The sequence below is a fragment of the Akebia trifoliata genome, chromosome 1 (assembly GCF_017979445.1).
Source record: "Akebia trifoliata isolate Shusen 1 chromosome 1, ASM1797944v1, whole genome shotgun sequence".
NCBI classification, from domain to species: Eukaryota; Viridiplantae; Streptophyta; class Magnoliopsida; order Ranunculales; family Lardizabalaceae; genus Akebia; species Akebia trifoliata.
This window is the reverse complement of record NC_141375.1, coordinates 20,602,931-20,675,019: the sequence shown is the minus strand read 5'-3', so window position 1 is coordinate 20,675,019 and position 72,089 is coordinate 20,602,931. Positions and strand designations below refer to the sequence as shown.

Sequence of the window (72,089 nt, the reverse complement as noted above, 5' to 3'; positions counted from 1 at the left end):
TTTTTTTGGGTTTCTACCAAATCTAAAGTCGTGATCTTTAACTTCCTAAAAAATCTGTCATGTTCTTGAGTTTTGAAGGTTTATAAAGATAAATATTAAAATCTTTCCCGAGTTTAATATGATGTTTTTTTTTTTTTTGTGTGTGTGGGTAGAAATCGTTTTTTTTGTACAACCGTATGTTACCTGGTTCGGGTTCCGAATGGTTCAAATTTGGGTTTGGGGTATGGGGTTTGTCACTCTAGAATGAACTTAGTTTGTAGGGTTAGGTAGAGATAGGGCTATCAACGGATAGCTATCCGATCGGACAGTGTTATATTCGAATTCAAAAAAAAAATAATACCATCCGAATTCGAAGTCGAAAAATATATCAGATATCCGATAATATCCAATCCGATAAAAAATCCTATAAATCGCACGGTCGGAGTTCGTACAGTCGAAACCCACAGATTTCTTTCGACTGATTCAGATCGAAGAGAGAGAGAGAGAGAGAGAGAGAGAGAGAGAGAGAATATGTACCTGGATGTTCATTGGTCAGAGAAGACGTATTGGAATTAGCACAGTCGAAATTCGAAACCCACATATTTCCTTTGAAAAATCACTTTGATTGGTTCGAAGAGCGAGAGAGAGAGAGAGAGAGAGTGTGTGTGTACTTGACGCTTGTCGACCGGAGAAGATGGTGGTTACGGAGTTCAATCAAAACCCACCGTCGATTGGTTCTTCACGTTTTAACCATTAAAGTGATTGACAGCAGATAAAATTTAATAAATAAAATTATGTTGTATAACACGAATACACAATAACATATATAGAAGTTTTATTGTAAAACATAAATACATACTACATATATTATATCGGAGCAGATATTATCGAATTGGATATCGCAATATTCGAATTCGTATCAGAAATTCATTCGAATTTTAAAATGACATCCGAATCCGATATCTGAAAATTTTGGATGATATTCAATTTTTCGAATTCGAATTCGAATTCGGATTTCGGCTATCCATTGACACCCCTAGGTAGAGATAATTTGTATTTTGGTTCGCTTTGATTTCTTAGATCGGTTTGTTAGCTTGGTTTGCTTGTGCATTTATATGATTCAAGCGAACAATTATAATGTTAAAAAATTCCAAGTTAAATAAAAATTATTAAGTCAAATTTTAAATATGAATAATGAAAAAAATATAAAAAATTATTTGGTTTGCCGAATCAAAGTGTTGGGTTCACTAAACTTAATGCCTTGTTTCCTCAACACCCAACCAAAGGTAGGTGGGTTCGTTCTTCGCTTGATTTTACAAAACCAGTATGAACTGTATTGCAAATTTGCATCGGTTGGTGGTGGTGGTGGTTCAGAATAGTAGCAACGAATTGGGTAACATATTTACAACCATCTTTATATAATATTTTGACTGGAGATTACATTCTCTCCTGACACAGTCGTTTTTTATTTGGGTCCGAATCCATGTACTCATAAGGAAACACAAAGTCCCAGCCATTCAATTTTGAAATCCAGCTACTGAGATTTTTCTTAGGGATAAATAAAAGAAACTTCTAAATTTTTTTACTGCCTGCGTTGGACACTGTCCAATTTATGAGAAAGGTGGAGTAGAAATCTTCTACACCAAAAATTTGAGTCGTTATAAATGTCCTCACAGTTATATTTAAATTTAATATAATCACGGTCATTTTGATAAAATTCAATAAAATTATTATCTAATAATCATATGAAATTGATCTTCTCACTCACAAAATTAATTATAAATGCTTTCATTTTCAGTTTGTTGCAAAAAGCCCTTGATTTCCCCCTCCCTAACCCCCCAAATCTATTAGTAGAGACTAGAGAACCCTTGGATAGGGGTAGAAAGAATCTTAGGTTTGAAGATGAAGGCAAAAAATATTTAAAAATGCCTGATTTTGGGAAGAAAATTAGATATTTTATTTTCTAATTACAGATGGAAGATGGGAGTATTTAAGTCATTTTAAATCTATTAGAAGGTTGAAAGTAGGCCATTGGTACCGAGTATTTAAGTCATTTTAAATTTATTAGAAAGTTGAAAGTAAGCCCATTGATGCCATATGCTCTTTTCCCATGAAGTTTTTAGGGTATTTTAGACCCAATTCCACCTTTTGGTTAAGGTGAATTATCGCGTTTTTCTAAGTGTTGCCTCCTTTGACCTAAGTCTTCTAAGAGAGACCAACATAAATTACTTAAATGCTGTTCTCTTCAAACTTTCCTAGATTTTGCCAATCTTAGCAAAAAATCTGATCTTATTTGCTGTTATTTTACGCGGGATCGGTTTAGCAAAGGGGATTTCATCGACAGATCTCACAAAATTCATTATTTCTCTTAGAATTCCAGATTTTAACAGGGATTGATTATGTGTCTAGAAATTATTCTCTTATATCAAGATTTGATGCGTCTTAATGTATTTTATTTTAATTGTTTTAGAGTTTTAATTAGTTAAGGAGTCTTAGGTAATGGGTATGTAACGTGTAAGGTTAGTTATGAAATGTGTAGGAGTTATGGTTATGGGATAGTTCCTTAAATGAATAGGATAGTGGATAGTTAAGATAGTGTTTCTCTATATTTAAATTTATTGAGAGATTAATGAAAATGACAAAAAAAAGATATTTAGTCCTTAATTGGAATAAAGATTTACCATCTCGAATTGGTGGCTTAGGAGGTCCGATCTTCATCGAACGAGATCAATCTCATTATTATTATTTTTGTGATCCGATCTAAGTACGAATGCAACATTGGTATCAGAGTGGTAGATTCTGGAATGGCGGAGGGAACACGAAATGCCAAACTCGATGAGATGATGGGTGAAGGAAACTACAAAGATCCATGGGAAGATGCTTAATGAGCTAATGATGACGGTTTCGAGTATGAACAACAAATTTGAGCACTTCTCTAAAGAACTAGACAAGGAGATAGGGGAGAGTTCTAGCAGAATCGTTAATCGACCAAGTGAACCTCATCAATTTGATGTTGACAAGGGAATTCAGACTGGGACTGTACGCTTGGAATTTTCAAAGTTTACTGGGGTGGATCTAGATGGTTGGCTTTATAGGGCAGAGCAATTCTTCTTACACCAGCAGACACCCTCCACGCAAGGGTTGCTTATAGCCTCCTTTCACATAGAAGGGAAGGCACTCCAATGGTTTCGTTGGATGGAACAGTTGGAAGCGATTTCATATTGGGAGTCCTTTACTTCTGCTTTGCAAGTTAGATTCAGCCCTTCACTATATGAGGATCCAATGGCTATGCTGTCTAAACTGTGACAAACGTCTTCGATTGAGCAATATCAAACTCAGTTTGAAGAGTTAGCGAATAGAACTGAAGGTCTTAATGAGTCCTTCATGGTGAGTTGTTTTGTGGGAGGACTGAAAGAAGAAATTCGTTTGAGTGTTCAGATGTTGAAACCAACAACACTCACTGATGCGATTGGGCTCGCTTGCATGCAAGAAGAAAAAAAATATTGGCTTGAAGGCGGTTGAACAATCTTACAAACGACACCAACACAATTGTTCATTCAAGAAAATCATTATCAGTTTCTCTCAAATGACTCTCACCTATAGAGATGAAAGAGCGTAGAGACAATGGGTTATGTTATAATTGTGATGAGAAATTCTTCCAAGGCCATAAATTTAAAGTTTAGAAACTTTTCTTTTTAGAGGGGATTGGCCAGAGGAAATGGGTGAAATCGATAATGGAGATGAAATTGAAGATGAAGGGGGAGAGAATACTTTCGAGATTGAAACTTTGAGGACAAGGTTTTTTACAAGGGGTAGAAAATGTTATGTGTCTAGAAATTATTCTCTTGTATTAAGATTTGATGCATCTTGATGTTTTTTATTTTAATTATTTTAGAGTTTCAATTAGTTAAGGAGTCTTAGGTAATGGGTATGTAACGTGTAAGGGTAATTACGAATTGTGTAAGAGTTATGGTTATGGGATAGTTCCTTGAATGAATAAGAGAGTGGGCAGTTTGGATAAGTGGGTAGTTAAGGTAGTGTTTCTCTATATTTAAATTCATTGTGATTAATGAAAATGACAGAGAAAAAATATTTAGTCCTTAATTGGATAGGAGATTCACTATCTCGAATTGATGGCTTATGAGGTCCAATCTCTCAATCTTTTTCTTATTTTTTTATCATTTTTGTGATCCGATCTAAGTAGGCACACAACATATTTGATGCTCCATTAAAGTCTTGAATTGAGTTGATGTCTTCAATTACATGGATTACATCCGAGAGATTGCATTCGGTTCTTTTGTTGGTATTCGCGTTTAAAAAGGTGGATCTTGCTAGGGTTTGGAGGTATTTAGTTGCCATATTGGTTAGGGCTTTGAGAGCCTATGAAGCCAATCAATTGGAAAATCTGAGCGATTGCGATCTTTGCAATGGATGGATGGAAGAATTGAGATTGATCTTTTTTGGCTTCTAGTTCTTCTGTTTTGTTGAAATTCATTGCGATTATCTATAATAGAGAGAAGTTGGAGATATTTCATGGAGGGAAAGTATAAATCTCCGAACTCCGAAGATAAACCCTAGACCCCATGATTTTCAAACTCGGTATTTCGTTTTGTCTAAGAGACAGAGTTGATTCGTTCGAAACATCTCGTTTTGGACAAGTCAAATATTTTAGGAAAAATTACTAAAAGATTGTAAAATATTTCAATATTTAAAATAAAAAACCTTTTTTTTTTTTAAATTACCAAAATCGAATCAAGTAGTTTAAATGGAGACTAAATTGCTGGGGTGTTAAAGCAAGTTATTAAAAAGCTCTACATTCGAAGGGCATTTTTAGTAAAATAATTTATTTTAACACATTAAAACGTTGGATAGTTCAGCGAGTTAGTAAAACGCTGGACTATCCGAGTTATTTTGTTTTTGATAATTTTTGAAAAAATAGATTTTTTTTTTCTAAATATTAAAATATTAATTCTTTTAAATAATTTTTTCAACATTTTATAAGTTGTTTAAATATATATTTAATATAAATATAAATACTTTTAGTAAAATAATTTATTTTAACACATTAAAATGTTGGATAGTTCAGTGAGTTACTAAAATGTTGGACTATCTGACTTATTTTGTTTTTGGTAATTTTTGAAGAAATAGATTTTCTTTTTGTAAATATTAAAATATTTAATTTTTTAATAATTTTTTCAACATTTTATAAGCTCTTTAAATATATTTTTAATATAAATATAAATTTTTTTATATTTGAATACTTATTTTTTCTTCTTCTAATTATTTGGCAGATTACTAGATGTTCAGTCACAAAATCTTTATTTAGATTACAAATATTTTAATTATTTAATTTATCCCAAAATTTTAGGTGAATAATCTTGGATCTTAGACGAGTCGCAGTGATGGATGATTCAGAGTGACTTTCTCACTAGTTTGCCTCTAGTTAAGCTGACTTGGGTGAGTTGTCTCGGCCTCGATCAAGTTTTAAAACCATGCTGGGAGTGCAATCCACATAGTTTTGAAATTTGGCCAAGTCCAAATGGAATGAAGAAAGTGAGAATTGAATCAGAAGAGTATACAAATTTAGGACTATGAAATGAGATGTGATAGTAGATATGAACTAATTTTCAATAATAAGACTTGGCCTTGGACAAAGTAAAATGATGGAATATGATTCAATTAGCTAATTTCAAATTTTTTTGGGACATGGTTTTAAAACTCATTTTGACGTCTTGTTTCTTCCGTGAACGAGACTGAATCATCTCAAATGAGTTTTCCGATACATTTGAGTTGTCTCGTTCAATAATGAGACAAATGAATCATAGTTTTAAATCTTGTCCAATAGGTTTAATTTGTCTATCAGTCTTGTTGGTGGATGATAGTGAGACGTCTTAGATGACTTGTCTCGGTCTTGGACAAGATTTAAAATCATGTTCGGGGATTGGCAAGAGGGTTAGGGTTTAGTAAGTAGTGGATAAAGGCGGTTTTTGAGCTCGTTGTAGTATCAACATTCACAAACCTTACCAATTTAACAAATTTGTACCTTCAAAATTTTTTTGTGTTGCCACTAAGTAATCTTATTTTTTTTATGAGATCATTAACTCAGTGAGGGTGGTTTTTGACTCTAGGTAGATGATATCAACACCTACATATCTTTAGCAACTAAACTAGTTGAAACCTTGTTATTGATGTAGACCTATGTAGCTTGGCCAAATTCTATTCAAATTGGTTGATTTTTGAAAACTTGAGTAAGTCGATGTGTTTGAATTAGTATTGTAATTTTTTTCTTCTCATCTTTTACTATTATAATGAGAGAAGGTGGAGTACAAGTGGCTTGACACCAACATTTGAGTGGTCATGGGTGCCGTTGCTTTTATATTTATATTTAATATGATCAAGGTCATTTTAATATATTAAAAAAAATTAAAAAGTTGCAATGACAACCTAGAATTATGTTACTTAGTTTTCAAAATTACAAAAATATCTTATATATTATTTATTTACAAAATCCTTTTAATAATCTTTTAAATTACAAATAAACCCTTTTGATGCATGTGCCTTTGCACATGCCACCTTCTTATATATATATAAAAGATTTATCATATAGATTCTTGTCTGCTTTCTAGAATTTCAGATATCATGAATTTAGCACATTTTGATCTAAGCTATAAAAGAAATAGTAGATTAGTTTTTGAATTATAAATACCACTACAATCCCCGTGAGATGTACAAGTAAAAATTGAGAATGAGAACCCGAGGCATTGGGCCAATGGCTATTTCGAACTGATAAGCAGTGAAAGTTCATAGGTTGTGAGTTCGATATCCAATATGAGCATTTATTCCTCAGGCCAGCCGCGGGCACACCCTCACTTACCTGGTGCGTGTGATGGGTGGGAGTTGCACATGCCCGGGGGAAGGGACCCACACGCCTTGGCCCAACCTCTGGCTCTTGCTTTGACTCTTTTGATCCCATTAGTCGAATATAAGTTCGGATACCCCCATCATAAAAAGAAAATGGGAATGTGCATGTACCACGCCTTAGATATCAAAATATAGGATGCATTGGTCAAGTGCAAGTAAAATACAAATTGATTAATCTAGTTTTCATACAAATATTAAAAGAAAAGATCTATAAAAACATATGACAGTCAAAAAAATGGATTGAAATGTATACATATGAAAAGACAAAAATTTAACAAAGTTAAAAGTTTTATGAAGTGTTGATGTTCCTATTAGTTATTCTCTTTAGTTAATGGGAGGACTTGTAAGAGGGAGAGAAGATATCAAGTCTTTCAATAAGGAGATCGAACTTCGGTGCCTTATAATACACAAAATATTAAAACTAGACCCCCAAATAAGATTAAAGAGACTCCTAAATTATCATCTAGAAGTTCCTAGAAAATTTTTAGAGGAAAACTCCTAAAGATAGAAACGGAGGAAATAAGAGAACATGAGAGGAAGTGAGAAAATATGAGAGAGGAAGAATAAATTTGATTTTCAAAACCAATAAGACACCTGGGATTCTAAAGTTATAGATTTCAAAAAATTATCCTGTTAAAAAAAGGCCTTATAATCCAAGATTTCCAACCTCTCTCTCCCTCTCTCTACAAAAGCATTTGGAGAAGAAGGATTTCTAGGAGAAAATAAAAAGAGAAGTGTCATAGTTAAATTTTTTTTATCTGCATAGGGTAAATCATCCAATTTGAAAAAAGTTGGTGTGTTATAATTAAAACTTTGTTTGTCAATAGAAGTTCTCTTAAAATGTCCTATAAAAAAATAAAATAAAAATTGACGTCTTTTAAAAATCTCGAGATGTAAAGGATATTTTAATTTATAAATAGTTGTGGTAAGATTAAACAAATTGATGTCCGGTACAATGACATTCCTAATAAGGTGCCAACTTAACTAAGTTTGTAAAAGCTTGAGTGTTGATCACACGACCTAGGTTTAAATATGTTGAACCCACTTTTATCTTGTAGCTTGTAACCCATAACCCCTTGTTTGCCTAGCTAAAATACAATGATGTTTCTAATTTATTTTATTTTATTTAAAATTTAATGTGGATTTTGATAAATGATACCCACCCTCTCTCTCTCTCTAATAATGAGGGTGTCTGGATCGTAGGCTTGACTAGAAGGAGGGTATGGCTACTAGCATCTTAGAGAATAATATCTCACCCAAATTGCTCGGGTATGCGCAATACCCCACAAACTACACCCCCTATCTTTATTCATTTATTATTGCACTTTTAAGGTCCTTTAATTAGGACTAATTAGTTTTACTCATCCAGGACCAACTTATCTTAGTCAATTTTTTCATATTTAATAATACATTTAATGCTCTCTCTTTTTAAAAAAAAAATTTCTTGCATCTTTCTCTCTTAACAACATTGGCTTAAGATCAATGGATGAAACATGTTTTAGGGTAAATACTTGTATATCAGAATATTGAACATTTGGTTATTCACTTTCAAAGAATCCTATAGTGACACTATATTTCATAAATACATACAACCTTATAAGAGTAATATAACACTTTCGTACAATAATGTAGAAACTTTCTTATAAAGAGACGACAACATTTCTTAAATGTAATTAGTGTGATCATTAGATTAATACAATCTAGTTGGATTTATATTTTTTGCTTTGATTAGAACGTGAAAATCATTAGATTTAAACTCTCTGTGAAGATAAGAAAATCGATGGATAAATAATTAAATTTCTTTGATATCTAACAAAGCTAACAAAAAAAAAAAAAAATTAAAATACTATTACAACATTTTGATACTATAATAGTTTTAAACAATAATTAAAATACTATCACAACCCTTACCGACTAAACAAGTTAGCACCTTTAAAAATATTTGTATTCCCACACGATGAATCTTTTTTTAATGAGATCAATATCTCAGTGAGGAGGGAGGGGGTGTTTTACCCAATCCTATAGTATCAACACCTACATACTGTACCAACTAACATAGTTGCCACCTTATTGTAATTGAACTTTTTTGACTTAGTCAAAATTAGATCAAATTGGTCATTTTTTAAAAACCTTGATCGAGGTGATGATTTGATTCAATTTTGGTATTATTTTTTCCTCATATACATAAAAGTTTATTTAGATGTTTGTGGTTGTTGCAAAATGGAATATCATGATTTTAACCCCTTCTAATCTAGTTCATAGTAGAAAATGACAACTAATTTTGAATTGTAAACACTAGTAGAATGAATGTAAAATCCCGAATTTTTGATTCGTATCTCGAAGAAAAATAAATAGTGAAACTTTGAGAAAATCTTAAAAGTGAGACTTAGGGTAAAACTATAAGATTTTTTTTTGGTCATTTTAAATGAAATCTAACCTCACCATTGGATTCAAAATGGTTGAAAAACAGACTTTAGCCTATAAACACGCTCAAATGCGAGTCCGAACAGAAAAGTTACAAAATCTTCGATTTTCGAGTTGGATCAAGTTAAAATAATAAATTTTTTTTCTAGAACAAGAATTTTTAAAATTCGATCATACTATTGGATTCGTAACGAAAAATTATAGAACATGGACTATTTACTTGTCATTTTTGGAGTTCAAAAAGTCAAATTATCCTAAAAAATGAAAACGACATCAATTTTAGGGTCTCATTGGGCAAAAAAAGTAAATTTTTGTTAGAAACATAATTTATAGAATTTGACCATACTATTAGATTCGGAACAAAAAATTAGACAAAATGAAGTTATTCATTCGTCACTTTTAGAGTTCGAATGGTCAAGTTATCGTCAAACGAAACAATAAGTAAAATACCAATTTTGTCCCAAAAATTTATGTAAATAATTTTAAATAAATTTACTATTCATCATCATTTAAATGCATCAAAAATCAGGTGAGACTTGTTTTAAAAAAAATTTTGATTTTATTTCGGATTTTCAATTGTAGATTCGTTGTGAACGAGTTGCCGTTAACTTCTGAAGCAGAAGGGAAAAACGTCCGCAACCTCATCCTCTACAAAACCCACCCAGTTTCCTTTTATTTACTCTTCTCTTTTGTCACGTTTCATCGAAAATCAATCGTATGTGATACGGGGGTTTCGACTTTTAAAGCTCGGATTTCATTAGTTTCGAGGTCAAATCATCTTCCATTGCAGAAGGAAGAAATGACGACAACATCGAGATCTTCGAAATCACCAGGCCCGATTTAAAAATCAACCTTCTCGAAGTTTGATCTATCTTGATTTCACATCGATCATCTCGATTTCCGCACATGCGCTTCGATCCTATTGTACAGATAATTGTAAGGACTCTCAATTTTTATTGATAACCGTAGATTGTAAAAATTATATATAAGGTTTTAACGAAAATTTGTTATATGTTTCAAAAATATAGAATTTCTTTCATTATTTTAAATTCATGTCATAACTTGCATATTTGATATGTTTAATTATATTTTATAATAAATTATACGTGGGTAGGATATTTCACCGGGTTATTTCTGCCAGTTGAGTTCTGTGCACTGCTTGGACCCTGTTTTGATATAAATTTTGTATAGTTTCAATTTAAATGATTAAAATGAATTTCAAAGTGTGAAAAAAGATTTGATATCGAAAATTGAATATTTGAGTGAATAAATCTGAAAATTGAATGATGTGTTTGAAAACGTAAAAAATGCAAGAATTGAAAAAAAATGAGAAAAATAAGATGAAACGGTAAATGTAAGAGTCACACCCGAGGGGTGATGTATGCATTTTATATTATAATGTTGTGTGTAGGTTGGTGAATGGATATCCAGAGATAATGATATTTGTTGTATGTTTATTTACTTTTTATAGCGCGCGAGGCGCAAGTTATGTTTTGTTCTATATTTATTTTAAGCCGCGTGGCCACAGTTGCATGGTAGGAAACTGGATATCCATTCTCAACTCTGTAATGTTAATTTCTCATTTGTTTGGAAATAAAATTTCTTATTTATTTTCAAAAAAAGAAAATGACATATATATATAGCTATTTTGTGAACTGTTAAAGAGCTGTAATACCTATATATATATATATATATGTAACTATTTTGTGAACTGTTAAAGAGCTTGTAAATACCTATATATATATAGCTATTTTATGAACTGTTAAAGAGCTTGTAAATACCCGAAGGGATAGTTTGTCATATCATCCGGAGTGATATACTATTCTAGGATGTACGGTAGGGACAACCAAACCATACGTGGTATGGGACGCGTATGAGAGTGGAGTCATAACTGAAATCCGGGTTTATTTCTTTATATTTTTACTAGTGAACTTGTAATGTAAATGTGGTTGTATACGAATAGGGTTGTATATTTGGGAATCACATGCACGCTTGATAGGCATAGACGAAGATGATTATTCAGTGATCACTAACAATCTATAGTAATCGAACGTTCTGACGCATTGAAAAGATATCCATTGTTTACGGTCACGTCAAACGGCCAACCTGAGCCTAATAAATGGTCCTGTAAATATGATAAATAACGACTAACCACAAAATCAGGAACTAATACTTTATTATGAAATATCATTTCCCGACTATGAGCGATTCAGTCGTGAATCCCAATTCTCTAATTCCACTACTCCGCCATAGTCTATTATGTAGATGTTGCCTTAGTTTGATATATAAAATGAAATGCATGTTTAATGTTTCTATTTAGCTAATTAGATTTGTATAAAAAGAAAATGTTATAGTGAGTACTGCTGATGATGTAATGTGAGTTTTAAAATGTTTAGTTGCTCATCCCTAGCTATATGTACCAGTTAATCGTAATTTCTTCTTTAAAACTTTGTATGTGTTAAAATGATTCAGTATGTTTATTCGTTTATGCTAGGAGATATTATTATTGGTAGAAATTGTTTGCTTTCCTACTGGGTAACCATTGTTACTTACCTTTTACTTTTCCATTTTTTTTAGTTTCAGATTCGGAGCTTGACGAGACAGGTGTAGAGCACGAGTAAGGATTATCTGGTAGGTCAAATAGACGATCAGAGTCCTCTTCATGGTAAGCACTGGACTATACCTAATGGCGTCAGGTTGTCTAGGTAGTAATATAGATTTTGGTTTTAAGCGATAGGAATTTTGTTAGAGTGGGGAATGTTTGTATAATCCTGTGTATAAATTTTTTCTTCCGCACTCTGGTCTATCATACGTTATTAGATGTATATAGACTTCCGTTATTATTTTATTTTGTATGTATATATGCAGGATATAGTGTATGTCATTTATCAAGTGCATGTTTTTAACGCTCTGGAATACTAACATAAACAGAGGAGACCATGCCGAAATTTTAAGGTGCCACCTAGTACTTCGAGATCTAACATGAGATTTTGTGTCAGTGTTTGGCAGAACGTCACAATGATGCACTAAATGAAAAATAAAAACGTAAATCATATTAGAATAAACTAATTTTTAAATATATATTAAAAAAATAAAATTTTCTCATACACATTCTAGTATCTATAAAATGTATGACCTCAATACAATCCATTTCAAACACAAACGTACAAAAATGCCAAAATCTACATAAGCCCAAAGTTTTTGAAGTGTTGTTCCTACTAGTTTGTACTTCTCAAAAGTTTTTAGTTGATGACGAGAGTCCATGTGTGAGTGTAGACACCCTATTTTTGTAGTCGCCTGATTAATCAACTTGTCAACTTGATTGCGACGGCTTTCAATGATGGATGATAATCCAATGTTTTATTTGGTTACTAGATATGTTTCAGAAATTCGGATGAGGTATCTCAAACTAACAAAACTATAGAAATCGCGTTACGCTAGGAAAATATAACTCAAAAAATATATAAATCATCATTTTTCATATAAAAAGAAGTTTTACGATAAAAATCACTAAAAAATGACCAAATTACCAAAATACTCCTAACCTCAAAACAACCCTAAAGCCTACGTTACGCTTAGGAAAATCCTTTCAAACTCATAAAACAACAAATCAAAACCAAATAAACCATTTCGCGAATTTTCACAAAATTTGACAAAATTATGAAAATGCCTTTCATAAAGTTCACTACCATTTCGCACAACTTTTTTCATAAATGACACAAACCAATATTTTCATTAAATTTCTTATGAAAAATCGATTCCAAAACAACTCAAAACATCGAAAAACGACTTGAAACGCAAAAGTTCTCTCCGAGGGCAAAACGATAATTTTACAATTTTAATAATTAAAAATTATGAAATTAATAATTAAAACAGTAATTATTATAAACTGAAACCCTAACTAAAATTAAAGTCAATCAAGTAAGACTTAAGACAAAATCTTAAAGTCAAGTCAATCAAGTGAGACTTAAGTCAAAACCTTAATCAATCAAGTGAGATTAAAAGTCAAAACCCTAAAAAAATTCTAATTAAACTCTAAAATTATCTAAAGTAATTCTAATTAAACACTAACTCTATTTAAAAGAATTCTAATTAAACTATAAAACTATCTAATGTAATTCTAATTAAACACTAACTCTAATGTAATTCTAATTAAAAACTAACTCTATCTAAAAAACACATAAACAAATCTATAATAAGGGTCTTTACAACCTATTTTCGTATGAAAAAATAAACCCTAAGAAAAGTAGGTCAAAAAACTTTCCTATCCTCCCATAAACCCTAATTTTGAAGTCCCAACTCCTTACCTAACATCCACACCCCAACTTTAGCTAAAAAATACCTAGAAATCCTTCAAAAATACCTAGAAATCCATAAAAAATCAGAAGTATTTAGATCTAAGAAGGAGGTACTTCGTTTTGGAGGTCTGAAACGAATCCGGTGATAGAACGAAGTGAGTAGTATTATACGATGAGCTGTTCTATTAGATCTGAGGGAACAAAATCGTTACGTTGCAAAGGTAAATATATTTTTTTTTTTTTTACTATTATTATTTAGGTCTTTTTATCAATGTAATCGTTTTTGAGAATTAGTAGAGACCGGCGTTTGTCGGGCTGGGTTGGTGCCTAACACCTTCCAACCCCGTAATGTGATCCCCGGACTTAGTATTTTTTAGTAGATTAGTTGTTTGTTTATCCATTTTAAGTCAATGTTCGGATCCTAGATCGTAATAACTAGTTGGCGACTCCTAAACCTCAAAGGTCAAAAGCTGATCCGCGCACCCCTGCGGATCGAGGGCGCTTTCAGTGAGAAATTGAGGAAAGATTAAGATCTTTTAAAATACCTAGATATAATAAGATACTACATATGAGAGAGAGTGAGAGAAAATGTTGAAAGTGAAAAAATCATTTTATTTAAAATGTATAAAATTAGACTAGGATGTATAAAGGTAAAATACAATGACATTTTCATAATTTAAAAGAAATATTTAATGGAGATTTTAGTAAATAATACCCATTCTCAAAGTTATGATCTCAACCTATGTGTTTTAATCTTTAGACGACAGAATTGAGGCATGTGCGCGAAAATTGATACGATCGATACGAAAATCAAGGTGGATGATTTTTTAATTTTATTCAGTGGTTTCGAAGATCTCGAAGCCTATAATATCCCCAATTTTCAACTCATATCTTGAAGAAAATCAAATGGTGATATTTTGAGAAAAATTCTGAAAGAGGGACTTAGAATAAAATGCTCGGATATTTTTGTTCATTTTCAAGAAAAATTGACTTCGCTATTACATTAAAAAAGGTCGATATATACGATTTAGCCTGTAAGCAAGTTCGAATTCGAGTTCTGATGAAAAAGTTATAAAATCCTCGAATTTCACGTTAAGTGGGATCCAAAATAGTAAAATTTTATTGCAGCGAGAATCAGAAAAATTTGATAACACCGTTAGGTCCGCAACGAAAAATTATTCGAAATGGAATACTCGTTCGTCATTTTTCGAGTCCGAATGGTTGAGTTATCGTCAAAACTAGGAACAATGAAAAGAGAATTACAAGTTTACCCTCAAGCCTTTTATTTAAAAGAAAATTGGTTTCTTTTTCTCATTTCTCTTCTTTTCTAAAGAACCAAACGATAGCCACTTTTCAACCCAAGGATTTCGACCCATTCCCATCAATTTCTAGCACGAACGAGGCCGAGTTGAACCTCGACGAAGAAGGCAAAGTTGTTGGTCACGACGAGAGTTACAACTTCACCATCTTTGGTTGTCCATTCTCATTTGTTTTCCCTACCCTCCATCAATAACCAACCGTGTAGTTCGAGAGAAACTTTACACCTCCCATCAAAAGGCTACATCGAGTAGGAGTTAAAGCTACCCTCCATTGTAGAAGCGAAGGAGAACGCCGTCGTTAAATGCTTTGCAAACCCTTGCTCATTTTATATCCAAGTCAGCCCAAACTCGACTCTCGTGCCATTCAACCTTGATTTGTAGGGCTAGCTCATCACCATTGGCGTCCACAACTGTAAGGGACTCTCAATTCTTAGTAGAAATGTTAGATTTCGAAATGTGCATTTAGGTTTTTTAAGAAAAATTGTTGTTCATGTTTATAAATCATAGAAATCTTGTATTTGATTTCAAATTCATGTTAGAATTAAAGATTTGATGTGTTTTCACCAAGTTTTAACAATAAATTCGTGGGTGGGTCAAAGGGTTTAAAGAACGGAAGAAATATCTGAAATACGATCGAAAAACTCAAAATTCGCAAGAGTGTTCAGTGCTATTGACAAGAGTTGTTGGTCCCATCGACACTTACCGAAGGCCATTCTGTCGGTCCCACCGACAGAACTGTCTTCAAAACAACTTCTAACTCTTGGGCTATGTTCCCTATGACTTGTACATGATTTTCACCCTTTATTTCATTAAAAACATTTAAGTAAATGCATTTACTTTAAGTTCTTTAATGAAATTAAAATTTTACCCCCCATTTCAGAACAATGGAAATTGTTTCAAGATCCAAATCTCAAAGAATCAAAATCCAAATTTTAGTTTCAAGAACAAAACGTAAATTTTGATGTTTTCGATAAGTTTTCAAAAGTTAATACTTTTCGCATTACTTCGAATTAGATTACAAAAACTATATGGTGTTGAATCTTGTAATCCTGATTTTCATTTTCAAAAATCCATTTTCAATTTCGAGAACTTTAAAAAATTGAGTTTCCGACACTTAGCCAAATTTTCACCAGCTTTTCCAATTTTGACAGATTGTCTTCGCGTACCCATTGAGACTCCGTTTTAACAAAAATTTAATGATTTTGTCAATTGAATGATCAAAGTGACTTTGGAAACTTGAGAAAAGATTGTGTGATTTGAAAAGTCGAGAAGTTAAAACATTAAAAGAATGGGAAATGGGATAATTGTAAAATGTTAGAATCATACCCGAGAGATGATGTCTGCATTTTACATTGTATGTTGTGTTTAGGTTGGTGAAAGGATAGTAGGAACTGGATATCCATTCTCAACCTTGTTTTGTTAATTTCTTTTTGGATTTTGAAGAAAAATAATATATATATATATATATGTAACTATTTTGTGAGCTATTACAGAGTCCGTTATATATATGTAACTATTTTATGAGCTGTTAAAAAGTCCGTGATTGTCTGAAAGGATAGTGTGTCATATCATCCGGAGTGGTGTACTATTTTAGGATGTACGGTAGGGACCACCAAGCTTCTACGCGGTATAAAACACATATGAGAGTGGAGTTACAACTAGAATCCGGGTCCATTCCTTTCTATTTTTACCAGTGAACATGTATTGTAAATGTGGTCGTATATGGATGGAGTGTTTATTTTGGGAATCAGATACACGCCTGATAGGCATAGACGAAGATGATCAGTCAGTGATCACTAACAATCTAATAGTAGTCGAACATTCTGACACATCGAAAAGAGACCCATTGCTTATGGTCACGTCAAACGGCCAGCCTAAGTTGAATAAATAGTCCCGCAAGTGTGGTAAACAACGACAAGCCACAAAATCAGGAACTACAACATTATTGAGGAATACCCTGTCCTGATTGTGAGCGATCCAATCGTGATCCTAACTCTCTAATTCTACTGCTCCACTATTATGTATTATGTACTTGTTACTTTATTTTAAGATATAAACTGAAAAGCATGTCTACTGTTCCAATGTTGTTATTTAGATTTGTATAAAATCGAAAATGTATAATGAGTATTGATGGTTGAGGTGATGTGAACTTTTAAACTGTTTAGCTGCTCATCCCTGACTATATGTATCAGTTAATCGTATTTTCTCTTGTAAAGATTTGTATGTATTAAAATGTTCAGTATGCTTACTCGATCATGTTTAAGGGAGGTTATTAGTAGGAATTGGTTGTACACTTACTGGGTAACCATCGTTACTCACCCTTTTCTTCATATTTTTTTAGTTTCAGAACTTGCAGTTGTCGAGACAGGCCCGGAGTCTGCAAGTAAGGATTACCTGGTCGGTTAGATCGACGATCAGAGTTTGTTGCGTGATGAACACTAGGGCTATGCCCTTTAGTGTAGTTAGTTTCGTCCAGGTGTATAGAGATTTTGAGGTTGAGCGTTAGGTCCATGTTAGAGTGAGAATATTTTTGTAATCCAGTTTATAGTTAAACTTCCGCACTCTGATCTACTTATAGGTTAAATATTTTTAGTCTTCCGCTGCTCTCTCGTGTTTGCATCTTTTTATATACAGGATTAGTTATATTTTGGATTATCAGGTTTTCGAGTCTGTGGAATACTAACATAAACAAGGGGAGCCCTGCCCAAATTTCGAGGTGCTACCTAGTACCTTGGGATTTGGCTTTGGGATTTGTGTTAGTGTTCGGCGGGACGCCACAGATGGTATCAGAGCATAGCATTAGATTCGTATGGGATAATGATCTGTTATGTTTTGGAGAATAGGCTGATACCACAGATATTAGAGACAATCAAAGAGTGTTACTAAGAATCCGATATCCGATCTCATCAGTAGTTCTGTATTGGGATTGTGAGCTCTTCCGTGTCTAGAAGTTCGTAGGACCTAGTAAGTCTAAGATGAGATTCTAGGTTCATCCTATAGTAATGAATATGGTGTTCATTACTAGATTCCTTATTATAATAATGATTAATGCTTCCGTAAGAATGATGTTGACATGAATCTAAGGAGTGCCTTGCTCTTGATAAATAGTAGATTACTGAACTCGCAGGTTAGGAAAAATGCAAAGAAACAAAATTACAACTGGACCCATGATGTGGCGCCCCGCCGAACACTAACACAAATCCCCATGTCAGATCTCGAGGTATTATGTAGCACCTCGAAATTTCGGCATGGTTTCCTCTGTTTATGTTAGCATTCCAAGGCGTTCAACCTGTACCTGATAAACGACATACAATCCTACATACATATACAAAATAGAATACGAGCGGAAGCTTATATACATCCAATAATATACAGTAGATCAGAGTACGGAAGAAGAAATTTACGGGATTATACAGGAATCCCTCACTCTAACAAAATTCCTATCACTCAGTACAAATCTATAATACTCCTAGACAAATGGAGTATAATCCCAATACTTACCAGGTGACGGACTCTGGTTGTCTATCTGACCCACCAGATTGTCCTCACTCGTGCTCTATACCTGCCTTGCCAAACTCTGAATCTGAAACTAAAAATATAGAGAAGGAAATGGTGAGTAACAATGGTTACCTAGTAAGGAAACAAACAATTTCTACCAATAACCCATCTTACATGAATGAATAAGCATACTAAATCATTTTAAAATCTGTAAAATTTTATAAAAGAACTAGGATTAACTGGTACATATAGCCAGGGATGAGCAACTAAACATTTTAAAACTCACATTACATCGATCATCATTACTCACTATAACATTATCTTTTTATACAAATCTAATTGATCAAATGGAAACATTAAACATGGATTTCATTTTATATATCAAAATAAGCAACAGATACATAATACACAATGGTGGAGTATTGGAATTAGAGTGTTGGGATTCACGATTGGATCGCTCCCAGTCGGGACATGATGTTACAATTTCTCTCTGACTTTTAGTTCCTGATTTTGTGGCCGGTCGCTGCACTTACCACGCTTGGTTGACCATTTATCCGGCTCAGGCTGGCCGTTTGCCGTGACCGTAAGCAATGGGTCTCTTTTCGATGTGTCAGAACGTTCGACTACTATAGATTGTTAGTGATCACTGACCAATCATCTTCGTTTATGCCTATCAGGCGTACATGTGATTCCCAAATATACAAACCATTCGTATACGACCACCTTTACATTACAAGTTCACTGGTAAAGATAGAGAGGAATAAACCCGGATTCCAGTTGTGACTCCACTCTCATACGCGTCCCATACCACGTATGAGCTTGGTGGTCCCTACCGTACATCCCAGGATAGTACACCACTCCGGATGATATGACGCACTATCCCTTCAGGCATTCACAAATTCTTTAACAGCTCACAAAATAGTTATATATATATATATATATATATATTATTTTCATTTGAAAATAAAAGAGAAATTAACAATACAAGGTTGAGAATAGATATCCAGTTTCCTACCATGCAAGTGTGGCCATCCGGCCTAAAATAAATAACATAACGGAAACGTAAACAGCGCCTCGCGCTAACAGAAAGGAAATAAACATGCAACCAATAATATTATCCCTGGATATCTGTTCACCAACCTGCACACAACACAACAACGTAAAATGCAGACATCACCCCTCGGGTGTGACTCTGACATTTTACCGTTTCATACCTTTTTCCTTTTTTTTTCCTTTTGTTTTTTTTCTCATTTTTACAAGTTTTCATCTCTTCAATAAAATCCATTTTCTGATATTCATCAACTCAAAATGAGTTCATTGAATATTAAATCACATTTTCCAACTATAGAATTTATTTCTATCAATAATTTGAAAAAGAATATAATTTTTATATCAAAACGGGGTCCGAACAGTGCACAAGACCCAATTTATGGAAATAACCCGTTATAATACTCTACCCACGTATAATTTGTTAAAAATACAATTAAACATATCAAACATGCAATTTCTGGCGTGAATTTTGAAATAAACAAAGAATTCTATATTTCGGAAATACATCCAGATTTTTCCAATAAAGTCCTAAATGCAATTTTCACAATCTATGATTACTAATAGAAATTGAGAGTTCCTTATAATTACTAGGCGACGGAATTGAAGCACGTGCGCGAAAATTGAGGCGAACGGTGCGGAAATCGAGACGGACCGAACTTCGAAGCGGCTGATTTTCGAAACCGGCCCGGTGATTTTGAAGATCTCGATGTGCTCGTCTCTTCTCCCTTCTATGGCGAAAGACAGTTTGACCCCGAAATCGATGAAAATCGAGGTCGAAGTTACGAAAATCTCCGTATAAAAATACGGCTGATTTTTGACTATACGGGGTGAAAAAGACGAGAAAACGAAAGGAATTTGGGTGGGTTATGTAGAGAATGAGGCTGCGGACATTTCTCCCTTCTGCGTCAGAGACGGTTTAACCCAGAAACGGACGAAATCTGAGGTCAAGGTTTCGAAACTTCCGTATCCAAATACGGCTGATTTTTGACGATATCGGGTAAAATAGAAAGTGAAACAAAGAAAGATTGGGTGGGTTTTGTAGAGAACGTAGCTGCGGACATTTCTCCCTTCTGCGTCGATCGTCGACGACGAGCCGTTTGTGAGAGATCTGAGATGGAAGATCGAAGAGAAAAAAAAAAATTTGTTTTTTATATGTCTCGGCCGTATGGACGCGTTGGGGAAGATGACATATAAAAAAAAATTAAAAATATTATTTAAATAAAATGTGGGACGAATTCGATATTTTGTCAATTGTTTCGATCGATGATAACTTGATCATCCGGACTCCAAAACTGACAAATGAATACTCTATTTCACCTAATTTTTCGTTCCGGATTTAATGGTATAGTCAATTTCTACAAATTATGTCTCCATAAAAAATTTACATTTTTGGCCTGATGTGACCCATAAACTTGATGTCGTTTTCGTTTTTGGCGATAATTCGACTTCCTGATATCCAAAAATGACAAATAAATAGTCTATGTTGAATAATTTTTCGTTATGAACCCAATGGTATGATCGAATTTTAAAAATTATTACTCTAACAAAAAGTCACTGTTTTAGCGTAGTCCGACCCGATAATCGAGGATTTTGCAATTTTTATATTCGGACTCGCATTTGAGCGTGTGCTTACAGGCTAAACTATGTTTTTCGATCATTTTGAATCTAATGGTGAGGTCAGATTCCATTAAAAATGATCAAAAACATCCTAAAGTTTTACCCCTAAATCCCACTTTCAAGATTTTCTTAATATTCTACTATTTATTTTTTCCTCGAGATACGAATTAAAAATTCGGGGTGTTACACATGACAAGGAGTCAAACTGGTGGGGAAGGCCTACGTAGGTCGAGTCAACTCACCAAGATAGAACGGTTGATAGAAGTAGTCTCAGAATTATCTCAGAGTTAGGCCCGCATGGAAAGGAGACAATCAGAGATGTTTGAGGCTAAAATGATCATAGTTGGGCAACTGACAAAGAGGTTAGAGAAAATATACGAAAAGCTCGACCACCATCTTAAGGATAAATCCCAAAAGTAATCAAGAGTAAATATTCCACCACAAGGAGGACTACAAGAGAAGCAAGGATAGTACGATCAACGCCTCAAAACTTAGTAGAAGAAGGGCAGTTAGGACTCAATAAAAGGCAAACAATTACAAAACTATCGTAGTCGCGGGGAAAACAACCATATATAAGAAGTGAGACTATAGAAATACCCGTTCAAGAAATGGAGGAGTTTTGTAAGAAATAACATTATATGATGTTAAATCAATCGAATAAAAGAGTAGTGGCATGTTATGAATGTGGTAAGTTGGGACACAAAGGGGTACATGTTCGGGTCGACGGCAACCAATTAAGGATGCGTGGCTTAGAAAGATGTTAGATGGGCTAATTCAGGGAACAATGAGGCCATCGGGTTCTAACGCGAGCGATGACATGCTTATACCATCGCAAACGAACTGAAATAGCAATCGAAAATGAGAGGGGATGGTATTACAGACGTTCCAGGGACAGACCAGTCAACCTCCGATCTCTCTTCCTTCTAGATTAGACCCAGCCAAGAGGCCGATGTATTCAAGGCCAACTGCCCTTGGATCAGCGTATGCACAGTATAGAGCTACTACACCATCGAGTTGTGGGGTGCCCTCATCACTGAGTCATAGAGCAGTTGGAACTCTAGTGAGGCAAGTAGGGCCAAAAGAACCAATGAGGCAGGTCCAGAGAGTGCAGGCTCCAGTTTACCAACTGTCCACTCCACAAAAATCTATAAAGACAAAATCGTTGACATGTTATGCTTGTGGTGAGGTGGGACATATCAGGTGAGAGTATCATTTATCACAATCGCAAGCAGGGGTTGTGACCCAGGAGAAAACACCTGGCTCCGACAAAGCTTTGGAAGGTACGATTTATAATTATGATGATAGAAATTGGATTTCTATTCAATAATGGTTCCCTTAGATCGTATACTTCTGCCAAGATTTTACGCACTTATTAGAGTTAGAAGTTATCGAGACAAACCGAGTAATAAAAATATCTACGCCACTACAAGATTATGATTGTTAAGAAGTTGTTAAGTACCTTGGGGCAAAGAATGTTGATGAGATAGACATAGTAGAGTAGGGTAGGAAAGGAGTATCATGAGTGGAAATGTGTGTTGTGGGGATAAATGTAATTATAACATGGAAATAATACAGTTGATATTATGTGAGTAAAGACAAAAAAATATTTGTTGGTAAGTGATGTTTAGAATGATTCCCTGTGAAGGAAGAATTAGGTTTTAGAGAGCTTAAGTAGGAATCTACAAAAAATAGGTATGCAATCGAAAACTGAAATTTTGTGGGTGACAAAAATGAACAAGTATTTAGAAGTAAAACTTGATGTGTGAAAGAAGCGTTTCATTAGGAGATGTAAGAAATAAATTTATGATTAGGAAAGCGTGTTAGATTTGACGCTTGTATAGTTAAAAGTATTGTTAAAAAGATTAGAATTGCAGTAGGAAAGAATTAGATAGAAAAGGTGGTTTTGAAAGCAAGGTAAGTCGATGTAAGATGCGAGAAAGAATGACTTGGTGACAAGGTGGCATTAATGGAGACTTACTGGAATTGTAAGAAAATAGATGAAGAAGGTAAGATAGCAGTATTGCCTACGAATTGAAAGTCATGAGAGATAGTCGGGAGATTTGTAAAGGTTAGTTGTAGCAATATCAGTAAAGGATGATAAGTGAAAATATATATGGTTTAAGCAGAATAGAATTACATGAATAAGGATTAATTGATATTACAATGATATTGAAGCAGTAATTAGTCATTGTTGTGATTTTAGGAATAGAGAAAGAAAGCATGTGACTTGTAGCTTATGGGAATAGTTGGACGGATCTTGAGCAGGTTCATCGCGTGTTCCATGGGTCCATGCTGAAGAAGCTCTTACCAGATCCTTCACACGTGGTTAACTTGCGAAACAATTTACTTGATGTAAGTTTTACTCTCTTAATTAAGGATTTAAATCATGAAGATTATGATTAGTTGATGCAATTGTAGAGACATGGGTGTATTGGGATAAAAGGTTTTGACGCGAATTGCGAAGTTAGTGTTAATAAATACTTGCATTATAATAGTAGTAGGGTTGTAATAAGACTACGTATTGAGGAGTAATTTTCATTGCAAGTACAAGTACGCATTATAGACGATGTAGTTGGTAAGAAAGAAATTTTTGTTAGAGATTGGTGAGGAATTGGTATAATGTGGGTCAATTGTATTTTAAGATTATACAAATGATGAATTAGTTTGGGTATGAGAATGATTTGGAATGAGTAATCAATGGATATAGTGGGTTGATGAAAAATAGATGACATAAGGTTTATGAATTGACAATGAGATTTGCTTAGAACTAAGGGTATATGCTAATTAGAGATAAGTATCATTTGCTATACACATTGTGTTAGTGGGGTGGTAAAAAGTTTGATAAGGTATGATTTCAATTTCGATGACAAAATTTTTATTAAGGGGGTGGGGGAGAGAATGTAATACCCCGAATTTTCAACTCGTATCTCGAAGAAAGTCAAATGGTGATATTTTAAGGAAAATTCTGAAAGAGGGACTTAGAATAAAATGCTCAGATATTTTTGTTCATTTTCAAGGAAAATCGACTTCGTCATTAGATTCAAAAATGTCGAAATATATAATTTAGCCTATAAGCAAGTTCGAATTCGAGTTCGGATGAAAAAGTTATAAAATCCTCGAATTTCACGTTAAGTAGGATCCAAAATAGTGAAATTTTGTTAGAGCGAGAATCAGAAAAATTTGATGATACCGTTTGGTCCGCAACGAAAAATTATTCGAAATGGAATACTCGTTCGTCATTTTTCGAGTCCGAATGGTTGAGTTATCGTTAAAACTAGGAACAATGAAAAAAGAATTACAAGTTTACCCTCAAGCCTTTTATTTAAAAGAAAGTTGGTTTCTTTTTTCTCATTTCTCTTCTTCTCTAAAGAACCAAACGATAACCACTTTTCAACCCAAGGGTTTCGATCCATTCCCATCAAGTTCTAGCGCGAACGAGACTGAGTTGAACATCGACGAAGAAGGCAAAGTTGTCGACCACGATGAGAGCTACAACTTCACCATCTTTGGTTATCCATTCTCGTTCGTTTTCCCTACCCTCCATCAATAATCAGTTGTGTAGTTCGAGGGAAACTTTACACCTCCCATCCAAAGGCTCAATGGAGTAGGAGTTAAAGCTACCCTTCATTGTAGAAGCGAAGGAGAGCGCCGTCGTCGAATGCTTTGCAAACCCTTGCTCATTTTGTATCCAAGTCAGTCCAATCTCGACTCTCATGCCATTCAACCTTGATTTGTAGTGCTAGCTCATCACCCTTAGCGTCCACAACTATAAGGGACTCTCAATTCTTAATAGTAACCTTAGATTTCGAAATGTGCATTTAGATTTTTAAGAAAAATTGTTGTTTATATTTATAAATCGTAGAAATCTTGTGTTTGATTTTAAATTCATGTTAGAATTAGAGATTTTATATGTTTTTACCAAGTTTTAACAATAAATTCGTGGGTGGGTCGAAGGGTTTGAAGAACGAAAGAAAAATCCGAAATACGATCGAAAACTCAAAATTCGCGAGAGTGTTCAGTGTTGTCGACAGGCGCTATCAGTCCCACCGACACCTGCCGTAGGCCATTCTGTCGGTCCCACTGACAGAAACATTTTTCTACTACCGACAGCCACCGACAGAACTGTCTTCAAAACAACTTCTGACTCTTGGGCTATGTTTCCTATGACTTATACGTGATTTCCTACCCTTTATTTCATTAAAAACATTTAAGTAAATGCATTTACTTTAAGTTCTTTAATAAAATTAAGGTTTTACCCCCATTTCGGAACAATGGGAATGGTTTCAAAATCCAAATCTCAAAGGATCAAAATTCAAATTTTGATTTTAAGAACAAAACGTAAATTTCGACGTTTTCGACAAGTTTTCAAAAGTTAATACCTTTCGCATTATTTCAAATTAAATTAGAAAAACTATATGGTGTCGAATCTCGTAATCGAGGTTTCATTTCCAAAAACCCGTTTTCAATTTCGAGAACTTTGAAAATTTGAGTTTCCGATACTTAGCCAAATTTTCATCTGCTTTTCCAATTTTGGCAGATTGTCTTCACGTATCCATTGAGACTCCGTTTTAACAACAATTTAATGATTTTGTCAATTGAATGATCAAAGTGACTTTGGAAACTTGAGAAATGAATGTGTGATTTGAAAAGTCGAAAAGTTAAAACATTGAAAGAATGGGAAAGGGGATAACGGTAAAATGTTAAAATCATACCCGAGGGATGATGTCTTCATTTTACATTGTATGTTGTGTTTAAGTTGGTGAAAGGATATCTAGGGATAAAGAAAGGGTTGTATGTTTATTTCAATTCTGTTAGCGTAGAGATGCTGAGTACTGTTATTTATTTTAGGCCGGGTGACCACTATTGAATGGTAGGAACTAGATATCCATTCTCAACCTTGTTCTGTTAATTTTTCTTTGGATTTTGAAGAAAAAAACAATATATATATATGGGAAATGTTCAACAACAAACATTTTGGCAAAACATTTTTCAAAACATGGGTTAGAAGTTTTGGAATGGGCTGATTTTTTGTGAGGATGATCTCTACGGTGAGGAGATCATCATCACAAAAAATCAGCCCATTCCAAAACTTCTAACCCCATCAAAAATGGTTTACAAAAAATGGACGGTCCACGATTTTTCAACTTGTAAACATGGGGCTAGAAGTTTTGGAATGAGCTGATTTTTGGTGAGGATGATCTCCTCACCGTAGAGATCATCGTCGCAAAAATCAGCCCATTCCAAAACTTCTATCCCATATTTTGAAAAATATTTTGCCAAAATGTTTGTTGCTGAACGGGACCCTATATATATATAATTATTTTGTGAGTTGTTAAAGAGTTCGTGAATGTCTGAAAGGATAGTGCGTCATATCATTCGGAGTGGTGTACTATCTTGGAATGTACCGTAGGACCACCAAACTCATACGCGGTATGGGACACGTATGAGAGTGGAGTCACAACTGGAATCCAGATCTATTCCTTTCTATCTTTACCAGTGAACGTGTATTGTAAAGGTGGTCGTATACGAATAGAGTGTTTATTTTGGGAATCACATGCACGCCTGATAGGCATAGACGAAGATGATTAGTCAGTGATCACTAACAATCTAGTAGTTGTCGAATGTTTTGACACATCGAAAAGAGACCATTTGCTTACAGTCACGTCAAACGGCCAGCCTAAACAGGATAAATGGTCTCGTAAGTGTAGTAAACAGCGACTAGCCGCAAAATCAAGAACTACAACATTATTGAGGAATACCCTATTCTGACTGGGAGCGATCCAATCGTGATCCCAACTCTCTAATTTTACTGCTCTACCATTATGTATTATGTACCTGTTGCTTTATTTTGAGATATAAACTGAAAAGTATGTCTATTGTTCCAATGTTGTTATTTAGATTTGTATAAAATAAAAAATGTATAATGAGTATTGATGATTGAGGTATGTGAATTTTTAAACTGTTTAGTTGCTCATCTCTGCTATATGTACTAGTTAATCATATTTTCTCTTGTAAAGATTTGTATGTATTAAAATATTCAGTATGCTTACTCGATCATGTTTAAGGGAGGTTATTAGTAGGAATTGGTTGTAGACTTACTGGGTAACCATCGTTACTCACCCTTTCCTTCATATTTTTTTAGTTTCAGAACTTGCAGTTGTCGAGGCAGGCCCGGAGTCTGCAAGTGAGGATTACCTGGTCGGTCAGATCGACAATCAGAGTTTGTTGCACGATGAGCACTAGGACTATGCCCTTTAGTGTAGTCAGTTTCGTCCAAGTGTATAGAGATTTTGAGATTGAGCGTCGGGTTCATGTTAAAGTGAGAATATTTTTGTAATCCTGTATATAGTTAAACTTCCGCACGCTGATATACTTATAGGTTAAATATTTTTTGTCTTCCGTTGCTCTCTCGTGTTTGCATCTTTTTATATATAGGATTAGTTATATTTTGGATTATCAGGTTTTCAAGTTCCATGCAATACTAACATAAACAGAGGGAGCCATGCCCAAAATTTGATGTGCCACCTAGTACCTTGGGATATGTGTTAGTATTCGACGGGACGCCACAATACCCTCGTCCTTTGTTACTTCTATGGCGGTGGACGGTTTGACCTTAAAATTGATGAAATTCGAGGTTTAAAAATAAAAAATCTCATATCACGTACAGTTGATTTTTGATGAATCGAAGTGAAATAGTAGATGAAACGAAAAGAAATTGGGTAGGTTTTATAGATGTCGAGGTTGTAGACCTTTTTTTCCTCGGAGGTTAAAAACGGACTACTCGCGACGAATCTGAGTTGGAAAATCGATAAAAAATCAATTGTTTTTTTTTAAAAGTCCGACTGGTTTTGGGCTATTAAGAATGATGATGAATAGTATTTTTGATTAAAAAAAATTATTTATATAAGTGCAAGACGAAATTGGTATTTTACCTATTATTTCATTTGACGATAACTTGATCGTTTGGACTCCAAAAGTGATGAATGAATATTCTATTTTGTCTAATTTTTCATTACGAATCTATCAAATTCTATAAATTTTATCTTTAGCAAAAATTTACTTTTTTGGCCCAATGGGACCCTAAAATGGACGTCGTTTTCGTTTTTGACGATAATTCAACTTTTTAGGCTCCAAAAATGATAAGTAAGTAGTCCATTTTCTATAATTTTTCATTACGAATCCAATGATATAATTGAATTTTAAAAATTCTTACTCTAGCAAAAAGTCATTATTTTAGCCTGGTCCGACTTGAAAATCGAGGATTTTACAACTTTTCTGTTTGAACTTGCATTTGAACGTGCGTATATGCTAAAATATATTTTTTTGACCATTTTGAATCCAATGGTAAGGTCATATTTCATTAAAAATGATTAAAAAAAATCTTATAATTTTACCCTAAGTCCCACTTTTAGGATTTTTTCAAATTCAACTATTTATTTTTCTTTGAGGTACGAATCGAAAACTCGGGATTTTACAGTCTTTGCAGTTTATGAGGCAGTTTGCGACCCATACTTAAAATCACTTCATGATCTCAATGATGAGTCCATTTACCAAAAGCCTTTCAATTTTGATTTTGAACAATCATCGTTCACCAAAGAGAATGTCAAGGAGTTAATCTAGAATAGAGATTTCTATAAAGTTCCAATCAAATTCTAGAGTAGAGATTTATGTAAAGTTGTAAGGCTTTTTACTTTTTGATTCACTCACTTTTCAAATAAAATGTGTGATTTTGAAGATTTTATTTGAATTATTAGATAGATCTTGCAGTTTTGTTTGTGGTTTGTCTTGAAACATCTTACTAAGATATTAATTAGTCTCAATGAGATTCAAATTCAAAAGTTGCATTTCATTAAAATAATAGGGGATTGTAAGAGGAAGTTATTCACCTTGTTTATGGTTTGAAATTGGTCAAAAATCATTTCATCCAACCTAGCAGTCAGTTCCTTATAGTTTGACATGATATGTTCATTTGTGGATTAATGCATTAATGCAATATTCTTTACTTGATTTCTTTTGATGTTGAGTATTGAGAGAAAATCTATGCTAATTATCTTGGATGTATATTTCAAGTCTCTAATATCGTTTTCTAGGTACAAATATACCACAAGAACTAACCAACTGAGATCACAGGCAAACCAACTCCCAACTAAATAGTCATTAGTCAATGGAGGGTATATGGGAATAAGCGGTAAGTCATTCTCCTAAAGGATGGGAATGATGAGGAACATAGACTCAATTTTTTTTTCAAATTCTGTAGCGACCTTGCTCGGGTTTTATACTTTTTTAACTTTACTTGGGCCCAATTGCAATAATTTTCCATTTTGCTTTATCTAATTTTGTTTATTTATTTATTTTTAAAATTTTTGTTAACTTAGGTCCAAGCGTTTACGACTTGCCTTTCCATTATTATAATTAAACGAGAGTCTTCAAAATACTCTCTTGAATGTATTGCTTATGGTTCCCCAGCCCTATTAGGGCTTCTCTTTCTCTTTATCTCGGGCTCATGGTCTAATCTCACTAGTGACACGTTAAAAGAGGCTTGTTCTGTATTTGGACTTTTTAGATCATTCATCGTTCTAAGTGTGTTTGTCTCGCCTATGGGACCACCTATTTGCTTACAACATGTGTAACATTTGGAGTCAACTTTAATTTTCTTGTTACAATTTCATGTTTGCCAAATGATATATTTTTTTTAATAAATTGGGTTTTTTACTCTATGCATTAGATTCCTATAGGTTAGGTCAAATGCTCTCCTTTTAATGGCACCTTTGGAAGATCTATTGCCCTTCCATTTGCTGTTGCATGGTAATATAGTTACTAATGTTCAAAGCCTATCATTTGGATTGTTTTAAAAAACAATCCAATTTCATTTGCTTCATGTTTGATTAATTCAGATTTGTGTTTGCATTTTTATTATCAAATATCATTGCACATTGGATTTTTCTTATATTACTCCGTCTAAATCACATATGCGCACAACTTAAATCTTCATATTCCACCTAGTCTACTATTTATACAAATTTGGTTACTTTGATGGTATTTTAATATGCGAGTACCATATAAATTCTTATCAAACCAAATTTCTGACTTAAAAAAGAAAAATTATCTTGGAAAAATGTTGGATGGTTGCCTAATGTAATAAATTTTTTGAGCTTACATTTACTGTTTTGGATTGGACTACTCCCATTTTTGGTATCATTTGTCAAAATAAGTATGTAAATTTAGATTGGTTCATTTTGTTTATTATGATTTCAATGTTGTAGAATTTCTTTACATTTATTTTTTCGATTAAGCAAGCGAGATTAATTTTATTATATAAAGATTTTGTTTTTACTCAACAGGGGTTTGCATGCCTCAAATGGTCGGCTACCAACACCAAGTTCAGATTGTTCGAATGGAATTGTCAAACAAAACTCAGATGCATACAATGGTTTGTATCCCTCACTTGTATCAAGCACACCTCAAGGTTCTACATTGACTATAGTTGTAGTAAAGAAAATTACTACTGTGTATGAAGCTTGGAATTTTCCATTTGTAAATTATTTTTTGTTCAAGATTATATGATCCTAATCACAATTATAAACAACTATTGAAATTGTTTGAACGGAGTGTTATGAAGTTTTGTAATGTTTAGATTATTGTATGACCCAAACCTTCATGATGTGTGAAGAATGAGTTCTAATCTTCAATTGGTGTTTGATAAATAATATAAGAAATTGGGGTGCCAAATTCATTATAAAAAAAAGCATTACTTGTGATTATGAAACTGGCACTAGAAGTATCTAAAATAATATTAATTAATTTGAAAAAATGACCTTAGGGGCTATTATTAAACTTTATGTAATGACATTTTATCAAATTTGAATATTGAATTTACTGGTGGTTTTATGATTGTCACAATAGTTTAAAAAAACAACTGGAACCATTTCTCTACAAGTGGTTTTTCAAGAGTCGGTATAGGTAGAATATTAGTGTCGGATTGTAAAACTACCGACAAAATTGCCCCCTAATCGAATTACCAACCCTAGAATTAATGGCAATTCTTTAAACTATCGGTATCCACTTCAATGATAGTTATATACCCTTCACATGTAGTTTAAAAATGCCCCAATTTTGACATTTTCTTGTAGTGGTTCCTCGCTTATTTAGGTTAAATAAACTTGTGCAAGGGTTCCTCACACCAATGAGATCAACTTTAGACTTATTTTGAAAATCAACGTAGTTCTTACATAAAACTTACATTTTGTCTTAACTCCAAATACTATCTTAAGTTTTCGAAGTCTTTTAAAATGATCAAATTCCTCGATAATCATTATTTTGATGGAGAGAATGGGGTGCCTAACACTTTTCCTACTCTTCTACCAAATACCCTTATCCAAATCTCAATGGTTTGATCATTGGAGTCATTTTCTTTTAAAAACATATTATTTAAATAAAATTTGTTTTGAGTAGCCATTTACATCCCAAAACAAATTCATGAATAGTAGTTTGAATTTTCTTAAGTGAAGGTTCCATATCTACATAGGGAATTCGACAAATCCAAAAGTCGAATCATGTTATTTATTTATAATATTTGAATTTTTTGGAAGTCGAATCATGGTCTTTAGTTAAGGAATCCGACTTGTCAGGAAGTTGAATCATATTATTTATTTATTTATAAGAATATAACTTAGTTGAAAGTCGGATCAGGTTTTTAGACTTGTCTTGGAGTCATTTAATTTGAGAAATCTAACTCGTTTAGGACTCGGATATTTGATCATACTTGACATATCTTGGAGCCACTGTACTTGAGGCCCAATGTGTCACGGAGTTAGAGATGAGAACTTAGGAATCATGGTTGGCTCTCATTCAAGAGCCAGGATCAGTTCTTATTTAGTCTTTTTGGGAGGAATATTAGGAATTGTAAGATTCTCAAAGGTGGGTATTGATTATATCAATATCCAATTTTGATAGGGCAATTGTGGAGGGAGGAATCCCCATGCCATTATATGGCGTCACATGTCACATAGGGATTTGAGCCAAATCGACCTAGATCGAGGGAACCATGTCAGATTTGATGGACACCAATCTAATCCTAAAAGCTGGTTGCTAAAACTACTCTAAAATAAAGGTTTTAAAACTAGGTATCTCACCTCGTCTAGTCCCCAAACGATACCAAGTAGACTTATCTGAGTCATCTAGTCTTGGACAGGTAAAACCATTTAAATCGACTTTAATTTATTTAAATAGTTATAATTATAATATTTCTTATTAAAAAAAGTGATTTTGAATATGTGCTCATTTACAAAATCTATATCTTTGCTATTATAATGAGAGAAGGCAAAGTAGAAATGGTTTGACACCAAAATTAAAAGGGTATAAATGCCCTCACTTTTATATTTAAATTTAATATAATCAATGTTATTTTAGTCAAAAACTCAAAAAAATTGTATCCCATGTGTAGACACCCAAATTTGATCGGGCCCTCGACGCAAAATGCCCCAAAAAAAATCAAAAAAATCGGAATGGGCTCCGAAGCGCAAACCTACCAAAAATCCAATAAATTTTGTCATCTTATTTTTAATAAACGGCCCAAGGCCTTTCACGTGGCCCACGGACCAAATCCCTTACCATCCTTCTAAACCCAACTCAACTCAACCCATTCAACCTAAACCCATCCTTATCCTACCCACTACCCAAGCCCATTCAACTCAACCCAACACCTCATCACCCTCCTACATTCATCAATCCAACCCAATGCAAGTCTAAACCCATCCTTATCCTACCCACTACCCAAGCCCATTCAATTCAACCCATTCAACCTAAACCCATCCTTATCCTACCCACTACCCAAACCCATTCCTATTCAACCAACAACCTAAGCCCAACCAAACATTCTACCCAAGCCCAAATCATTCAACCCAAACCCAATTCTCTACCCAAGCCCAACATCACAACCAATCACCTAATATGACACATGTCATTACCCCCTTCCACCTCCCTCATCCCATCAACCAACCAACTCCATTACTTCCCTCCAAAAATTAATTCAACTCATAACTCTATCCTAACCTATCCTATCCATTCTCTCAAATCAAACACTTATAACCTATCACCCTCCCCTAATCTACTCCCATCATTTCTTACAAAACCCATCTCTACAACCTACACCTACACCCATCCTCTCAAATCAAACACTCATCCTTTCCCATCAACTCATCTCCACCCTTCATTTCCACCCACTTTGACACATGTCATCATCTCCCTCACCCTCCCAAAATATCATCAACCACCCTCTTAAATCCTCCATTCTCTTAAATCAAACACCACTTAATCACAACCACCAATTAATTACCCTCTTTAAACAATCTCATCCTCTCAACCACTCTCATCAATTCCCCTCACCAAACACTCAACCTAAATGGGTTGGGTTGGATCCAACCCATTTGGGTTGTAAACAACCCATTTAACCCCCCTTCCCTAAATACCCTCCAACCTCCATCAAATTACACATACCCTTCTCTTAAACCCCACACCATTCTACCACCTCTCATTATTTCACCCAACTCTACCCCTCAAAATAACCCACAACCTCTATAAAAACCCCATCACTCTCAACTCTCAAGCCCTAATGAAAAATCCCACATCCAACCCCTCAAAAGATAAAAAAGAAATCATTCTCTCAACCTTTCTCTCTTAATCCATTCTACTACCTCTACTCTCAACTCATCTCAACTCTCAACCTTCACCCCAACAAGTCAAGCAAGAAAAAAGAAATCAAAGGAAGGTCAAAGGAATTCAAGGAAGGGTCAAGGTGGGTTCAACAAAAGGAATACCCCCCTCAACTCCCCTCCTCTACTCACCCCTTTCCTACACATTTGCACACACCACTATGGTCTAAATCACAAAAGGGCCCCTTCTTCATAAGGGTGCCCTCAACGATTTAAACCAACATCGAAGCCCCTCACACTTGAGGGAACACATCGAATTGTTTTTTGATTTCATTTTCTTTTTTTTATTTAAAATACCGAATCCGAGGTTACCACGTTACGTGGATGGAGTAGGGTGCCTAACACCTTCCCTACTCCATAAATGGACCCCCTTACCTTGAATCAATGTTGGACCATATACCCTATCCTATGAGAGTCAACAAAAAATGTCAAAATGACATGTTTTTTCAAAAATACAAATTCGGGTGACCATACACACCCATTTCCGAAAATGAATGGTGGCGACTCCAAAACACCCCAAAGTGGAGGGATGTTTTCAAAATGTTGAAAATCCCGTGTCCACACCATGACTCTACAATCATGTTAATTTTCAAATCCTCTTTTTTCTTTTATCTATAATTTACAAAAATCCTTTAATTAATATTTTAAATTATAAATATACCCTTTTGATACATATGCCTCTGCAAATGCAACCTTATAATTTATGTAGATATTAAAGATTTAGATAAATTAAAAAAAATAATATTTTCTATTCGAAAACAAAATATCCAATTGATCCAACCAAGTCTTCATTTCAAGAAATATTGAATGAGTCAAAAATTAGATCTCAACAACTCTATTTCTTGTGTTTTAAGGTTTTGACTTTTCAATTTATAATTGATGATTTATAATACGATTTTTTATTTTATTATATTAAACTAAATCTAACATAAAATATTTTTTTATTAAATTAGGGAAACAGTCTTCCTTCTCTTACATTTACTCTAAGGTCTCTAATCATTTTATATTTACGGATTTACCACCACATATGGCACGTGGCACTATGAAGTCGAAGCATGTGTACTTCGTACACCCGCGTAGGAACCGTTTGTGAAGTTTCTGAAGGAGTTCTTTTCGTGTAAGAGAAAGTGACTGCTGGTCCAAGCATTCGCCATCAATCATCTCTGAGAATTTGTAAAAGATCTTTTTAGCTTTTGCTTCTTCTCTTTTTTGAGTCCGTTTTGGCTTCTGGATTCAGTAAGTTAAATTTTTTTCCCTGTATTGGGGTTTTTCTTCTCTTTTTTGTTTCCGTTTTGGCTTCTGGAGTCAGTAAGTTAAAATTTTTTTTTCCCTGTATTTGGGTTTCCTTATTTGAATTCATTGCTTTATTTTGTAATTTTTATGAGACTTTTCAATTTGGAATTTGCGCTGGTTTATATTGAAATTAGATTTTTTGATTGTTTTGAGGTTTGGGTATTTTGGTAGAAATTCACGGGTTGTGCTGTAATTTTGAGGGGCATTAACAACTGGGTATGTTTTTCTTTGTTGAATAAAGAAGTTGATTGGGTATTTGTTAGAAAATCTTGAGTTGGGTAGTAAAGCAAATTGTTAATCAATTTGAATAATTTAATTAGTTGGTGTCTTTGTTGGGTATCTTTTTTCCGTGCTGAATTTTTTGATGGAATGGATATTCCTAGCCATTGTTTATGTTGCTGGAATAGGAAATTAGGGTTCTTTGTAACTTTTTAAAATTTTTTCACTCTTTGCGCTCATTTGATTTATATAGTTATTTGGGTAAGGTGTTGAGGATGATGTTCATTTGATGTACTAGTGATTTATATAATTTGAATGAAGAAGTTGATTGGGTATTTTTTAGAAAATCATGAGTTGGGTGGTAGAGCAAATTGTTAATCAATTTCTAATAAATTGAAAGGACTTTAATTAGTTGGTGTCTTTGTTGGGTATCCTCCAAAATTTAATTTTCTATGCTGAATTTTTTGATGGGATAAATATTAAAAGTCATTTTTTTTTTTTGCTGAATTAGGAATTAGGTTCTTTGTTGATCTTTGCATCTTTTATGAATTTTTGCACTCTTAGTGCGCATTTGATTTATATTGTTATTTGAGTAGGTTGTCAAGGATGATGTTCATTTGATGCACTTGTGATTTATATAATTTGTTTGTTTGATTCTGTTTTATGTTTCTGCCTGGTGAGTTAACTCCTGTATGTGTTTTTTTCCCCTTTGTTTTGGTCATATTAGGTAGGTGCTCTCACTAAGCTAACATGAGCGAAATTTCTGGAAATGCATATGGAAGTTCTAGCTCAAGTTTAAATAGCAGTCTACAAGATACAGAGGAAGATATAACTATTGCTAATCTCCTATCAGAAGAAAATTTCAAACCGAATGGCACGCTAGGCAAACGTCTATCTCATTTGGATTCCATCCCTGTAAGACCCTTACTGTAGAAGACTTGTTTACTTCCAAGAAAAATTGTAGCAAAGATCTATGTTGTATCATTTGTGACAATTATAGATGACACTTTCTAAGTATCTGATAGTTATGCCTTTTCTTGACATGATTCTAGAATACTTGATTTAGTTTGACAGCTGGATTTCAATATTGTGGTTTTGGTAGTGAAAGCTTACCTTAAATGGTAGTACATTTCAATCCTGTTTGTAAATGATTGATTAATTTTTCCACATTGTGGCCTGTGATGCAATCCACTCAGCTGATTTCATTATGATGAATCTCTCTTTCTGCTTTGCATTATACCCAATTCATGAATTGGGTGTAGAGCATAAGCCCTTTCTCCAAGTGGGATTAAATTTGAGGCTCTTTCCTTTGGTCTATTTAAGCTTATTTTACAGCATGCATGAGTTTCCTATTGTATTTCTAGTTTCTAGAAGTTTAGGTTACTAGCTAAATTTCAAGTCATGATTCTAGAAGTTAGTCTTTATAGTTTCTTTTATTAGTTTCTAAACTTGAGTCCAATTGAGACTTAGGTCATTTCTAATTAGTTTCACTATAGTGGGTTGAAGGATCTAAAAAGGTGAGAGGGTTGCTGGATCTGAATGAAGATAATAGCTATTGTAAGATGTGATTTGCGTAAAAGGTTGATTCATGTTGTGAACTCCAATATCTGAGATAAGGTGTAGATGTTGAGGATGATGAAGTTGATCACTGGAAGAGTATTTAATTTGGGTTAGGGACATCCAAGTTCTAGAGTCCTTATGGAGTTCCTATTTCAATTCTAGTTATCATTGAGTAGGATTAGAACTTTAGGTTTGCTGTGCCTAACACATCTATTACAATTTCCATGTACTCATTTATTTAATAATTGAAGATTTGCATTTAAAAATTTTAAGATTAGTAAGATAAAGACAGAATATATGTAGTGTTACTTTAGTTAGGACACTTGTTCAAATTGAAGGAAAGATCCTAGAGAGACTACTTCCGTTTAATTATCCATATAGATGGTGAAATTGGTGATGATACGACCAAGAGAATTACGTTGTGTTTAGATGGAGAGAAATGGAGAGAAGAGAAGAGAAGAGAAGAGAAAATAAATGAGTTTCTCTTCATTTCTCTTGTTTGGATTGTTAAGTTGGGGAGAGGAGAAAAAATTGGAGAGAAGACAAAATAAAAAAAGTGAGTTTTCTTTCTCTCCAAAAGTGGAGAGATTTAGAGGAAATCGAAGAGAAACTGAGTTTCTCTTCTCTTCTCTTAATGGGTTTCTCTTCTCTCCACTTATCTCAATCCAAACATAGTGTTAGTGTTGGGTGGAAAAATGGAGGAGCACTTCGGGAGCATCATGTGATTGAATGTTTTAATCAATCTAAATAGAAAATTTCACAAGACGACTATAAGACCAACCTGGCTATATGGAGGTGAAGTTTAGCTGGTTAAGAAACAACATTGTTTGAGGTGAATGTTGGGCTACCTATAAACAACAGTTGTCAATTACACGTGCGCCCTCATCAAGATGACCCTTTTGTGATAGTCACATTCCAACTCATCTTCGCAAACATCCATGCCCTTAGAGAACCTCAACCAGAATCTCATTCCTTTTCTGTGTGAATGTATAAGCGTGCTACAACTAAACTAGCATCTAGTTTCGAGAACTCTTCATCTTTTTTTCATTCAAACACATTTTTTATGACTTTGTTTTCTAGTTCATCTCCCTCTTACCAACAACAACATTGAAACCTAGTCCATGGTGGGGAATGAATATCACCCTTGCGATCTTTGCTCTTTCATGGTATTTGTTCAAAATTATTCTTGCTCTTCCACCCCTTGCCTTTTGGTATGTAATCACTATGTTCTTTTTCGCTGAAGACAGTTCCATTAGTTGCGGAAATATCGCTTTTTTTTGTGGGTTTTCTTTCTGCCAAATGCTTTCTTCCCCTATTAATTATTTTATACCAAAAGGTTTCTTCCACTTTCCATGACTACAATCTAGCAATGTCTTCACAAGCTATGATGTTTTTTTTTCTTTCTTTCTTTGTCTACAAATAGCAAAGTGGATAACTTTTGTTGTCTCTTTATGATCTTCCATGCATCTCCTATTTTTGTTTTTGTTTTCCTTTCAGTCAATGGTCTAATCTTTTTGTTTGATTAATAATATTTTTGATAGTTTTTAAATCTTTGCTACATTGGTTAGCCTTAGTGTTTCATTAGAGAATTACTTTTCGAGAGATTTTGTGGGTATCTCTTGATTCAACCGCATTGGAACGCTTCTTTTAGTTTTCTTGTAGTTTTTTCTAGTTTGGGATCAAAAGCAACCTATTTTTTTTTAAAATATATTTAGTATATGAACAAGTTCTTTCATATGGAACATTTTCCAACCAACAAATTGAAGCAACGTCTATCAATGCAAGAAGATCCCGTATATGATATCTATGACAATGAAGAGATTGATTAGGTCATCAGGCTATGTATCATGATCACACCATCGGACAACACACCATCTATTATCATACCAACAATCTTCATACCATCCATTGTCATGCCATCAATCGTCAATTATGATCATCTACAAAGAAATTATTTAATTTAGGAAAACATGAAAATTTGGGTCAAATTTGTTTTCATGACGGGGTTGTTGATATGTTTGAAAATCTAGATCTCGACCGAAGATCAGAGATCAATAATTTTGTGAAGTTTTGGTGAACAAATACCAAGAAAAGAGGTCCCTGTTCTCAAATTCCACGGGTTTAGATGTGGTTAATTTCTATTAAAATATCTTTTTTACTTAGACATCTGATTGGGGAGCTGTTAGATGCGTTGGGACTACATTCATATTGTACTAGGCTGCTGAAGCTAAGAGATAAAGGTAGGTCTCTTACTCTCTTCGATCTTTATATATAAGAAACATTTGATTCTATACTTCAAGGATTTGGATGGCAGAAAACATCAGGTTTATTTTGTACCCGTATGATTGATTAATCGGTTTGTTGACCAATGAGCACTTGAATCACCTCAAGGGCACTAAATCATCCGAATCTTATGATTTCCAACAGTTGGATGTGAGTTTTTCCATATTGGGCTTCATGAAAAACCTTTTAAACCAATAAAAGTAGGCTCAATCCTACCAAGGCAATTTCTAGGCTAGCCCAACAATTGACCAGGCTGACAAAGCCATGCCTAATCTTAGTGCTAGTCGTGCCTAGGTTGACTAGACTATACCTAAGTTTTTCCTTGATAGAAATATTATCTAGATGCGAAATTTTGAATCTTGTCTTTTCCGATGATATTAAGAAGTTTTCTCAAATTTATCCACACATTTTGTTTATACTAATATTTATAGGTTCATGTAGCATTTCACATACTCTAGTGTAATCTAACTTGGTGTATTTTTAGCATATTGATATTTAACCGGTGCATAACAAAGTGAAAAGTGTGATGCATTTAACGTAAATTGTTGTTAGATTCATTTTACAACCCAAAACATCTTTACTATTCTTATGAGAGAAGGTGTAGTAAGTATGGTTCAACACCAAATTTGGAAGACCAAAATGCCCCACATTTACGTTTAACAATACTATTATCAAGGTCATTGTCGTCAAAACGAATAAAATTACCATCCCACGACCCCTATGGCCATGTTTGTTTTCTAAAATTACAAAAGTAACCTTTTATAAATTTGTCTTCAAAACCACCTTACTTAATGTTTAATTTATAAAAAGGTTTGTACAATATAAAATTACAATCCCACAACCCTTATAACCATGTTATTTATTTATTTTTATTTAGTTTTCTAAGATTACAAAAACATCCTTTTATTATGTTATTATTGTTATCTTCAAAATCACCTTAATATTTTTATTTACAAAAATTCCTTTACACCATGTTAAATAATAAAATATGATGTAAAATTAGATTAGCTATTTAAAATTTTTGAAACAAGCTTTTAAAGTGACTAATTTTTTTAATCATGCATTATACCTAATTTTTGTAATACATGTGCTTTTGTACATGCCACCTATTAGTGTTCTTATAATAATATTTATCACTACTGGTTTTGATAGATGTTTTGGAATGTTCCAAAGAATTCTGAATGTTTCAAATTATTTTGTTCTGTCTTCGAGAGTGTTTTTTTTTTCAGCCTTGATTGTAACAGTTTTTTAAAACAAAGTTTTGAACCATCATTTTAGATGAATGATTAGTTTTGTATCTTAAGTCTTAAATTAGGTTTTAGGGTTTGTTTTTCTTTGAATAGTTGGTTGGTTTGAGAACATGTAATGATGTCTTTAATTGATTTATAATATTTTTCATAGCGTATGGAAGGGGGAGTGCGAAGCCCCTTGGAGAGAGGAGAGATTGATAAAAGAAATTAGAGCTAGAGCTAGACATTTTCCCGGGATAGACTTAAACTTTTGCTTCCGAGCTAGAGCTGATTTCCTTGCTTCCTTCCTCCCCTCCTTAGGCAGAGTAGTGATGGAGTCTATGGACATCCCTAGTGAGCTAATGATGATCCTTTGTAAAGATGCCAGTGGGCACATTTATGATCATTTGTAGTCCTTTGTTTTCTGGTTGGGGGTCTGCCTAACCCCCCTTTAATCTTCAAAATATATATATTTTATAGCCTTTGAAGCTTTGCTATCATTGGTTTGCCTTAATGTTCCATGAGAATTCACTTTATGGATTTAATGACTATCTCTTGATTCAATCACATTGGAAGTCTATTTACTGTTTTTTCTGGTTTTGTATCGAGAAGCTTATTTCTCTTAGTGGGCATCATTTTCTCCTTCCTCACTCTCACTTGTATAACAAACCTAATAAACACATGTTCATTTATGTAGAGAGCAGACCGAGATATCTTACTAATAACAAGTGTGTGGGACAAAGTTCCATGACTTGAACATTCGTACTTTACTGTTCCTGCAAAGTATATTTACGTGGTCCTATAGTTTCTTTTTAAGGTGTGAATTTGTGGTTTCAGTTATAATTCTTAGATGTATTATATTTACTTCTCTGGAATTTAGTAACATTTGTGATTTCTTGCTTAGATTTGTAATGTTTATATATTTGCCATTCTGGCAGCACACACCTCGAGTTAATGGGACAATTCCTGATGTGGATGATGCAACCTTAGATCATGAACGACTATCAGAGAGGTTCTGATTTCTATTACTAGAACTGTGTGGGGGTGTGTGTGTTACTTTTCCTATATTTTATTTTGTAAATCTTTCTGGAGGAATTCCATTTGTTGCCAGAATAAGTGCCACTTAGCTAAGTGCTAAGACATGTGGAGAGTTGTTCCCACGTCCAAGGTTCAAACCCCTTGAACCCATACTTCTTATGCTAACCATTGACCCATCTTTACCTATCAAATAAAAAATTGATGCCCGCCTTTTTTTTTATTTAAAATTTCGACTTATGGATGGGTTGGACTGTATTGTTTTTGCAATTTGTTGTTTCTTGCCTGTTGGTAGGATTTTCCTGTTATTTATTTCATTTTATTTTTTGCGGAGCTCTCTGTTTTTGGCTATGGATTCTGGAAATTTATCCTTCTTTACCTAAAAAATTGCATAATGCACATGGGTTATCAATATGGTTGTCATTGATTTATTTACCCAAAAAATTTCAACATGGGTGTTCATCCACTGATAATGATACCTCACAAGTCTTTTATCCTACATAACCATACCTATTTGAATTATTCTTTTGGAACATTACCGTAGGTAATCTACTATGGAACATGACTTGCAGAAAGATCCTTCCTGAAGTTTTTATAAACATAAATATATATTGTATATATAAAATAAAACACAGCGGAAGACCCCACTCCTTTGTCTCAAGATTTATACCCCATTAACAACATATCTCGAGGACGATTTTCCTTCCTCTACTTTCTCTCTTCTTCTCTTTCCAAGGATACCCCCAACTTTATTGTCTTTTCTGTTCTACCCCTTTCCAAATACCCACCCCTACAGGCTACAACTTTATTGTTTTTCCACTTTCACCACCTAAACTCCAAAGAGGATCCCCGTGCCGTATATACGAGCAACATAAATATTTGCACATCACCAAATTACACACACGGCATAATCATGGTTTAAAGTTCTGTTCTGTTTTGGTGGAGTATTCTGGCTTGAGCCCGGACTGGAATGAAACTTTGGCCCTGATATGTTATGTTTTGGATTTGTCTTGGAATGTCTCAGAATGTTTTGGCTGAGACGATCTCTATTTTTTTCCTAACAAACAATTGCCTTGAAACTAGATTTTAAACCTTGAGTAGAATCATACTTGTTTCCATTTAGTCATTGATGATCATTCTCTCACAGTGGAATGTACTGTCCTTGTATACATCAGGGCCTTTTATAGTTGCTTTTCTCTGTTTGCTCCTTAATAATTTTAGCTTTCCCCATCAGATTGGCCACATATGATTTGGCTGAACTTCAAATGGAAGGAGATGGAAACTGCCAGGTTTTATTCAGAATCAACAACTTATTTATCATTATACTAAATATTTGTTTTAATTTTCTGTTACATGTGTAATTGTATTTCTCTAATTTTAAAACTATATTTTTATAATCTTTGAACAGTTTCGAGCTTTAGCAGATCAATTGTTTCGAAATCCTGAATACCACAAACATGTAAGAAAGCAGGTTGTGAAGCAGGTATGATAATAGTAACCTATCCCAACATTATCGTTTCTCTTTTTTTTTTTACATTTCAACTCAGCATGTCATCCAAAATATCTCAGAAGTTAGTGCTACATTAACCTAATTTTATGACTCTATTTAAGTAGCTGATTTTATTCTTGTGTTTGGCTTTGAGATTGTTATGATGTTTTCAGCATGAGAGATTCTATTGCCACACCAACTCTAGCTAATGCCACCCTAGTTCACGTGTAAATTGCCCACGAATTAGCACACATCTTGGGGTGGCATTAGCAAAATTTGGTGTGGCAATAGAAGCTCTCTTTCAGTATCGATAGTTCTTGAATCATGCGAAGCTTTTCTTGATAATTTAGACTTGGAAGATGCAACCGAACAAGCCCAACTATGACAAGATGGGCCAAAACAATCCCGTTATACCATTGAGGTGCCCATGATATATACATTATGTGGGTCAACCCCATATATGTCCGGTCCATGAAATGTGTGATAGCAAACCAACCACAGCCCGTGAGATATGTCCACGAAGGTAGTCACATGAGAAACTGTGGGACCATAAAGAGAAACTTCCCTTCTGTTACTCCAACCGTGACTACCCACAATTTTAGTGAAGAGTTAGGAAAGCTTCTTTTTATAATTTTAGTAACTGTGTTTAGGAGTAGAAATATTTTGTCTTAGTAACACACGAAAAACTAGAAAGTAAGCATAAGAAAATGGATACATTTGGGAGCTTTAGGGTTTGAGTAAAATTTAGTAAGTTTCTATAAAGTTGTGGGGTGGTTAGCTAATTGAGGTAAGGGAAGGAATTATCTATTGATTGAATATAGAACTTATTTCCCATGGAGTAGTGTTCACACATTCCATTGTTTTACTTCATTGTTTGTTTTCTTAATTTTTGCCTGATTCTTCATGATTGCATCCATTTCGATTATGGTTCCTGTCAGAATTGTACTCTTGACATTGTACATATGTAAACAAATTATGATTTATTTATTTATTTTGGTTCAATCTGGTTATTCGTATTAGATATAAATTAGTGTGCTCTAGGAATTGTGTGAGATTTTTTCTGTTTCAAGGAGTTCAAAAATCAGTTAGAGTCTAATTTGAATATATACAAAAAAATAATAAGGATCGGGAAAATCCAATCTTAGTTTGAGAATCTTTTTTTAGAGAGCTTTTATTGCCACACCAACTTTTGCTAATGCCACCCCAAGGCGTGTGCTAATTCGTTGTGATCTACATATGAATTGGAGTGGCGTTAGCAAAAGTTGGTGTGGCAATAGAATATCTCTTTTTAAGGAGTGATGTCTTGTGTATAGTTTTGATGGTTTTGAATTGGGCACGGAGCCACCAAATAAGCAAATATCAGCTCTATCTTATATCAAATCTGTAAGTAACCATTAATAAATATGTGCATGGAAACTAGAGTTTCTTTAAAGGATAGAAAAATAAGTTCCTTTTGCCTATCAGAAAAAAAAGTTCCTTTCACTTTGGTCTTCTCTTATCTTGAATCTCATGCAACCATTCTGCTCTTTTGTACATCTTAAAACATGGGCTATATTTATATTTTTTTCTTGTATTACTTATGTTCTTTTCCAGTGCACATTGCTTTTGAGAGGAAAATCTTATTTTAGTTGTGATCTATTCTCATGGTATTGTTTGCCCTTTTTGCTTTTCAGCTTAAACATTTCAGGAAATTATATGAAGGTTATGTTCCAATGAAATACAAAAGTTACCTGAAGAAGATGAAAAGGTTTGACATCTGGGGTGTTTCAAGTCTTTTTTTCTTTTCTTCCAAGTCATTTTTATTTTCATTCGTGTTCTAAGTATTTCCATAATTCTCATTGTGACATCATTAGATCAGGGGAATGGGGAGATCATGTTACTCTACAAGCCGCTGCAGACAAGGTAAGTTACATTTATTTCTTAATATGTTAGTTGTTTATATACCTCCCAGCAATTTAGTATGATTTGCTGTAGTTTGAACATTTCTTGATATTTCAAGTTTGCTTGATCATTGAATAATAATGTGGAGGTGCTAATGCATGTGGATCTGAAGTGATTGGTCTAAAGAACCAGTGGTGGTGGGCTTAGGGAATTATATGATCTGCCAGGCCCTATGGTACCGGAAGCCATATTTTGTGGAATAGTTTTTTCCTGGCCTATAATATTAAGTTTCGATACGTTTCCATAAAATATATCAAAATGTTTTGACTTCCACTAGGTCCAACTTGAAATTTAATTGACAGTTTCTTTTTGTATACATTATGGTGGAAACCGCCATTCATTTTGTGAAATATTTTGGTGAATAGTTAATTTAGGTATAAAAAATGCAAGATTTCATGAAAATATTTCGATCAATAGCAAACTTCAACTGAAATGTTCTTTATTGAAGACATTATTCTAAAAATATCGACAAAATTTGTTAAAGAAAATAAAGCTTATAAGTTACCTGTAGAAAGGACTTCTAAATTACACAAAATAATGAGTCACTAATAAACAAATTACTCATAATATTCAATTATAAGTATTAATGTATTAGAAATAGTTTGGTGTTTGAATAATCTTATTTTGATGTTCTCCAAGTATATTGGTACATTGTATAAGTATGCATGTACAATCTTTCATGTTCTAATTAGTTGGATACATTAATAATTTCTTTGTTCATATTTAAAAATAATTTTTTTTTTTTTTTGATAGGTAATATCAATTCGTTAAAAAAGAGAGATAGATACATAAAAAGAGGTTGATAAGACCATCCAAGAATATGCTGTTGGGGCACTCAAATATTTGCTTGTACGTGTATTGGAAAGTTGTTGGTCTTCATTTCCATACTTTATGTGGTTGCTTATTGTATTTTTATCTCTTATGAGTGGTTTTTAACGTCTATTTTATCATTTCATAGAATTTCAATACAAAATTCCTCAACATTTTCATAATATTACGATGAAAACTTAAATATTTTCCACACTGATCAAAATATTTTCATTTGTAGACTGATTGAAATAGACATAAAAATCAAAATTTAATACCATGCCTTCGCCTAATCACTTTGACATAGCAGGAAGGAGGGAAACTAAGATCCAAACCCTCAAAATCCTTTAAGACTGATAGGGAAGTGGAACCAGAGATAAGAATTTGCCTAGAAAGACAATGTTGAATTACTAAAGCCAGGACCCCAAAATTTTGTGTTAAATGGGGGGGTATGGTTAAGAGAGAAAGTTTTGGTATTATAATCCTGGACTTAAAGATGTATTAGAATGTAGTGTCCGACACAAGATTGACAGAAGGAAAAATCACTTGTGAAATGGCAGGAACCACTATGTATACCCTCAAAATTTTATTTTCGAGATAGGAAATTAGGGCCTTTATGGTATATTGGTATTATTATAGAGGTTTGATTGGTATAGTTGGTTGGATTGGGGATAGGAGGACTAGGCAAAACAAAAACTCGAGTACAACCTTTTTGAAATCCATGTACTTGTGAAACATGATTCATCTTGAAAGCAGATGGTCTCAAGGAAGTCTTCATCAATGAAATCTTGCTTTTCTTCAGAGAGGAAAATATTTCATTTTGCCACATTTGCTCTAAGCAATCAATGTTTCAGGCTCTCAAGGTGCCAACTTAGCTAAGTTGATAAGGCTTGTGGAGTGTTGATGCCATGGCCTGGTGATCTAACACAACCTAAATTTGTTTGATTCTAAGGTTGATCTACTTTGGGAAAGGTGGTGGAAAGACTATTGAGGTGGTGATAAAGAAAGAAAAATTATAGAAAGGGATTTCAAGAAAAGGTTGTAGGCCCAAATGGTTTTATTGGCCATTGTGAAAGGTTTCAAAAAAGGCCAATTGGGTATGTGAAATACAAAGTTTTGCAATTACAATATTTTACAATAATATGTTATGATTTATTTATTTATTTTTGATCGGTAAGCAGGGGCTGTTAAGGGCCCCACCCTTATTATTAATTAGAGGCTAAAACCTTAAGAAAGTACAGGTCAAGTCCTCAAGGAGGATAGGAGACAAATCATAAGGAATATTTGTTTGATCTACAAAATCAATTACCGAGTTAGACATAGCTCCTTGCCTGGCTAACCAATCAGCAGCACGATTAGATTCCCTCCAAGAGAACTTAACTTGAAGGGAGTCGAACTTTTCCCTGATCTCCTCGATAGATCTGATGAAATGAATGTGCTTCCAAGATACTTCAACAATTCCATGATTGCAGTTTACAGCATATTGAGAGTCCAAACTCACCGCTACACGCTTAAATCCTTTGCTAAGAGCAAAAGTTAAGCTTTGAATTATTGCTTGGAATTCAATCGATGGGTCATCTTTGAACTCTCAAGCTCCGCACTGGGTAAAAATGAATCTGCCTTCATGGTTCCTGGCGATTAGACTGAAACCACGGCTTGTATTGGACATCGACCCATCTGTGTTGAGTTTTAAACATCAACAGTATGACATTCCCGATTCACCGATTGGTGTTCTTTCCTTTTCACAATTGTATGGTAGTCCCATCTCTGAAAAACTTGTTATTCCCTTGTTGAATAAACCGCTGTTCCATCTACCAAACTTTGAATATCCATTCGAATTTGCTTGATAATGTTTTCCAATGGAATCTGGTTTTCAAAAAAAATGCATCAGTTCCTCTCACGCCAGATGTGATAAATCGTCGAGCAAAATGCAGCAAAGAGGATCTCCTTTATCTTTGCATCAGTGTTGTGATCATTCATCACAAAGTTAGCTTCATCAATAACTGAACCCACAACAGATCTATGCAAGCCGAACTTATTCAGACCCCTCTTTCATATGTCGCTGCTAACAGCACACCGGAATAGAATATGATCATTTTCTTCACTCACTTTACAAACAAAGGCATGTTAAAACCTTTTTTTTTTCCTCAAGTTTTCAATAGTAAGTGAGCTTTGTCTCATAGCAACCCAAGCGATGAAGGAGTGCCTAGGGATTCCCCATTTACTCCATATTATTCGGAACCAAGGAACCTCTTCATTTCGAAGTCTGATGTTGCTCCAGGCAGATTTGTAAGAGAACACTCCTTAAGGAGTTTCAGTCCAAACAATTCTATCCGCTTTGTAAAGCTGCGGAGGATGATGATGACTATTAATGTTACTACAATTTCTACAAGCCTTCCTTCCTCTTCATTCAGTCCGTATCATTCATTATTTCGAACAAAATCAGCAACCCTTGCATTAGGAGAGCTATTCTTCTGGTAAATAGGTCTTCTCCCATATTGATCAATCAAAGAACCACCCTCTAACCAGGGGTCTTTCCAAAAGTCTGTTGAAGCACCATTTCTGATCACAAATTTTATATTTTTTGCAGCCAGATTTCAGACTTTGACGATTCCTTTCCAAGCCCATGAAACATCACTAGGAGAAAGACATCTCCAAGCATCACCCTCTCCAACATATCTAGCTCGAACCCAAGAAGACCAAAGAGAGTCATTTCTAACTACTCTCCAAAAAAGTTTCATCAAGCCAATGGTATTCCATTCCCGAATTCTTCTAATGGCAAGGGCCCCCTTCCCTAACCAGACGACACATTGAATTCCAATTAATTAGATGGAGCGAATTCATTGAAGAAGGACCACACCAAAGGAATCTACTAAGAATTGATTCAATTTTTTGAATGATTCCAATAGGGATAGCGAAACAAGAAGACCAATAGATTTGTAAGGAAGAAATAGCCAATCTATTTAATTCAACTCTACCCGCAAAGGACAAAAGATGAGCTAACCAACCTTCAACTTGAGAAAGGATTTTGTCAATAAGAGGTTGGCAAAGAGCGACTTTTAACCGAGAAGAAAATAAAGGCAAGCCCAAATATCGAATAGGAAGAGACCCCTCTTGAAAAGACAAGATATTAAGAATAATACTTTTATTAGAGCAAGACTCACTAAAAAATATACTACTCTTGTCCACATTAGTTTCAAGACACGAGATTTGGTGAAAAAAAAAATCCAGAAGATTTTTAATATTGGTCGCTAAAGTTGAAGAATTTTGAGAGAAAAGAAGAATGTCATCAACAAAAATTAAATGAGAAATAGACGGTAAATTCCTACCCCTAAAAACAAAGATAAGATTATTTTCCACTTTCTTCTCAAGAATGCTCGAAAAAGCCTCCATAACAAGGGTAAATAAATAAGGCAAAAGGGGATCCCCTTGTCTAAAGCCACAGAGACTAGGGAAATAGAAGAATTGTAGAATGTAAATCTGTCAAGTCTCAATGAGAGCTTGCTAGGGTATTTATAATTATCAAGGTGAATGGACATACATGCCTTTATAAAGATAAGAATTGAAAACTAGGAAAATAACATAAAGACATATTTCAATACTCTTGGAAAGAAAATGTAGCATGAAAATAGGGAACATTTAAAAAAAAAAGTGACATCAAGATAATGTATACCACGATGAGAAACGAGATCATAACTTCAATACCCCTTTGACATAGATGAGTAGCCCAAGAAAACACATTGAATGGCTTTGTTATCTAATTTTGTGCGGAGAGGGGTCCTGTCCTAAATAAAACAAGTGCACCCAAAGACTCTGAGTTTAATAGGAAACATGGTGCTATCAGGGCAAAGAACATGAAGCGGCACCTGTTCCCTTAAAGTGGGAAGATTCGTTAATGAGGATGGAAAATGATGGAGACGATATACATTCTTGAACCCAATTAACTCAAATGTCATGACATCCAATCTGAATAAGGATATTCTCAAGGAAGCCCCACCTAAATTTATCATAAGCTTTCTTTAAGTCGATTTTGATTGTGAAAAAGGCAGGGGTGGAATTGCGGTAGGAATTAAGAACTAATTCATGGGCAAGCAAAATATTATTAGAAATGAGACGACCCTTGATAAAAGCAGATTGGTTCTTGCTAATAATGGAAGGAAGGCAAGGAGCAAGATGATTAGCCATAATTTTGGTGATGACTTTATAAATAAAGTTACACAATGCAATCAACCAAAAATTTTCCAATCTATTTGCTTTATGCTCTTTTGGGATAAGAGCTTTAAGAGTAAAATTGCACTCTTTGAGCAACTTCCCACGATTAAAGAAATTTAGAACAACCTTATCGACATCCAACTCTACTAAATCCTAGAACGACATGAAAAACTTCACACAAAACCCATCAGGGCCTGAAAACTTATTACGAGGAGAAGCAAAGACAACAAACTTTATTTCTTCTCTTGTGATCAGCCTAGAAAGAGATACAAACTGGTCTCTAGTTAATTTGGATTTAAATGGAATATAGAGACAGGAGGCTTGAATTGAAGGATAAAATACCTTTCCAAAATAATTTACCACCACCACTCCAATATTCCTTTTACCTTTCACAATATTGCCTGATTCATCAACCATCTCCACAATGCCATTTCTAGTAATATTAGAATTTATAGCAGCATAAAAAAATCTGGTATTACAATCCCCTTTGCATAACCATTGGACTCTCGATTTTTGCCTAATCATTGATTCTTCCGTCAACATTTCTTTGTTCAGGATGCTAGTAGCTTCATTTTCTTGGCTATCAAGCGAATCATCTAGAGGGTTAACCTGAATTATGTTCTGAATCTCAACAAGGTGGTTTTCAACAACTTTTTCCCTAGGTTAGGTTTAGGAATTGATCTAAATAGAAAATAAAGAAAAAAAAAAGATGAAGAAAAGGAACAAATGAAGAAAAAGATGATAAAAAGGATAGAAAAATTACCTTGGAGTCCCGCCAAAAGTTCTTGGCATCACACCATATCCAATCACTAGAGAAATCTTACGAAGAGAGCTGTAAATTTTTTCATTCCATAATCTTTGTGAAATGAATTACAATATCCATATGTATGGGCTCTCATGTTTAGACTCTAAACTCCAATCTTAGCATGACTTAAACATTGACATTTTTAACCTTAATAAGCCAATCTCATGTAAAATTGATACCCTATTAGTGTTTTGGTCATAACTTTCTCAAAACTCATTAGAATTGTAATATTTTGAGCTCGTTGGATTAGTAACTGAATAACCTTTCAAATGTTACAAAAATCAACTTAATACGGCCAATTTAAACCCTCAAAATAAGGCCTAAAGAAAAATGACTTGAAAAGTAACTAAACTAAAATCAAAATCCTAAAATAAGCTAAAACAAATAAAAAAAAAAGACTCTTATATCCCTAAAATAATGCGTCCAACCCCTTTATGGGCAACAAAATCTACTAAGTAATCGCCCATGATCAGTGTTGTCAAATGCAGTCGCATACCCCAAATTATGTTATCTGCCAATATACGATGACATATTTCTGTGTGTAGTGACATATGCAATGGCATATTTTTCTACCTTTTCTTTCAAACATTTTTTCTTGTAGCATATGCCACCGCATATACGATGTGTGAAATTGCATATGCGAACAACATGTGTTAGTTGTTGAAAATCATTTACCCCAAAAGACTGATCTAAAGGCACAACTATGGACATAAGAGGGTCACAAGTCAAATTGGGGCACGATACATGAGCATGTAACACCTGGGAGCATAGGTGGATAGCACAACACTCCCCCTCACCCAAAAGGGTGGAAAATTCCCTCGAAGAGACTTGAACTCATGACCTATACGAATCTAGTGTTTTGATACCATTATTGACAACCGTTTACCCCAAAAGACTGATTTGATGGGGAATACACAACTTTGAATATAAGAGAGTGAGTCAAATTGGGGCATGATACATGAGCACATGACACCCGGGAGCAGAGGCGGATAACACAACTATTGCTTGCCTTGCAAAAAAAGAAAAATGATATTTCAGGCTTGGACCCATAAAGAAACTAGGGTTGCAACTTGGACAGGCTGGCCTAGCTCAACCTGATTGAGGGGTGAGCTAGGGCCAAGTTATCTGGAACTTGAGTTGAGCTTGGGTTAGAATAACTCAACCCGACCTTAAGTTAGGTTGAAGGCTTGAGCAACCCAGCTCAACCCGAACCCCAAGCAATATTATATAATTATTTCTATATTAATTATATATATTTTATTTATTTTTAGAGTATTTCTTGTTACATATATTTGTATAAGAATTTTTTTATTTCTTTCTTTCTATTTGAGTATGTTTTTATGTATATATTTCTTTGTAATGTATGTATATGTATCATATTTCTTGTTCAACGACCCCAACCCGCCCAAAGCTACCTAGCTTGGGCTAGCCCGAGCTCAAGCTCGAGTTGAGCTTTGGGTTAATGAGCTCAGGCTCAATGCTTGGGTTGAGTTGAGTTCAGGCTGAGGACTTTGCCACTTGAGTTGAGCCTGAGTCTATGCTCCAACCCACCTAACGCCCCCAAGTTGCAACCTACAAGAAACCTACCTTACTGCATATAAACCTATACAAACTTCTTCAAAACTCAGATTTGGAACCTGTCGCCCAATCCACAACTTTCCAACCCTCCTTACATCAATTTTAAACCTATTGCTGAACCTTATAATTACCCTTGAAAATATAGCCAATTGACCTTGTGAAACCTCTCACAATGACTAACAAAACTTTTTGGGCCTAAAACATTTTGCAATAATTTTTTGTTTCTCCTTGTCACTGCCTAATTAACCTTTCCACCACCCTTCTCAAAGTAGAATAACCTAGAATCAAAAAATCTAGGTTGTCCTACATCAAGGGGCCAATCTTTGTTATTCGAACATAAATAAAAAATGAACAAAGTCAAGCATTTAAAGAGAAAGTCACAAAATAATCAATTCCAAAGGCCTGGGTGTACCTTTTGGCATCCCTCCTTGTTTCAACCTTTCAATGCTACCACTAGGAAGATAATCAACAACACACATAGACTGACAACTGACTTCCTGTTTGCCTAGCGGTAGAGTGGTCAAATCCCATGTGCCATTATTGTTAAGTACTGTCGTTTTTTTATTCATTGCTCTATTCTACACAGACTGTATGAGGGGCCTATTTGTGAAATTTAGGAACACAGAGAAGAAAGAGAAATTAAATGCATTGAAGGATGAAGATAAATGATTAGAGGACACATAATTAGCAATAAAATGTTAGGCATGTTGAGTGGAAGGCAAATCCTCTGAAATCTTTGGTATCGCTAGGTGAAAACCGGAAAATTCGGGTCAAGGCCCACGAATCTTAGAAACCGAATTTCGATGGCCTAGGGCCATTGAAAATTTTGATGTTCCACAGATTGGACGGCATATAGCCGTTGAATTTCTCCCATCCTCCATTAATTTGACAGTTTCGGCCCATTGAAAAGAAAAGAAGATTCAACAACGAAAATTTTGACGCCTCAGTCCGTTGAATTTTATGAAATTCAACGGCCTTGGGCCGTCAAGTATGGGCTTTTTCACATTGTGTGTATTGTAACAAGACTGATATTGCATATCCGTGCTATCAACAACAGGGACAAGAAGGGAGACCGTAAGAAGTGTTATCTTTATATAACAAATTTTTCTTTCTTGAAAGAAGTAGCCACATAGAAGTTGATAATTACTACATTCAAGATATTGTTATGGACAAGAAGACTACTACTTCAAATGTGAAATCCGATGATCAACAGGAAGATGTATTCACAAAATCCTTTTGGCATGGTAGTTTGGCCCTTTTGACCACTTATAAATACATTCTAAGGGAAGGTCCTCCACTCTATCCAATGCTCCTCTTTTCTTCACGCTCTTCTTTCTTCGTTATTCTATTTCTTTTCTTTGTAGGTGCTGATTATAACAACTACAATTCTACCACAAGGACTGACCTGTTGAACTGCCTACAATAATTGAGAATTTTAATTTTTCATTATTGTTTTCTACCTTTTTTTTATGGGTAAGCTGGACTTGAACCCACAACCTCTACGATGATTTGCAATGTGTCAAACCAACTGAGCTACGGGTCTAAGCTCTATTGTATTGTACTCTACTATCATGAATTCCAAGTTCATAGGAGAAGAGGAGCTTAAGCATGATGATGTAGTAATGGGGATTCATATGCCTATACCCTTCTTCTACGCTCAGATTACAATCTTTATCCATGTTAGGTTTTGAGAGGTGCTGTCTATTGGCACCCCAACTTTTACTTATTACACCCCAATTTCTTAAATTATTTATCACACCCCACTTAAATATCACTCTTCAAACATTACAAAGGTTTGGCTCAAATTACAATCTCAAACTTATTAAGCATTGTAGAACTTGTACAAACAATTTCAGTAGTTGTTTACAATTATGATTAGGCTCATATAAAATTCTAAACCCAAAAATAGAAATCTTGCAAAAATAAAATAAAAAATGAGAGCGCTTTGATCTAAGTTTTTTATTTATTTTTTTATCTCAGGCTTTGTCAGTATTGATTTATTTAATTTGGCTTACCTAAATATTTTGCTTATTGTATTTCTGAATTTGTGATTTACTTGCAATATTTGGGCTCTGATTTCTCATAACTTCACCTGCAGTTTGGAGCAAAAATTTCTTTACTCACTTCCTTTAGAGATACTTGCTTGATCGAAATTGTTCCCAAAGACAAAATACCTACCCGAGGTAAATTCACAATTCCATCTTGTTTTGAACTGTTGTTTATTCATTTTAAGTCATGTAGCCTTTTGGGTTTATTTTCTAGAACTAAATATATTCCAGCTTTGGTCGAGACCAGATTGAAACATTGATCCCAAACTATTTGATATTTCGGTCAATAGATCATTCAGGGTTTTTGTTCTGACCAAAATGTTGCTTCAAAATAAGATTTTAAACCTTGATGTTTGCATCAACCATATTCTGGCCAATGCCAGAACAAAGCATTGGACCATATAACTATTGAATGTTTCGGTTGAGACCGTTTCGATTTTTTTTTTCCTTGACCAAAACATTACACTTCGAAATGGGATTTTAACCCCCTTGATGTTGAATTCCACCATATCTTCCGTGCGGTGTTAAAATCATAAAGTTAGTTTCCATCTTGTTCTACTCTATTTTTGAATTGTTCCTCTTGTTTCAGATCTTTGGCTAAGCTTTTGGTGCGAAGTACATTACAACTCCTTGTATGCAAGTGGAGGTAATAGACCAACAACTAAACTATGTTTTCTTTTTTCTGATAACAATTACATATGAGACCAATAACCAAACCTTTTTTTTGGGGTGTTTGCAGATGTTCCGACTAGGCCACCCAGAAAAAAGCATTGGCTTTTTTTCTAGGGTTTCTGGTGCCTTATTCTCCAATGTTTAAAATGTGTAAGTTAGCCACTACCCTCTATTTGTATAAATGAAACCACCAAATGTAACAAATTTCCTTGGTATATAATTTCTTGCTGAGCTCATGTTTAAATTTGTATTTTAGCACAACCATATCCTTGATCACCATAGTTTTAACTATGATACAACATTGGGTTATGGCAGAGAAACAGAAATTGTGTAATCTTACATAGTTTAACCTTTGAACCACTGAAATGCACCCTCATTGATTCGATGTAACATATCAGGAATTACTCGTTGACTCCAGTTTTCTCTCTGCAATTCTTGTCCTGTATTATAATTTCAGATTACTGGTAGGCCTAGTTAGCTGGTCCAAAAATATTGGGATAGGGCTTTGAGGAAGATGGAACGCTTTCAAAAAAAAAAAATGTAGGAATAGCTTCCATAGGTGATTGACCAAGAGAAAATTGACTCAGATGGTTTGGGTTGGTTAAATGGAAGTCAATTATAGTCCCAGGTAGAAGAAATGTTCAAGAGCAAGAAGCAGATTCAAAAGAACGTGGATTGAGATAGTGAAACAAACTTTCAATAACCGTGAAATGGAATAAGATTCATATGGTCGACAGAAAATATATCCTAAAAAAAATTGGTTCCCAATTTTTGACTGACACTTGTGGTCTAGGGATTTGTTTTTTTTTTGAGTTTTGATTGCATAATACTGATTGGGGTAAAACTTATTTTGTCTGAATCATCCTTGAATTGAATTGTTGATCACACATCAAAAGCCTACTTGTGACTGATTTACATTGTTGGAATTGTTATTCATACTTGCATCAACATCCTAAAGAGTTCAATTTTATTCTTCTTTAATTATCAAATTTTAACAATCTAAATGATTTTATTTAATTTCAAAATTAATATAAAAAAAAAAAATAATAATGGCTTCACCGAACTTTAAGAAACCTGAACAATTTGATGGATTGAACTTCAAAAGATGATCATCTATCTAGGATGCTCTTTTATTTAAAAACCTTTCATTTAACTTACTAAATTATTGAATGAATCTGCTCATACTGTTATGGAAGAACATGAACCTGTTAGATTTGATTTTATTAATTCATGGAAGCATAAAAACTTAATGTGTAATTAAGAATTTCATAACTTTTAATATATATGTTTTTTTCTTTTATTTTCATCCTTTTATTTTTTATTTTTTATTTTTTATTTTTCTGCTTTTTATGTTTTTTCCGAAGTTTCTTCCTTGCCGTTTTAAACTTGTACTAGACTTCTGTGATTTTGTGTGGCACACTAGACTATGACATGTTATCATGTTGAGTCGTGCTGGGGTGACACAAAGGTGACAAAAACTTGTGGTGGCCTGCACATTACCGTAGATGCTTTTTCACGAGATACGAGTATAAAGCATCTACGGTTATGTGTGGGCCACCACATCATTTTTGTCACCTTTGTGTCATTCCAGCATTTTCCTATCAATATTACTAAGAAAATGGAACGATTCCTGAGGCAATGTTTGTACATTTAAAGATTTAAAATAAAATTATTGGAATTTGATACAAGAAATAGAGAGAGAGAGAAAATAATTTGGGTCCGAGGCGCATTGTCTTTTATAAGATGGTCAACAAATGGGCCCAAGGAATAAAATATCATGATACAATGAACTAAACTTTTAAGGTTGTTTATCTTCCAAGTATGCTCAAATAAAAATGATTCCAAGTAAGAAAGAAAAAGTAGAGTCCAATCTTAAGATTTTTTGGTGTGTTGTGTTTCACCATTTGAAAATACCATTATTTATATAAAATTTTAAAAGATATCTCCTTAGAGAGTGACAAGTCTCTTTCAAGGGACACAATTAACACAATAGATGCAAATTATTTGAAGATTCACAATACCCAATGGGCAAACTGAGACAAGAGAGTACCACCCACTATAAATCTCTTCAAAAGACCAAAACTAATAATTTATTTAAAATACCAAAGTCTCTCTCTCTCTCTCTCTATTGAGGTAGAACTGCCATGTTGGTCTAAATGACATCTCCACCCTCTATTATCAATGGTCTAGATCAGTTTTGAAAATAAAATTTATAAAAAAAGACGACTGCTGAACTCCCAAATTTAAAATTGTAATCCAACGAACAAAATAAGTTATTTTTAATTTTTAATTTTTTTAATTTAGAATTTTACTCTCTATCATGTAGCATCCGATCTTTTTTTGAATGTCACATGAATGTATGGTCCATATAGATATAGGTGGTCCTTCGGTCCATACATCCCCTTTCTCATATGGTTGGGCAAGTGATATTGATGGATAGGTTAACTCATGAAAAAAAAAAAAAAAAAGAACTGATCCCTAGTGTAAAAACTAAAAACACGGAATGAATTTATACATATCAACATAATACATATCCTATTATATTTATCCCGAAGATAATTTTGACCATTGAATTTTGTGTTATATATATCAACATATGTCGAGACGTAAAATCATGAACAAGGAAGTTTCTAGGACACCATTATGTATTTTCTCAATTAATAGGACTTTTTCTGCCTTAAGGAGCCAACAGTCAAATTTGGGTAGATGGATTCAAATATATACTATCTTCAATATTATGTTTGTGGAGACTTAAAATCATGTTCAAGGAAGTTTCTAGGGCACCATCATGTAATTTTATCAATTAATTGTCCCTACCAATGACCCAGGCAAGGACTTTTTGTGCCTCGAGGACACCCAACAGTCAAAATTGGGCACAGGGATTCAAAGATGAAAGCTTTTCAAAGGCCAAGTAAGGTATGTTTCCAATACACGAAATAATAATATCCACAAGAGACCAAGAACCACGGCAGCAAGTTGTCACACCAACTTTTAAGGTGGAGAAGTGTTTTTTTTCTTCTTTTTTTTATAGCTTTGTTGTGGGAACCTTATTCATCATCATCACACCATCTCTTTTCTTTCCTATCTAAGGTCATGTCTCCTTCATATATACTTCTTATATATATATATACATAAAGAAAAGGTCAAAAAATAAAGAAAGGATTGTGTGGGTGGTTATTGAAATTCTCCCCAAATATGAGTAAAAGAGGGTGAAGCTCACATGTGGATTACAATCCATCATCTTTGACTTTTAGTCAAATATATATATATATATATTTTTTTTTCTCAAAACCAGTCATTTTCAATCACTTAAAAGGTAAATTTTTTTTACTCCTCATACATCTCCAGCATAAGATTTTATCTATTTCAAAGCACAAGATCATGATTGGACTTTTGGAGAAGTAGAAGGCGATTGATTACATTTTGTGTAGAAAAATCAAGGGTTTTGTTTTTTTTTCTTTCTTTTTTACAGAGTGCCAAGGTGAAGTTGAAAATGATACTTGGGATTGAAGTTGAGTAAATTACAAATAATTTACCCTAGAAATGGAAGAAAACTGATTTTGAAAAGAAAAATAAATGATTTTTCGCTAAAGGTTAAATATGAGGGCATTTTCATCCATCAATTAGAGATGATCAAGGTCAGGAGGGCATGTCATCACTTTAAAAGATGGAGGATATCATAACTATTAATCAAAAATAGAAAGAAGGGGTACCTCTAAATCACCCTAAACTTAATGGAAAAGAAAAATTAAAAAAAAAAAAGGAAGCCACTCAAGTCAAGGTGCTGCAATTGCCCTGAAAAGGGGGAAGCACAAACACACATGATCTCTCTCTCTCTCTCTCTCTATATATATATCTCTCTCCCTCTCTTTATTTCTTTTTCAAATGATCTTAACCATCCAAATTGACATTTTTTTTACATTAAAATTATCTAAATGTGATGTGGGTTGTGACCCATTTCTCACTTTTTCTTACTTTTTTTTTTAGGTTCTTTTGATTTGGGTGGTTATACAAAGGTGTAGATGATAATGTTGGTTTGATGGGAGCAATAATAGAGTGAAAGAAAGAAAAAAAAAATGAAAAAGAGAGAGAGAGAGTGGGGAGGCTGTAAATGGGGGAATCCATCCATCTACCATTCTTCTTTATCTTTTCTTTTCTTTCCTTTATTTGTTGAATGTCAAGTTTTGGAAAGCGATCTCAGAGCATATCTATGACAAAGTGGGTGATGGTATCATTTTTATTGCCCCGTGATAGCGTGTCCGTACAATCTTGACCCACTACTTCTCAATATCTTATTTACATTTAATAATCTTCAACATGTGGGCTTACGGCTTCATCATTAACTTAAAACAAAATGCAGTCTCAATTTGATTTTACTTTATATTTATTTTGGGATTGGTATCTTAGACTCATGGAAACTTGACTCATAAAATCACTCATTAACATGGGGTCCATTAGGGTTTGGTCAAAATGGTTTTCTCATAATGGAGATTGCGCGGTCGAATCTCTAGATCTAGTGATATATGTGATGAAAAACACAAAATTTTCTTGGTTTGACTAATTTTATGTCCTCAAATGAGAGACGAGAGAGTCTCATTATTATTATTTTTATAATGATTTCCTTAGCAATATTTCCTCGGCCACCCGCAAAGGCACACACTCACTTACCCCGTAGGTGTGTTGCACATGCTCAGGGGAGGAACCCATCTGTCTTGGCTCCAACCCTAACTCTTCCGGTCCCTCTAGTCAAACATAAGATTGGACACCCCCATTATAACAAAAAAAAAACCCTCAACTCGAAATGTTATATTTTCCCTTACATCAAATATCCTTATTATTGGATATTTGATGAACAATACCCACCCGGATGTTAAACATTTAATTTTAACAAAAATCAATACTCATAAAAGAATCAATCACTTTCGATGGTTTCCGTAGTATATCAGTTGCTACTTTCATCTTTGACTTAAAACAATAATCTACATATTATTGAATGGGTGAACAAGATAAATTTAATCGACACCAGATCATTGGGATAAGTCTTCAATGATGATCAAGAACATTCATTTACTTTCGAGATCATAAAAAATTATATTTTCCCAAATCACTCTCAACAACATGATCATTTTCAAAAAAAAAAAACCAGTCCATTGTAATATCAAATCTGTGTCTCTCCAATGCCTATCTTGTTGAGGTTGAGTTAGCCAATTTAGGTTTAATAGGGGCATAGAGGTGGTCTACGAGCCCACCTTTTTGGACCCCGGACTCAAATAAACATGACTCGATTATATGAACATTCAAGTCAAGTGGGTTTTTCATTTTTACAAATTTAAATTATAATATAATAATATAATAATATATTTGTGGATCATAGAGTCACCAGCCATACAGGAAAATGTGTGATAAAAATGTGACAACAAAACTAGGGATTTAATCTAATGGAATAAACAATGTGTCTAGTTGCATTGTATTCCAATCAATCCCTTTGTCTCCTTAAACGTAGCTCATCTGTCTATTAAAATGTTAAAAAACACAACCATTTCTTTATACCATTCTCAGATTTTTAGGATTTTAATTATAAAACATCCTAGACATTGTGCTTCACACTAGGTATGACCTAAACACAATTATTAACAATAAAATATAATAATTTTTTTTTCTTTTTATATGAAAGATATAATATAATCCCTAGTTATCATCCTTGGCTTTGTCACATTAACATAAAGTCAGGTGCACGAATATTTTAACTTCATTCAATTGTTTATTATGTATTTCTTCTATCAAGGAAAGTGCTCTGCAGTGCTTCAATATGTATATATATACATAAAAGAGTTGTGATAATCTAAATCCCCCACGTGGCATCTTCTGACATGACATGTGCTAGAATCGTAGATCTTTACTTCTTGAGATACACAATTACACATATGTGTATCTCGAAAAATAACAATCTATGATTCTAGCACATGTCATGTCAGGAGTGTATTTTGAATATACCACAGGGGGAGTCAGAAAATCATTACTCTATATGAAAAGATTCGATTAATTGACAGCCAACTTGACATGGTAAAATGCGAGTCAATTGTGTATTTTAGGAGAGAGAGGAAAAAAAAACCTAATTTCCCTTTTAAACGAAACCTCTTAAAAAAAAGATTTTCTCATATCTTGACATTATTATGTCATGATTACTCACAATATATGTCAAAACTAAAAATCAACTCTCGTTTTTTACATTTTCAAACGTGCAATCAATAATTAAAATTTTTTTTTTCTTTTCAAAATCAGTTTTTTAATAATTCATTTTGCCTGAATTTTTTTTTCTAAATAATCTTACAAACACTAAGGAGTTACTAAAAGAAAAATATCGATAGCATTGTCTTTTATTTGGTGGATTAATTATCAAAAATATTAATTAGAATTTAAATTTCTTTTTGAGAGTATGCGTTTGTTAAGTTAGGGAATTTAAAGCAATTTTCTCATAAAAATTGCTTTTTGAAAATTTAATTAATTCAAATTTAAATTCTTTTTTTTTTTTTTTAACCTCACTTTGTACATTTTTTTTTCCATGTTACCGTTAGAAAACGACTTCGGCTTCGATAGCTTTCCTAGGCCAACACCCTGAAACTTTCTCGAGATTCTCGTATGGTCAACCAATAACACCGACACCTCTAGTCAAGATCCTCGTAATTCACACCTGACGTATCTCGGAGCAAATAAAAATAATCTTGATCTCGACACGCATCTCAACAACTTTCTAACAGTCTAGATCTCGAATCGTTAAAAGTTGTCAAACTCTAAAAGAAGCAACAAAGAAACAGAGGTTACACGGTTACAGGCGCACCTCTAACCTTTTAAAGCCGCCCGGGCCCACCACACGAGGTTGGGCCCACTAACTTGGGGGAGGAGAGAGAGTCTTTCTAACTACGCATCAAAGTTACTAATGAAACCAAAACCTTCTTTCACACGTGGGAGGCTGGGCCCCACATCATTCACGTTCTTAACGGGAACGAATAAAAGCCTCTTGGACTCTAGTGGTGCTTACGTGGCAGTCTCTGGCCTGCTCAAAGAAATAGGTGGAAACGTGGCAGATACCGCTGGGCCTGCATGTCAGTTAACCAAATCACACACAAAAAACAAAGCCCCAGTTTAACCGTACAACAAAACAAACCAAATTCAATATTAATGACCCTTAATTTCCGCAACTGCCCCTACAATATTGCCTATAGTTAAAAATTTAGAAAAAGAATATAAAGGCCTTTTCGGTAATTTAAAAACAAATAAACAAAACTGTTGCTCTCATCCTCTCTCTCTAACATTTAAAGGACTCGCTTTCTCTCTCTAAACCAAACCCCAAATAAACCCCCCCATTCCGCTTGGACACCTCCATTGCATGTTCTCATCCTCTCTTTGTTCTCTTCTCCATCTCTTTTCCCTCTAAAAAGCCCAAGAAGATAAGCTAAAAAAACCAGAGAGAAAAAAAAACATTTTCATGGCTGTTGAAGCTCGACATCTGAACTTCTTTCCTTCCCAACTGATTGGTAGCAGGTATGTTAAATCTCTCCTCGAATGTATCTTGGGTTTTTTTTTTATTTTTATTTTTATATTTTGTTCTGATATCGTAGAAATTTGCAGAGAAATCATAAACGCAGTCGAAACCAATGGAAATGTCTACAATAACGAAATGGGTTTCGGTCCTTTCGGATTCCCGATACATGGAACCAACCCCGAAACATTCAACCCCTTCTACAATTCTACAATCTCTGATTCGCTTCCAGTTAAAGCTGAAAGTGGTCTCACCTGCAATCTATCTTCTGTTTCAAGAAAGCGTACCAGAGATTCAATTTCGATTTCAGCCAATCCTTCCACCTTTCTTGGAGACGACATTTCCTTGCAGATCCAACAACAGCAGTTAGAAATCAATCTCTTAATTTCCCAACATGTAATTTTCTCAATCTTTTTCCCAATTTTATTTAAATAGGTATTCGAAATTTTGTTTTGTTTTTTTCTAAATGGGTATTTGAATTTTATGAATTTTTAGATGGAAAAGGTTCGATTGGAGTTAACAGAGCGGAGAAAACGACATTCAAGGCGATTAGTTGAAGTTGTCGAAGAAGGAATCGTGAAGAAATTAAAAGCAAAAGAAGAAGAAATCGAGAAAATCGGAAAACTGAATTGGGTTCTTGAAGAACGATTGAAGAGTCTGTATGTAGAAAACCAGATATGGAGAGATTTAGCACAAACAAACGAAGCCACAGCGAACGTTCTACGTAGCAATCTCGAACACGTGTTGTTATCTCAGGTTAAGCACGAGCCACACCATGGCACACGTGTGGGAGAAGAAGTGGTGGACGATGCAGAGTCTTGTTGCGGAAGCAGTGAATTTGGTGAGGAAGAAGGGCAGCGCACGTTAGTGGAAAATGGAGGAGAGAGAAAGATGGTGAAGGATAAGAATGATAGTGGGAGTTGTATGATGGGTAGGCTGTGCAGGAATTGTGGGAAAGAAGAATCGTGTGTTCTGTTGCTGCCTTGCAGACACCTCTGCCTGTGTACACTGTGTGGGTCCTCTACTCATACGTGTCCCATTTGTAAATCTGACAAGAATGGTAGTGTGCATGTTAACATGAACTAAAAAAAGAAAAAAAAAAATTACAAACAAAAATGCGTCCACCAATTTATTTATATTATTTCATTTCTTTTTAACTTTTAAGAGATATATAATATATTTAATTGTTTTTTTTAAATAATAAAAAAGATTTTTCTGAAAGAAAATTAATTTATGTTTTATAATCTTATTCAATTCTTGGTTGGTTAGTAGCTATTTCGTTGGATAGATATGAAGAAGTTTGTTTTGGTAAAAATTAGAGAGATTTAATATAGATAAGAAATATTAAATAAACATATATTAACCAATTTGATACTATTATAGTGCTTTAAATGGAGTAGATACAAGATATAGTGCATTAAATTGAAATGTGTTGGATCAAATTAGAGTCCATATAATCTGGTATGGTATTATTGGTTGGATTTGATCAAGTTGGGGTCCATATGGGTCCCAAATTTTGATTTATACCAAATTGTGGGAGGCAAATTAATTTATGCACATCCAATTCATTGTTCATATGTCAACACGAGATTCATGTCAATATCATAAACATGATGTCAATGGGTATCTAATTACTTGATGTACTCGAAACTAATTAGTCGGTTTTGAGTATACCATTATGGATCTGATCATATTTGGGTTCGATTTTGAGTGGCTGTAATACGAACCTAATAAGAGTTAGATCTCCTTCGAGTATCCAATGGTTGTCCGGTGAGTACCCAATTAGTGACTTTATTTTATTTATAATAAAATTAATAGTTTAATTTGTTGATATAATATTGAATTACACGGTGTAACACGTTACAAATGAAATATCTTGAAATAAATGTACTTGAACTAAGTTTAAATATAAAGAATATGTGAATTCTTTGATTTGTTTTTTTTTTTTTTTTCACTTTTTGTCTACGTGAACATCTATTAAATTTACACATTTTTTTAAATACAATTTCAATAATAAATGAATGCTCCATACCATAATTTTCTATAATTTTATTCTCAAAACTTAAATTCTCTTAAAGAGTTCATTGTTGATTTTTTTTTTCTCTTGATGGTAGAGGTTCACTAGTAAGGTTGAGGTAATTGGCCTCTTAAATCACCATATCTCGCCCCAATCTCTCAGGTACATGCAATATACCCTAGAAACCACACATGTCAAGTAAGTAAGGAAAAATCTCTATGGGTAATTACAAATTAAATTGTTAAACATATAATCATTTATTTTTCTCATAAAAATATTACCAATCTAAATGGGTATTCAATGAGTAATCGATGGGTATCAGATATTTGAAGGGTCTAGTTTGGTTCCAATTGGAACTGATAAGAACTGGAACCGAGACTTTATTTAGGTTTCTTTCTAGGATACATGTGGAATCAACTTGTTGACACCTTGCCAAGAAAGCTTCCTGACTTAGTAGGGATAATGTGGATAATGTGCTAACTCGAAGAGCAAAACACCTCAGTCCCACACTAGGTTGAGGTGTGCATCCTTAGGAGCCATACATATTTGCATCTAAGGAGAGGTCTCCTCTCAAGAGCACATCACTTCGATTGCTTTGTACATGTCTAAGGTGTCCCTTTGATTAAATGATTAAGTCCCTTATAATCCCAACTATGATAGTTTGTACTGAACTACTTCTTGCACACGAAGTTCAACCAAAGACTCTCATAAGTTTCAGAGTTTGGATGGAAGAAGACTTTACATCCTTAAGGGTCATTTACAAAGACACACCCTCACTTACCTAATGCGTGATGTAAAGGCATTGCACATGTCTCGAGACCAGTCCTTAGACTGGGCAAAGCCTAAATCTGGACTCGATCAACTATTTTCAAGGATACTACGTTATCATAAAAAATAAAAAAAAAAAAAAAAAAAAAACGGATCAATGTGTCGATGATTACACAATAATATATATATTTTTTTAAAATTCTTATCCCTTCTTAAAAATTGGTAAGACATTTTTTTGATGATTTGAGGTTGATCCTAATTCCAACTTTGACTGTACATGTGACATTTCTTCTCCATTTGTTTTTTCTCTACTCTAAATAATTTAAATGTTGAATTAATACTCCAACAAAGTAATTTATTTGAATTAAAATATCATTAATTAAAGTTAAAAAGTATAGAATTCTCGTGGGATAAGAAAATATCTTCACAATATGTATCTCAAAGATTGCATGATTAGAAAACTCCAACACTTACATCAATTTTCCATTTTGTTTTGATCAAATTAAATCCTTAAACAATACAATTATTCGGATCTAGAGAGACGTGGTAACATGGTGTTGTGATGTTGAATGGGACGCAGCCTCGAGAATCGGTAATCCCGCCAAAATAAAAGACATCTCTATCTATTAAAACAAAAAAAAAAAAAACAGAAGAAATTTTCCGTGTATTTTTATGCCGTAAATTATGTATCAGTTGCAATTATTTGACGAGGAATTAAAAAAAACAAAGAAACTTAAAATATGGATTTATCTTGATGGGCTTAGATTAGTCAAACCGTGAAAGTCGTTGTTGGAGATTATCGATGGAGATGGGTGGGTGCATTAATTATGTTTGGTGCGTGTATGTTAGTAGTGGTCTGTCACACCTGTTACGCAGGTCAGGTCGTGACAAGTACCGCCAAATTACATAATTAATTTAGAGATCTGCTATTGACACCCCACTTTTACTTATATTGCAATCTAATTTTTTAAATTATTTATTACACTCTAACTAGAGATTAAAAACACACTCTTCCTGGGTTAGAAAGGTTTAACTCAAATTATAATATCAACGTTACAAATCATTATAATGTTCTGTTTAAATAATTTTAATAGTTGCTTATCATTATGATTAAACTTATGTAAAATCTTAAATAAAAGAAAAAGAAAAGGTGATGACATGTAATAAGTAAAAGTTAGGAGGTGTCAATAGCCAATTTTCTTAATTTTTTTTTATGTGAATTTTAAAAATAATTATTTATACATACCTCATGATTAAGTAAATATGTTAGATATCCCGTGTTTCCAACCTGATGACATGTGATCCTTAACCTTAATCTTCTCTCATATAGATTAATAAAATATGACTTAAATATCCTCACAATCTCACTTTAATCCTTTGTATAAAGTTCTTTTTGTTTTTTTTATAAATATTTTTTTTTAGCAAAAACATTACTCAAGAGAATGAAGTAGAGGGTTTTCTATAAGTAAAAGATGAGGGTATTTAGGTCATTTTCATTTATGAGTCATGTCAAGTCACTATTGGTATCTCAAATATTCAGCAAAACGGTTAAAGAAATAGAATTAAGGGTGGCGCTACATTTGGTCTCTTAAAAAGTCCAGATTAAAGGACACGCTCCGCGTCCACGTGAAATTCACATGCCCCCCACTCATCCACTTGTTTGCGTGGTATGTCTGAACTCTTCATTCAACGTGTGTTGTTTACTTATTTTTAGGACAAATAAATAAATATTTTTTTTTTTTGGAAATTTACTAAATAAGTCAATTCTTTTTAATATTTACGAAAATGGTCATTAATCCAATTTTGTCAATATTCATTTTTACCAAACAAGTTAATATATTATGTTGTAATATTTTCTATTTACTTATTTATCTTTCCTATGAACCGATATTCAACTCAAGGGCATGTATGTAAGTTCATCAAATTGGTTTTTACAATGATCTACCTCACATAATTGTTCTTGTAAAAAATAAAAATAAAATCATGTACAAATATTAAAAAAAATGGATGATTTCGACAAAATGCATACTCTTTTTTGGTAATTTCCTCTTTTTTACGTTATAGTTCGAGATCTGAGTAAAGAATAATTGGGATCTAATTAATTTTTTTTGATTCCATCGAATTTTACCTCGATGTATTATTTGTCAAAAGAACTTCAACAATCATATTAGAAATTGAATAATGCAATATTCAAGTATTCATGTATTTATAAGAGGAATTGAATTGATGATTTAGCTAATTAATAATTTTTTATTTATGGGTTTCTTTAATTCTTTTAGTAATTTGTTATTTTATCTTTAATGATTTTTCATACTAAAAAAAAAAATCTTGATTTCATTCTACTTTTCGGCTTCCTTGATACTTTTGGGATATTTATTTTTTTATTCGTATTTTTCTCCTTAATAGTGGCTTGACATGTAAATGACGTTTGAGGTTTGAGTGTTCCCTCACTTTTTGGTGAGGGAATCTACGTGTAATTTTCATACCTTCATCACCAACGAAATACCTAAAACTCATGGAATCCAATATGCCAAGTGATATTGAATTTTTTTTCGTATATTTGGGATAAAAGTCACACCACCCAAAGTGTGTATCACCCCATCAAATCATCCAAATAGCAAATGTGTTTTATTCCATTCTGAGTGCCACCCTAACCTAGAATAGATTGTTATAACTTTGATGATTATGGGTCGTGCTTGAATTCTAAGAGTTGGTATGTCCACTAGACACTAAAGAACAAACTTCACTTCCACACTCCGAGCCTTCCATATATCTCAATTCTTGGATTTTGATTCTTCTGACAATGACCAAACCTCAAGGATTTGATATATCCCATGTAAAAACTTATTCTTCACAAGAACAATAGGAATTCGATTTGACATGAATCTCAAGGTGTCACGTTTTGCATGATTACATGTCCGAAAGTATTAGACCCACATTTTGTTTTTTGTAAAACAAAGATAATTATAAAATTTGATTTATGCCCCTTTTGTAAATATAGAAAGGCACATCTATGCATATTTATTTATTGAGTCGTGATAATATGTCTACCCCACGTATCACACTCAATCGACTCTCCTGACATGACAAGTTCAAGAATCGTAGATCTGTATGTCTCGTGATACACATTTTTTTTTAAAATAGGAAAGTGTCGTTTCGTATCCTGAGACGTATAGATCTATGATTTCCAAATTTGTCACGTCAAGAGAGTTGATTGAGTGTATACCACATGGGATGGTCAGATTGTCACGATTATTTATTTATTTATTTTAATTTTCATAGTTATATATCATACATGTTTTATGAGCTAATAAGATAACGAGTATTACAATCATCTATAGACAAGGCATCTTTGAATGATTTTCCTAGGAACATCGCATATGGGCCCCAACTGAATTGGACAATTTGTTTTCCACACCCACCCCTGACCGGGATGCACTCAAAACACGTGAATCCGATTCCTTTTTCTCCTTTAATTTCGTATAAATTATAAAGAAGATATTGACTTGGTTTGTAATCCTCCTTTGGATTAGCTTTTTGAAATAATTAATGGAAAGAAAAAATCTTTGGTGGGATTAGGAATCTCACGAAAAAAGCAAAGTTAAATTGTACTTGTAATGTAAGAGAGACAACTTTATCGCCACACCAGCGTTTATCCTTTACACACAATGCACCAAAGCTTAAAATAAGTAAATAATAATTGTGATCATAGGTTGAATAATTATTTTATAATAAGAATAATAATTATATTAATAGTTACAAAATCAGATAGATGACGATTTTTGTTTGAAGAATGCTGGCCCCACAGTCCTTATACGACCGGAACAGAGATTTGCTATTTTGAAATTTATGTGCTAAGCTGATGAACCAAATGGCACGATGCCATGTTATTGAAAAAATAAATAAAATCAAGTCTTATTCAAAATTCTCTCTCCACCAACTAATCACTCTTGTTTTTTTTTAAATATATGTGATATCATGTCATTAGTTCATCAACTTAGCACATAAATTTCAAAACAACATAACTTTATTTGTAGGAGCGTGGTAACTTGCTTTCAAAATAAGACACATGTCATGGAGGAGGAAAATGAGGGATTTGTCCCCATTTCAGTGGAAAATCTAAGTTTTAAGGTTATTTTGGGTATTTTATTTTCTAAAAATTTCACCCCAAATCGTTTTCAATTATCCTCCAAACCCATTTTTGACCCAATTCTTTAATGCCAAGTCAACCCATCTGGGTTTTATTTCTTTTGAATAATTTAATATTTTCTAAATATCTTCTAATCCACCTTCTTTTCCAAAGGAAAGTATAATTCTTTGAATATAAATATATTTTGATAAATAACTATAAATCAAATTAAAATAATTTATCTAATACATAACGAGTTGGTTCAGACGAGTCAACTTGATATTAATTGGGGATGATGTGAGAAAAAATCTTACATTTTAAAAGAATGAGGTAGAAACATGATTTGAAAAATTATGCAAGATCGACATATAACAAAGACTTTAGCTAGACAACGATTTTTAAACAATGTCTATTTTTCTAATGAAAAAAATGTGTGTAAAAAGGGGTTTTAGATATTGATTTTCCCAAAATCGATGTTCAAAGTTTGTGAGGCTTGATTATGACCACACAAACTTCAAGAAAGTTGGATTAAATTTTCTTTGATAGATACTCCGAAGTATAGTGGATATAGTTTGATCGGTTGTCTAGAGTAGTGAGTCGACTTGCCTAGACAAATCTTCTTGGTCCCTACAAAACAAACTCTCCAATGCTCAAGTCAAAAAAGTCTATAATTTAGAGACCTTAATTGGGGGAAATCCAACGAACCTCCCCATTGTCAAATGAAGGATTTATATTATGTTTGGTTGGACTATGATTGTGGGCCACCCTTTCGATCATCTCTTGCAGTTTGTAATCTTCAATTAATAGTCAGTCATTTTTTTTTTTTTTGGCTAAACGAGCAAAAATGTATTGATTGTAAAAATTTATAAAGGGTGGAGCTCTTAATTTATAAATCTAAATTGGAGAAGAGCAAGACTGTTGCCAATGACACACTTTCCAGAAATCAAAGGCAAAACATTAACATCCGGATACAGATTTGAACTATGATTAATAACAACAAAGTTAGCTAAGGTATCCGATATGCCCTTTTTACAATAATATAAATTCTAACACCCCCCTCAAGTTTGAGCATATAAATCAAACATACCCAGCGTGTTACAAAACTTAGAAAATAACCCCTTAGACAAAGTCTTGGTGAATATATCACCAATCTAAGTATTTGACCTTAAGCATGGAGTAGAAATTTGATTATTCATAACCAAGTCTCTAATGAAATGACAATCCACTTCAATTTGCTTAGTCCTCTCATGAAACATTGGATTACTGGAGACGAAGATAGTAATTTGGTTATCACAGAACATATGCGTAGGTGTAGGCACATGAAATCTCATCTCTTGAAGCAATGACCTAACCCATATCATATCTGCTGTAATATGAGCCATAGTTCTATACTCTGTTTTAATACTAGAACGAGCTACTATAGTCTACTTCTTCCTCCTCAAATTAACCAAATTACCTCCTACAAAGGTATACTACCCTGAGGTAGATATCTTGTCAATGCGACTACTAGTCCAATATGCATATGAAAAACCTATAACTGTCAATTCTTTAAATGGTTTGTCCGGTAACCAAGTTCTTGGTGCATTCTTGAGATATTTTAAAATCCTAATAACAATGTCCTAGTGTGGCTGGTGTGGACTATGCATAAAATGGCTCACAACACCTACTACAAAGGTTATATTTGGTCTACTACAAAGATAAATGAGCTTACCAACTAAGTATCTATATCTTCTACGTCATCAAATAGCTCTCCCTGTTCACCATCAAGCTTGATCGAATTGTCCATAGGAGTATCCACAGGCCTAGAACCAAGCATACCAGTCCTAGACAACAAATCCAACACATATTTTCTCTTAGAGAGATTAATCCCATATTTAGATCTGGCAATCTTACTACCTAAGAAATATCGAAGGACCCCAAATTCTTAGTATAAAAATACTTAGCAAGATGAGTTTTCAACTCATCTATCCCTACAAAGTTACTACCAAAAATGATTATGTTATCAATATACATAATAAGCACAATAGTCCGACGTACCATCTTCTGAATGAAGACTGAGTGATCAAAAGATGATCTTTAAAAATCATAATCAAACACCACAGAGCTGAACTTGTCTAACTAAGCTCTAGGAGATTATTTTAGTACATAAATGGACTTCTTCATTCTGCATGCCAATTCTGATTTCCAAGAACTGCATATCTTGGAGCGGGTCCATATAAACTTCTTGTTGTAGATCTCCATGATAAAATGCATGTTTGATATCTAACTGATAAAGAGACTAATTGCAACATGTAGCAATAAATAAGAGTATCTTAACCAAGTTGATGCGATCTACTAGGGAAAAAGTCTCCACTTAATTAACTCCATAAGTCTGAGTGTAGTTTTTAGCTACTAACCTTACCTTTAGCCTTTCAACTAACCCATCTAAGAGATATTTGATGACGTAGACCCATATACAATCCATTATTCTCTTACCAGGAGGTAGAGATGCAAACTCCCATGTCTGATTGTCCTGTTATACCCCTATCTTAGCATCCATAACCAACATCTAACTAGGTTAAGCTAATGCATCTGTTTAAGAGAGAGGAATAGAAAAAAGGACAAGGACAAGGCAAAAGACTTCATAGTGGGTGAGATACGATGAAGAG

At 33.8% G+C, this 72,089-nt stretch overlaps 2 protein-coding genes across 5 annotated transcripts; both read left to right on the top strand.

Annotated features, from left to right (window-relative positions):
• Window positions 1-34,862: 34,862 nt before the first annotated feature.
• LOC147410884 (Cysteine proteinases superfamily protein) lies at window positions 34,863-55,404 on the top strand. Of its 4 annotated transcripts, none has more exons than XM_086441210.1 (10): window positions 34,863-34,989; window positions 36,056-36,243; window positions 41,339-41,412; window positions 42,670-42,724; window positions 42,844-42,918; window positions 44,598-44,671; window positions 44,778-44,826; window positions 54,366-54,450; window positions 54,905-54,961; window positions 55,055-55,404. In XM_086441210.1, exons 2-10 carry the CDS (start codon window positions 36,079-36,081, stop codon window positions 55,099-55,101), a joined length of 681 nt encoding a protein of 226 aa, XP_086297336.1. In that variant the 5' UTR covers window positions 34,863-34,989; window positions 36,056-36,078; the 3' UTR covers window positions 55,102-55,404. The 4 variants fall into 4 exon arrangements, with proteins under 4 accessions (XP_086297336.1, XP_086297309.1, XP_086297317.1 ...); XM_086441183.1 differs by having other exon boundaries at window positions 34,893-35,052; XM_086441191.1 differs by having other exon boundaries at window positions 34,944-35,124.
• A 6,879-nt stretch (window positions 55,405-62,283) lies between these two features.
• LOC147410883 (putative BOI-related E3 ubiquitin-protein ligase 3) lies at window positions 62,284-63,684 on the top strand. The gene is made up of 3 exons (XM_086441169.1): window positions 62,284-62,529; window positions 62,617-62,923; window positions 63,023-63,684. The coding sequence occupies exons 1-3, from the start codon at window positions 62,474-62,476 to the stop codon at window positions 63,611-63,613; spliced, it is 954 nt and encodes a 317-aa protein (XP_086297295.1). The 5' UTR covers window positions 62,284-62,473; the 3' UTR covers window positions 63,614-63,684.
• Window positions 63,685-72,089: the final 8,405 nt, after the last annotated feature.

Excerpts from the sequence above, each read along its gene's own strand:
- LOC147410883 (XM_086441169.1), top strand. The coding sequence starts at position 62,474 with ATGGCTGTTGAAGCTCGACATCTGAACTTCTTTCCTTCCCAACTGATT. Across the intron at positions 62,530-62,616 it reads TCCCAACTGATTGGTAGCAG|AGAAATCATAAACGCAGTCG; the intron begins GTATGTTAAATC and ends AGAAATTTGCAG. Across the intron at positions 62,924-63,022 it reads ATCTCTTAATTTCCCAACAT|ATGGAAAAGGTTCGATTGGA; the intron begins GTAATTTTCTCA and ends ATGAATTTTTAG.
- LOC147410884 (XM_086441210.1), top strand. The coding sequence starts at position 36,079 with ATGAGCGAAATTTCTGGAAATGCATATGGAAGTTCTAGCTCAAGTTTA. Across the intron at positions 42,725-42,843 it reads AAGGAGATGGAAACTGCCAG|TTTCGAGCTTTAGCAGATCA; the intron begins GTTTTATTCAGA and ends ATCTTTGAACAG. Across the intron at positions 44,827-54,365 it reads TACAAGCCGCTGCAGACAAG|TTTGGAGCAAAAATTTCTTT; the intron begins GTAAGTTACATT and ends CTTCACCTGCAG.